At 47.5% G+C, this 71,762-nt stretch overlaps 1 long non-coding RNA gene across 1 annotated transcript; it reads right to left on the reverse strand.

Moving 5' to 3' along the window:
* Positions 1 to 29,071: 29,071 nt before the first annotated feature.
* LOC131810136 (uncharacterized) lies at positions 29,072 to 31,498 on the reverse strand. The gene is made up of 3 exons (XR_009345434.1): positions 31,260 to 31,498; positions 29,779 to 29,921; positions 29,072 to 29,696 (listed from the first exon to the last, which is right to left on the reverse strand). It is a non-coding gene; the product is annotated as an uncharacterized LOC131810136 (long non-coding RNA).
* Positions 31,499 to 71,762: the final 40,264 nt, after the last annotated feature.

Consider the following 71,762-nt stretch of genomic DNA (forward strand, 5'->3'; position numbering starts at 1 on the left):
GATCCTGCTTGGGGCATCTCCTCCCACGATGGCATGGCGAGTTCCTCTTTACACACAGATACACAAACACCCAGAGGCACACACGCACACACACACACACACACACACACACACACACACACACACACAGAGACGGGGAGAAGACCTAGGGCTACACCTGTGGATCAGAAGGTGTGGGACTCTCTGACTCTGAGCCCCCTGGTTAGGGTCAGGGTCAGGGTTAGGTTCATGGTTATGGTAAGGTCAGCTTTATGTTTAGGTTCTGTTTATGCGTAGGTTCAGGAACAGGGTTAGCTTTAGGTCTAAGATTCTGTCCAGAATCACAGATTGGGTCCGAGTTAGGTTTACACTCAGGGTTAGGGTCAGTGTTAAGGTCAAGGCCAGGGTCAGGTAAGGTTAAGGTCTGACATAGGCAAAGTTCACAGTTAGGGTTATGATCAGGGTCCGGGAGAGGGTCAGGTTATTGTTAAAGTGGGGTTAGGGTTAGGGTTAGAGGTAGGTTTCTGGTTTGGGTTAGTCCCGGTTAGGGTCAGTGTCAGCGATAATGTTAGGGGTTAGTTTTAGGGTTAAGTTCAGCGTTAGGTTTCAGATCCGGGCCCGTGTTAGTGTCAGGGTCAGGGTTACGTTTAGGGTTAGAGTTAGGGTCGGGATCACATTCAATGTCAGGGTAATTGTTAGGCTAGGGTCAGGGTCACTGTTAGGGTCAGGGTTAGGTTTCTGGTCTTTGCCTGGGTCAGGGTCAGGGTGAAGTCTAGGGCCAGTGTCAGGTTTACGGTCAGTATCAGGTTTGGTTTAAAGTCCACATTCGGCTGAGCGACAGGGTTATGTAGTGGTCAGTGTTAGGGTCATGGTTAGGTTTAGGCTCACGCCAGGGGCAGGTTTAGGGTCAGGGTCTGGTATAGGCAAATTTCAGGGTTAGAGTTATGATCATAGTCAGGTATAGTGTCATAGTTATTGTTAAAGTTTGGGGTTAGTGTTAGGGTTAGCGTTAGTTTGACGATTAGGTTTATAACTTGTTAGGGACAGGGTCCTTGGTAGGGTTAGGGGTTAGTGTTAAGGTTAGGTTCAGCGATAGGATTCGGGGGAGGGCCCGTGATAGTCTCAGGGTCAGGGTTACATTAGGGTTAGAGTTAAGATCAGGCTCACAGTCAGGGTCAGGTTTAGTGTTCAGGTGAGGATCTGGGTCACTGTAAGCGTCAGGGTTATGTTTATCCTCATGGTCTGTGTCAGGGTCAGGGTGAAGTTTAGCGCCAGTGTCCGGTTTAGGGTCAGGTTCAGGTATTGGTTCAAAGTCCACATTCGGGTCAGGGACAAGATTATGTAGTGGTCAGTATTAGTGTCATGGTTAGGATTAAGGTCAGGTTCAGGGTCAGGTGAAAGTCAGGGCCAGGGTCAGGTTAAGGGTTAAGCTTTGGTTTAGGGTCAATGTTCGGCTCAGTGTCACAGTTAGGTTTTGGTGGTAGGGTTTGGGATTGGGTTTAGGGTTAGAGTTAGAAGTAGGGTTATGGTTAGGGTTAGGGTTAGACAGCGTAAATTCAGGGTTAGGGTTTGGTTTAGGGTAGGGGTTAGTGTTAGGGTCAGGATCAGCGTTAGGTTTAGGTTCAGGGTCCGTATTAGGGTCATGGTTAGAGTTACCTTTAGGTTTAGGGTTAGCGTCAGGCTCACAGTCGCGGTCAGGTTTAGGGTTAGGGTCAGGGTTAGTTCAGCATCAGGGTTAGGATTAGGGTCAGGGTCAGAGTCATGGTTAGGTATGAGTCTTGGTTGCAGTAATATCAACATTAGGTTTAGGTTTAGGTTCAGGGTCCACATCAGGGTGAGTGTCTGGCTTAGGTATAGGTTTAGGGTTCAGGTCAGGATCACAGTCAGGGTCAGGGTCAGGTTAAGGGCTTGGGTTAGTATTTGGCGCAGGCTCACAGTCAGTGTCAGGGTCAGGGTTAGTGGTTTACTGTTGGGGTTAGCCCGCTCCTGGGTATGGACCCATCCCTTCAAGGTCTCAGGATAAACCCTGGGCAGAAGGGTGTAGACCCTACAGCCGATCTCACGTAACCAGCCTTAAACTGGGTGTGAACATGACTTGCCCACCAGACCTCTAACCCCTCATCAGCCTGTTCCTTCTTGGGGCATCTCCACCCACGATGGCATGGCCAGCTCCTCTTTACACTCAGACTCACAAACACCCAGAGGCACACCCACGCACACACACGCACACACTCACACACACACACACATAGACGGGGAGGAGACCTAGGGCTACACCCGTGGATCAGAAGGTGTGAGAGTCTCTGACTGTGAGTCCCATGTTGTCACCTTTTGATTTTATTAGCCAAAGGGCCTGGGGTGTTGGGAAACCTGAAATGACCTGCCAGGGAATGGACCTGTCTGTCAGGTGAGATCTCTTCTCCTTGCATCCGCTGGGCTTCAGTACAGCAGAAGAACATGACGCTTTCTTTAGGATGTGCCTAGAAATGAGCTTTGCAGTCGGGTTTTCTCTGTGAAGGGGTGCCTGGATACTTGGGTTCCAAGTCCGTTGGGCTCTGTTGTCAGGGAAGTGAGGTCACCACTGCCTGGGGGCTCCTTACCGAACTTCCTTCTCCAGCAGAGCTCCCTGAGGCACCTGTCCCCAAGCTGGTCAAGGCTCACACTCCACTCAATGCATTACCATCCAGTGACCCCCATATAGCCACCCCAAACCCCTGGAGGCCTGGGTGCAGCTGTTGTCCCCTGCAGAGGGAACAGAGCTGGGTTTAGACCAGGTTAGTGTTAGGTTTAGGTTTAAGAAAGACTTAGGGTGATGGTTAGGGTTAGTCGTCTTTGGGGTCAGAGTAAGCGTTTGGCTTAGGGTAGGGGTCAGGGTTAGGGTTAGGTTCATGGTTATGTTTATGGTCAGGCTCACAGTAGGGTCACTGTTAGCGTTACGGTCAGAGTCAGTGTCAGTGTCAGTGTTAGGGTAACGGTTTGGTTTAGTGTCAGGCAGTGTTATGGTCAGATTTAGGTTCAGGTTCAAGTTTTGTTTTGGGGACAAGGTTCATCTCAGGGTCAGGGATAGGTTTGGCACAGGTTTAGTGTCAGGGTTAGGGTCAAGGTCAGGGTTAGGTTCATTGTTATGGTAAGGTCAGCTTTATGTTTAGGTTCTGTTTCATGAGTAGTTTCAGGAACAGGGTTAGCTTTAGGTTAAGATTCTGTCCAGAATCACAGGTTGGGTCAGAGTTAGGTTTACAGTCAGGGTTAGGGTCAGTGTTATGGTCAAGGCCAGGGTCAGGTTTAAGCTTAAGTTCTGATATAGGCAAAGTTCAGAGTTAGGATTATGTTCAGGGTCCGGGAGAGAGTCAGGATTAATGTTAAAGTGGGGTTAGGGTTAGGGTTAGAGGTAGGTTGCAGGTTAGGGTTAGACCCGGTTAGGGTCAGTATCAGCGATAATGTTAGGGGTTTGTTTTGGGGTTAGGTTCAGCGTTAGGTTTCGGGTCAGGGCCCGTGTTAGTGTCAGGGTCAGGGTTACGTTTAGGGTTAGAGTTAGGGTCAGGCTCCCATTCAGTGTCAGGGTTATTTTTAGGGTCAGGGTCAGGGTCACTGTTAGGGTCAGGGTTAGGTTTCTGGTCTTTGCCTGGGTCAGGTTCAGGGTGAATTCTAGGGCCAGTGTCAGGTTTACAGTCAGGATCAGGTATTGGTTTAAAGTCCACATTAGGGTGGGACAGGGTTATGTAGTGGTCAGTGTTAGGGTCATGGTTAGGCTTAGGCTCACGCCAGGGTCAGGTTTAGGGTCAGCGTCTGGTATAGGCAAATTTCAGGGTTAGGGTTATGATCATAGTCAGGTATAAGGTCATGGTTATTGTTAAAGTTTAGGGTTAGTGTTAGGGTTAACATTAGTTTGACGATAATGTTTAGAACTTATTAGGGACAGGGTCTGTGGTAGGGTTAGGGGTTAGTGTTAGGGTTAGGTTCAGCGATAGGATTTGGGGGAGGGCCCGAGTTAGTGTCAGTGTCAGTGTTACATTTAGGGTTAGAGTTAAGATCAGGCTCACAGTCAGGGTCAGGTTTAGTGTTCAGGTGAGGGTTGGGGTCACTGTAAGGGTCAGGGTTAGGTTTATGGCCATGGTCTGTGTCAGGGTCAGGGTGAAGTTTAGCACCAGTGTCAGGTTTAGGGTCAGGTTCAAGTATTGATTTAAAGTTCACATTCGGGTCAGGGACAAAATTATGTGGTGGTCAGTGTTAGTGTCATGGTTAGGATTAGGGTCACGGTCAGGGTCAGGTGAAAGTCAGAGCCAGGGTCAGGTTTAGGGTCAGGCTTTGGTTTAGGGTCAATGTTCGGTTCAGTGTCACAGTTAGGTTTTGGCGGTAGGGTTTGGGATTGGGTTTAGGGTTAGAGTTAGAAGTAGGGTTATGGTTAGGTTTAGGGTTAGACAGTGTAAGGTCAGGTTTAGGCTTTGGTTTAGGGTAGGGGTTAATGTTAGGGTCAGGGTCAGCGTTAGGTTTAGGTTCAGGGTCCGTATTAGGGTCATGGTTAGAGTTACCTTTAGGTTTAGGGCTAGCGTCAGGCTCACAGTCGTGGTCAGGTTTAGGGTTAGGGTCAGGTTTAGGTCAGCGTTAGGGTTAGGATTAGGGTCAGGGTCAGAGTCATGGTTAGGTATGAGTCTTGGTTACAGTAATATCAGCATTAGGTTCAGGTTCAGGGTCCACATCAGGGTGAGTGTCAGGCTTAGTTATAGGTTTTGGGTTCAGGTCAGGATCACAGTCACGGTCAGGTTCAGGGTCAGGGTCAAGGCTTGGGTTAGGATTTGGTGCAGGCTCACAGTCAGTGTCAGGGTCAGGGATAGTGGTTACTGTTGGGGTTAGCCCCGCTCCTGTGTATGGACCCATCCCTACAAGGTCTCAGGATAAACCCTGGGTAGGATAAACCCTACAGCCGATACCACGTAACCAGCCTTAAACTGGGGAGTGAACATGACTTTCCCACCAGACCTCTAACCCCTCATCAGCCTGATCTTGCTTGGGGCATCTCCACCCACGATGGCATGGCCACCTCCTCTTTACACTCAGACTCACAAACACCCAGAGGCACACACACGCACACACACGCACACACACACACACACACACACACACACACACATAGACGGGGAGGAGACCTAGGGCTACACCGATGGAACAGAAGGTGTGGGAGTTTCTGACTGTGAGCCCCGTGTTGTCACCTTTTGATTTTATTAGCCAAAGGGCCTGTATCGTTGGTAAACCTGATATGACCTGCCAGGGAAGGGACCTGTCTGTCAGGCGAGCTCTCTTCTCCATGCATCCTCTGGGCTTCAGTACAGCAGAATAACATGACACTTTCTTTAGGATGTGCCTAGAAATGAGCTTGGCAGTCGGGTTTTCTCTGTAAAGGGGTGCCTGGATACGTGGGTTCCCATTCCATTGGGCTCTGTTGTCTGGGAAGTGAGGTCACCACTGCCTGGGGGCTCCTTACCGAACTTCCTGCTCCAGCAGAACTCCCTGAGCCACTGGTCCCCAAGCTGGTCAAGGCTCACACTCCACTCAATGCATTGCCCATATATTGACCCCCATATAGCATCCTCCAAACCCCTGGGAGGCCTGGGTGCAGCAGTTGTCCCCGCCAGGGGAACAGAGCTGGGTTTAGACCAGGTTAGTGTTAGGGTTAGGGTTACGAAAGTCTTAGGGTGTTGGTTAGGGTTAGTCGTCTTTGGGGTCAGTGTTAGCGTTAGGCTTAGTGTAGGGGTCAGGTTAGGGTTAGGTTCATGGTTAGGTTTAGGGTCAGGCTCACAGTAGGGTCACTGTTAGCGTTATGGTCAGAGTCAGTGTCAGGGTCAGTGTTAGGATAAGGGTTAGGTTTAGGGTCACTCAGGGTCATGGTCAGATTTAGGTTCAGGTTCAAGTTCAAGGTCATGGTTAGAGTTACCTTTAGGTTTAGGGTTAGCGTCAGGCTCACAGTCACGGTCAGGGTTAGGGTTAGGGTCAGGGTTAGGTCAGCATCAGGGTTAGGATTAGGGTCAGTTTCAGGGTCATGGTTAGGTATAACTCATGGTTTAGTAATATCAATCTTAGGTTTAGGTTCAGGGTCCACATCAGGGTCAGTGTCAGGCTTAGGTTTAGGTTTAGGGTTCAGGTCAGCATCACAGCCAGGGTCAGGGTCAGGGCTTGGTTTCAGGTTTGGAGCAGGCTCACAGTCAGTGTCAGGGTCAGGGTTAGTGGTTACTCTTATGGTGAGCCCGGCTCCTGGGTACCCATCCCTTCAGGGTCACACGAAAAACTCTGGGCAGAAGGGTGTAGACCCTCCACGTGACCCACCTACACAGCCTTAAACTGGGGTGTGAACATGACTTGCCCACCAGACATCTAACCCCTCATCAGCCTGATCCTGCTTGGGGCATCTCCACCCACGATGCAAAGGCCAGGTCCTCTTTACGTAAAGATACACAGACACCCAGAGGCGCGCGCACACACACACACACACACATACACACACACACAGAGACTGGGAGGAGACCTTGGCTACACCGGTCGATCAGAAGGTGTGGGACTCTCTGACTCTGAGCCCCCTCATGTCACCTTTTGATTTTATTAGTGAAAGGGCCAGAGGCGTAGGGGAATCCTGATATGACCTGCCAGGGAGGGGACGTGTCTGGAGGGCGAGCTCTCTTCTCCCTGCATCCTCTCGGCTTCAGTACAGCAGAAGAACATGACGCTTTCTTTAGGATGTGCTTTGAAATGAGCTGGGCTGGGGGGTTTTCTCTGTAATGGGGTGCCTGGAGCAAAGGTTCCAATTCCGTTGGGTTCTGTCTTCAGGGAAGTGAGGTCACCACTGCCTGGGGGCTCCTTACCAAACTTCCTGCTGCACCAGAGCTCCCTAAGCCGCCGGTCCCCAAGCTGCTCACGGCTCACCCTCCACTCAATGCTGTGCCAATCCAATGACCCCCATACAGCCTCCCCCCAGCCCCTGGGAGGCCTGGGTGCAGCTGTTGTCCCCGCTGAGGGAACACAGATGGGTTTAGACTAGGTTAGTGTTAGGGTTAGGGTTAAGAAAGACTTAGGATCAGGGTTAGGGTTAGACGTCATTGGGGTCAGGGTTAGCGTAAGGCTTAGGGTAGGGGTCAGGGTTAGGGTTAGGTTCATGGTTAGGTTTAGGGTCAGGCTGACAGTAAGGTCACGGTTAGGGTTATGGTCAAAGTCAGGGTCAGGTTCAGTGTTAATGACGGTTAGGTTTAGGGTCAGGTTCAGGGTCATGGTCAGATTTAGGGTCAGGTTCAAGTTTTGTTTTGGGGGCAAGGTTCATGTCAGGGTCAGGGTTAGGTTTGGGACAGATTTAGTATCAGGGTTAGGGTCAGGGTCAGGGTTAAGTTCATGGTTATGTTAAGGTCAGCATTATGTTTAGGTTCTGTATTATGTGTAGGTTCAGGATCAGGGTTAGCTTTAGTGTTAAGATTCTGTCAGGATCACGGATTGGGTGAGAGTTAGGTTTACAGTCAGGGTTAGGGTCAGTGTTAAGGTCAAGGCCAGGGTCAGGTTTAAGGTTAAGGTCTGACATAGGCAAAGTTCAGAGTTAGGGTTATGATCAGGTTCAGGGAGACGGTCAGGATTATTTTTAAAGTGGGGTTAGGGTTAGGGTTAGAGGTATTTTGAGGGTTAGGGTTAGACCGGGTTAGGTTCATATCAAGGATAATGTTAGTGGTTAGTTTTAGGGTTAGGTTCAGTGTTAGGTTTCAGGTCAGCGCCCGTGTTAGTGTCAGGGTCAGGGTTACGTTTAGGTTTAGAGTTAGGGTCAGGCTCACAGTCAGGGTCTGGTTTAGTGTTCAGGTCAGGGTCGGGGTCACTGTTAGGATCAAGGTTAGATTTATGGTAATGGTCTGGGTCAGGGTCATGGTGAAGTCTAGGGCCAGTGTCAGGTTTACGGTCAGGATCAGGTATTGATTTAAAGTCCACATTCGGTTGAGCCTCATGATTATGTCGTGGTCAGTGTTAAGGTCATGGTTAGGTTTAGGCTCAGAGCTAGGGTCAGGGTCCGGTATAGGCAAATTTCAGGGTTAGGGTTATGATCATAGTCAGGTATAGGGTCAGGGTTATTGTTAAAGTATAGAGTTAGTGTTAGGGTTAGCGTTAGGTTGACTGTTAGGGTTAGAACTTGTTAGCGTCAGGGTCCGTGGTAGGGTTAGGGGTTAGTGTTAGATTTGGGTTCAGCGATAGGATTCGTGGGAGGGCCCGTGTTAGTGTCATGGTCTGGGTCCTGGTTAGGTTTGAGTCATGGTTACGGTAATGTCAGAGTTAGGTTTAGGTTCAGGGTCCACATCAGGGTCAGTGTCAGGCTTAAGTTTAGGTTTAGGGTTCAGGTCAGGGTCAGGGTCAGAGTCAGGGTCAGGGCTTGGGTTAGGGTTTGGGGCAGGCACACATCAGTGTCAGGGTCAGGGTTAGTGGTTACTGTTAGGGTTAGCCCTGCTCCTGGGTCATGGACCCATCCCTTCAGGGTCTCAGGATAAACCCTGGGCAGAAGGGTGTAGACCCTACACGCGATCCCTCTTAACCATCATTAAACTGGGGTTTGAACATGACTTGCCCACCAGACATCTACCCCCTCGTCAGCCTGATCCTGCTTGGGGCATCTCCACCCAGGATGGCATGGCCAGGTCCTCTTTAAACACAGACACACAGACACCCAGAGGCACACGCACACACACACACACACACACAGAGACAGGGAGGAGACCTAGGGCTACACAAGTGGATAAGAGGTGTGGGACTCTCTGACTCTGAGCCCCCTGGTGTCACCTTTTGATTCTATTAGCCAAAGGGCCTGAGGCATTGGGGAAACCTGATATGACCTGCCAAGTAGGGGACGTGTCTGGCAGAGAGCTCTCTTTTCCCTGCATCCTCTCGGCTTCAGTACAACAGAGAACATGTCGCTTCCTTTAGGATGTGCCTAGAAATGAGCTGGGCAGGGGGGTTTTCTCTGTAATGGGGTGCCTGGATACGTGGGTTCCAATTCCGTTGGGCTCTGTCATCAGGGAAGTGAGGTCACCACTGCCTGGGGGCTCCTTACCGAACTTCCTGCTCCACTAGAGCTCCCTGAGCTGCTGGTCCCCAAGCTGCTCAAGGCTCACACTCCACTCAATGCAGTGCCCATCCAGTGACCCCCATACAGCCTCCCCCCAGCCCCTAGGAGTCCTGCGTGCAGCTGTCTTCTTCACTGGAGGGAACAGAGCTGGGTTTAGACCAGATTAGTGTTAGGGTTAGGGTTAAGAATGACTTAGGGTCAGGGTTAGGGTTAGACGTCTTTGGGATCAGGGTTAGCGTAAGGTTTAGGGTAGGGGTCAGGGTTAGGGTTAGGTTCATGGTTAGGTTTAGGTCAGGATGACAGTAGGTTCAGGGTTAGCATTACGGTCAGAGTCAGGCTCAGGTTCAGTTTAGGCTCAAGGTTAGGTTTAGGGTCAGGTTCAGGGTCATGGTCAGTTTTTGGGTCAGTTTCAAGTTTTGGTTTGGGGGCAAGGTCATGTCAGGTCACGGTTAGGTTGGGACAGGTTTAGTGTCAGGGTTAGGGTCAGCGTCAGGGTTAGGTTCATGGTTATGGTAAGGTCAGCTTTATGTTTTTGTTCTGTTTCATGAGTAGGTTCAGGATCAGGGTTAGCTTTAGGGTTACTAATCTGTTCAGGATCACGGATTGGGTCAGAGTTAGGTTTACAGTCAGGGTTAGGGTCACTGTTAAGGTCAAGGCCAGGGTCAGTTTTAAGGTTAAGTTCTGACGTAGGCAAAGTTCAGAGTTGGGGTTATGATCAGGTTCAGGGAGAAGGTCAGGGTAATTGTTAATGTGGGGTTAGGGTTAGGGTTATAGGTAGGTTGAGGGTTAGGATTAGACCGGGTTAGGGTCAGTGTCAGGGTTAGGATTAGGGTCAGGGTCTGGGTCATGGTTAGGTATTAGTCATATTTACGGTAATGTCATAGTTAGGTTTAGGTTAGGGTCCACATCAGGGTCCTTGCCAGGCTTAGGTTTTGTTTTGTGTTCAGGTAAGGATCACAGTCATGGTCAGGGTCAGAGTCAGGGTCAGGGCTTGGGTTAGGGTTTGGGGCAGGCTCACAGTCAGTGTCAGGTTCAGGGTTAGTGGTTACTGTTAGGGTTAACCCCGCTCCTGAGTCATGGACTCATCCATTCAGGGTCTCAGGATAAACCCTGGGCAGAAGGGTGTAGACCCTACAACCAATCCCACTTAAGCAGCCTTAAATTGGGGTGTGAACATGACTTACCTACCAGACATCTAACCCCATATCAGCCTCATCCTGCTTGGGGCATCTCCACCCACGATGGCATGGCCAGGTCCTCTTTACACACAGACACACAGACACCCAGAGGCACACACACACACACACACACGCAGAGACAAGGAGGACACCTAGGGCTACACCCATAGATCAGAAGGTGTGGGACTCTCTGACTCTGAGCCCACTGGTGTCTACTTTTGATCTTATTTGCCAAAGGGCCTGAGACGTTGGGGAAACCTGATATGACCTGCCAGGGAGGGGACGTGTCTGGCGGGCGAGCTCACTTCTCCCTGCATCCTCTGGGCTTCAGTACAGTAGAAGAACGTGGTGCTTTCTTTAGGATGTGCCTCGATCGAGCTGGGGAGGTCGTTTCTCTGTAATGGGATGCCTGGATACATGGTTTCCAATTGCGTTGGGCTCTGTCGTCAGGGATGTGAGGCCACCACTGCCTGGGGGCTCCTTACCGAACCTCCTGCTTCACCAGAGCTCCCTGAGCCGCCGGTCCCCAAGCTGCTCAAGGCTCACACTCCACTCAATGCAGTGCCCATCCATTGACCCACATACAGCCTCCTCCCAGACCCTGGGAGGCCTGCGTGCAGCTGTTTTCCCCGCTGGAGGGAACAGAGCTGGGTTTAGACCAGTTTAGTGTTAGGGTTAGGGCTAAGAAAGACGTAGGGTCAGGGTTAGGGTTAGTCGTCTTTGGGGTCAGGGTTAGCGTAAGGCTTAGGGTAGGGGTCAGGGTTAGGGTTAGGTTCATGTTTAGGTTTAGGGTCAGGATCACAGTAGGTTCAGGGTTAGCGTTACAGTCAGAGTCAGGGTCAGGGTCAGTGTAGGCTGACAGTTAGGTTTATGTCCAGGCAGGGTCATGGTCAGATTTACGGTCAGGTTCAAGTTTTGGTTGGGGGGCAAGGTTCATGTCAGGGTCAGGGTTAGGTTTGGGATAGGTTTAGTGTCAGGGTTAGGGTCAGGTTCAGGGTTAGGTTCATGCTTATGGTAAGGTCAGCTTTATGTTTCAGTTCTGTTTCATTAGTAGGTTCAGGATCAGGGTTAGCTTTAGGGTTACTAATCTGTTCAGGATCACAGATTGGGTCAGAGTTAGGTTTACAGTCAGCGTTAGGGTCAGTGTTAAGGTCAAGGCCAGGGTCAGGTTTTAGATTCACTTCTGACATAGGCAAAGTTCAGAGTTAGGGTTATGATCAGTGTCTAGGAGAGGGTCAGGATTATTGTTAAAGTGGGGTTAGGGTTAGGGTTAGAGGTAGGTTGAGGGCTAGGGTTAGACCGGGGTAGGGTCAGTGTCAGGGATAATGTTAGGGGTTAGATTTAGGGTTAGGTTCAGCGTTAGGTTTCGGGTCAGGGCCCGTGTTAGTGTCAGGTTCAGGGTTACATTTATGGTTAGAGATGTGTTCAGGCTCACATTCAGTGTCAGGGTTAGTGTTAGTTTCAGGGTCAGGGTCACTGTTAGGGTCAGGCTTAGGTTTCTGGTCTTTGCCTGGGTCGGGTTCAGGGTGAAGTCTAGGGCCAGTGTTAGGTTTACGGTCAGGTTCAGGTATTGGTTTAAAGTCCAGATTCGGGTCAGGGACAGGATTATTTAGTGGTCATTGTTAGGGTTATGGTTAGGTTTATGTTCTGGGCTAGGGTCAGATTTAGGGTCAGGGTCTGCTATAGGCAAAGTCCAGTTAAGGGTAATGATCGTAATCAGGCATAGGGTCCGGTTTATTGTTAAAGTTTAGGGTTAGGTTTAGTGTTAAAGTTAGGTTGAGGGTTAGGGTTAGACCTCATTAGGGTCCGGGTCCGTAGTAGGGTTAGGGTTTAGTGTTAGGGTTAGGATCAGGGATAGGATTCGGGGTAGGGCCCACGTTAGTGTCAGGGTCAGGGTTACGTTTAGGGGTAGAGTTAGGGTCAGGCTCACATTCAGTGTTAGGGTTAGTGTTTGGGTCAGGGTTAGGGTCACTGTTTTGGTCAGAGTTAGGTTTATGGTCATGGCCTGGGTCAGGGTCAGGGTGAAGTTTAGGGCCAGTGTCTGGTTTAGGGTCAGGATCCGATATTGCTTCAAAGTCCACATTTGGGTCAGGATCAAGTTTATGTAGTGGTCAGTGTTAGTGTCATGGTTAGGTTTAGGGTCAGGGCCAGGGTCACGTTTAGGGTCAGGGTCTGGTAGAGGCAAAGTTCAGGGTTAGGGTTATGATCATAGTCAGGTATAGGGTAAGGGTTATTGTTAAAGTTTAGGGTTAGTGTTAGGGTTAGAGTTAGTTTGAGGTTTAGGGTTAGACTTGGTTAGGGTCAGGGTCTGAGATAGGGTTAGGGGTTAGTGTTAGGGTTAGCTTCAGCGATAGGATTCGGGGTACGGCCCGTGTTAGTTTCAGGGTCAGGGTTACGTTTAGAGTTACAGTAAGGGTCAGGCTCACAGTCAGGTTCTGATTTAGTGTTCAGGTCTGGGTCGGGGTTACTGTTAGGGTCAGGTTTAGGTTGATGGTCATGGTCTGGGTCAGGGCCACGGTGTAGTTTAGGGCCAGTGTCAGGTTTAGCGTCAGGATCAGGTATTGGTTAAAGTCCACATTCGGGTCACTGACAGGGTTATTTAGTGGTCAGTGTTAAGATCATGGTTAGAATTATGGTCAGGGTCAGGGTCACGTGAATGTCAGGGCCATGGTCAGGTTTAGGTTCAGGCTTTGCTTTATGTTCGGTTCAGGTTCACAGTTAGGTTTAGGGGAAAAGTTTGGGATGGGGTTAGGGTTAGAGTTAGAGGTAGTGTTATCGTGAGGGTTAGGGTTAGACAGCGTAAGTTCAGGGTGAGGGTTTGGTTTAGGGTAGGTAGTTAGTGTTAGGTTCAGGGTCAGCATTCGGTTTAGGTTCAGGGTCTGTATTTGGGTGAGGGTTAGGGTTACCTTTATGGTTAGGTTTAGGGTCAGGCACACAGTCACGGTCAGGGTTAGTGTTAGGGTCAGTGTTAGTTCAGCGTCAGGGTTAGGATTAGGGTCAGGGTCAGGGTCATGGTTAGGGATGAGCCATAGTTAGGTTATCTCAGAGTTAGGTTTAGTTCCAGGGTCCGGATAAGGGTCAGCGTCAGGCTTAGGTTTAGGTTTTGGGTTCAGGTCGTGATCACGGTCAGGGTTAGGGTCAGGGTCAGGGTCAGGGTTCGGGTTAGGGTTTGGGGCAGGCTCACAGTCAGTGTCAGGGTCACGGTTAGTGGTTACTGTTAGGGTTAGCCCCGCTCCTGGGTCATGGACCCATCCCTTCACGGTCTCAGGATAAACCCTGGGCAGAAGAGTGTAGACCCTACACCCGATCCCACTTAACCAGCCTTAAACTGGGGTGTGAACATGACTTACCCACCAGACATCTAACCCCTCATCAGCCTGATCCTGCTTGGGGCATCTCCATCCACGATGTCATGGCCAGGTCCTCTTTACACACAGACACAGAAGCCCAGTGGCACACACACACACACACAAACACACAAGACGGGGAGGAGACCTAGGGCTACACCGGTCGAATAGAAGGTGTGGGACTCTCTGACTCTGAGCCCCCTCATGTCTCCTTTTGATTTTATTAGCCAAAGGCCTGAGGCGTTGGGGAAACCTGATATGACCTGCCAGGGAGGGGACTTGTCTGGCCGGCGAGCTCTCTTCTCCCTGAATCCTCTCAGCTTCAGTACATCAGAAGAACATGTCGCTTCCTTTAGGATGTGCCTAGAAATGAGCTGGGCAGGGGGGTTTTCTCTGTAATGGGGTGCCTGGATACGTGGGTTCCAATTCCGTTGGGCTCTGTCATCAGGGAAGTGAGGTCACGACTGCCTGGGGGCTCCTTACCGAACTTCCTGCTGCACCAGAGCTCCCTGAGCCTCCGGTCCCCAAGCTGCTCAAGGCTCACACTCCACTCAACGCAGTGCCCATCCAGTGACCCCCATATAGCCTCCTCCCAGCCCCTGGGAGGCCTGGGTGCAGGGGTTGTCCCTGCTGGAGGGAACAAAACTGGGTTTAGACTAGGTTAGTGTTAGGGTTAGGGTTAAGAAAGACTTAGGGTCAGGCTTAGGGTTAGACGTCGTTGAGGTCAGGGTTAGCATAAGGCTTAGGGTAGGGTCAGGGTTAGGGTTAGGTTCATGGTTAGGTTTAGGGTCAGGCTCACAGTAGGGTCACGGTTAGCATTACAGTCAAGGTCAGGGACAGGTTCAGTGTTAGGATGACGGTTAGGTTTAGGGTCAGGTTCAAGTTTTGGTGTGGGGGCAAGGTTCATGTCAGGGTAAGGGTTAGGTTTGGGAACAGGTTTAGTGTCAGGGTTAGGGTCAGCGTCAGGGTTAGGTTCATGGTTATGGTAAGGTCAGCTTTATGTTTGGGTTCTGTTTTATGAGTAGGTTCAGGATCAGGGTTAGCTTTAGGGTTACGATTCTGTTCAGGATCACGGATTGGGTCAGAGTTAGGTTTACAGTCAGGTTAGGGTCAGTGTTAAGGTCAAGGCCATGGGCGCCTGGGTGGCTCAGTGGGTTAAGCAGCTGCCTTCGGCTCAGGTCATGAACTCAGGGTCCTGGGATCGAGTCCCGCATTGGGCTGTCTGCTCAGCAGGGAGCCTGTATCCTCCCCTCTCTCTGCCTGCCTCTCTGCCTTCTTGTGATCTCTCTCTGTCAAATAAATAAATAAAATCTTTAAAAAAAAAAAAAAGGTCAAGGCCAGGGTCAGGTTTAAGGTTAAGGTCTGACATAGGCAAAGTTCAGAGTTAGGGTTATGATCAGGGTCAGGGAGAGGGTCAGGATTATTGTTAAAGTGGGGTTAGGGTTAGGGTTAGAGGTAGGTTGAGGGTTAGGGTTAGACCGGGTTAGGGTCAGTGTCAGGGATAATGTTAGGGGTTAGTTTTAGGGTTAGGTTCAGCGTTAGGTGTCAGGGTACGGCCCTTGTTAGTGTCAGGGTCAGGGTTAAGTTTAGGGTTACAGTAAGGGTCAGGCTCACAGTCAGGGTGTGGTTTAGTGTTCAGGTCTGGGTCGGGGTCACTGTTAGGGTCAGTGTTAGGTTGATTGTCATGGTCTGGGTCAGGTTCAGGGTGAAGTTTAGGCCCAGTGTCAGGTTTAGCTTCAGGATCATGTATTGGTTTAAAGTCCACATTCGGGTCAGGGACAGGGTTATGTAGTGGTCAGTGTTATTGTCATGGTTAGGATTAGCGTCAGGGTCAGTTTAGGTGAAGGTCAGGGCCAGGGTCAGGTTTAGGTTCAGGCTTTGCTTTATGTTCGGTTCATGGTCACATTTAGGTTTAGGGGAAAATTTTGGGATGGGGTTACGGTTAGAGTTAGAATTAGTGGTATGGTGAGGGTTAGGGTTAGACAGCATAAGGTCAGCGTTCGGGTTTGGTTTAGGGTAGGGATTAGTGTTATTGTCAGGGTCAACATTCGGTTTGGTTTGAGGGTCCATATTAGGGTCAGGGTTAGGGTTACCTTTAGGGTTAGGTTTAGGGTCAGGCACACGGTCACGGACAGGGTTAGGGTTAGGGTCAGGGTTAGGTTAGCGTCAGGATTAGGATTAGGTTCAGGTAGGGTCCCGTTAGGGATGAGTCATAGTTAGGTTATCTCAGACTTAGGTTTAGGTTCAGGGTCCGGATCAGGGTCAGCGTCAGGCTGAGGTTTAGGTTTAGGGTTCAGGTCGGGATCACGGTCAGGGTTAGGGTCAGGGTCAGGGTCAGGGTTCGGGTTAGGGTTTGGAGCAGGCTCACAGTGTAAGGGTCAGGGTCAGGGTCAGTGGTTACTGTTAGGGTTCGCCCCACTCCTGGTTCATTGTCCCCTCCCTTTAGGTTCTCAGGATAAACCCTGGGCAGAAGGCTGTAGACCCCACACCCGATCCCACTTATCCAGCATTACACTGGGATGTAAACATGACCTGCCCACCAGGCATCTAACCCCTGGCGTTAGTTTTATGGTTAGGTTCAGCGTTATTTTCGGGTCAGGGCCCATGTTAGTGTCAGGGTCACGGTTACATTTAGGGTTAGAGTTAGGGTCCTGCTCCCATTTAGTGCCAGGGTTAGTGTCAGAGTCAGGGTCAGGGTCACTGTTTGGGTCAGGGTTAGGTTCATGGTCTTTGCCTGGGTCAGGGTCAGGGTTAAGTCCAGGGCCAGTGTCAGGTTTACAGTCAGGTTCAGGTATATGGTTAAAGTCCACATTTGGGTCAGGGACAGTGTTATGTAGTGGTCATTTAGGGTCATGGTTAGGTTTAGGGTCAAGGCCAGGGTCAGGTTTAGGGTCAGGGTCTGGTAGAAGCAAAGTTCAGAGTTAGGGTTATGATCATAGTCAGGTATAGTGTCAGGGTTATTGTTAAAGTTTAGGTTTAGTATTAGAGTTAGCGAAGGTTGATGGTTAGGGTTAGAACGTGTTAGGGTCAGGGTCAGTGGTAGGTTAGGGGTTAGTGTTAGAGTTAGTTTCAGCAATAGGATTCTTGTAGGGCCCGTGTTAGTGTCAGTGTCTGGGTTACATTTAGGGTTAGAGTTAGGGTCAGGCTAAAAGTCAGGCTCAGGTTTAGTGTTCAGGTCAGGGTCGGAATCACTGTGAGGCTCACGGTTAGGTTTATGGTCATGGTCTGGGTCAGGGTCAGCGTTAAGTTTAGCGCCAGTGTCAGGTTTATGGTTAGGTTCAGGTATTGGTTTAAAGTCTACATTCGGGTCAAGGACAGGGTTATGTAGTGGTCAGTTTAGTGTCATGGTTAAGATTAGGCTCAGGGTCAGGATTAGGTGAAGGTCATAGCCAAGGTCAGGCTTAGGTTTGGGCTTTGGTTTAGGGTCAATGTTCGGTTCAGTGTCACTGTTAGGCTTTGGTGATAGGGTTTGGGATTGGGGTTAAGGTTAGATTTAGAAGTAGGGATATGGTTAGGGTTAGGGTTAGACAGCGTAAGGTCAGGGTATAGGTTGGTTTAGGGTAGGGGTTATTGTTAGGGTCAGGGTCAGCATTAGGTTTAGGTTCAAGGTCTGTATTAGGGTCATGGTTAGAGTTACCTTTAGGTTTAGGTTTAGCGTCAGGTTCACAGTCACGGTCAGGTTTAGGGTCAGTATTAGGTCAGCGTCAGGGTTAGGATTAGGGTCAGGTTCAGGGTCATGGTTAGGTATGAGTCATGGTTACGGTAATGTCAGAGTTAAGTTTAGGTTCAGGGTCCACATCAGGGTCAGTGTCAGGCTTAGGTTTAGGTTTAGGGTTAGGGTCAGGATCACAGTCAGGGTCAGGGTCAGGGTCATGGCTTGGGATAGGGTTTGGGGCGGGCTCACAGTCAGTGTAAGGTCAGGGTTAGTGGTTACTGTTAGGGTTAGCCCGATCCTGGGTCATGGACCCATCCCTTCAGGGTCTCAGGATAAACCCTGGGCAGAAGGGTGTAGACCCTACACCCGATCCCACTTAACCAGCCTTAAACTGGGCTGTGAACATGACTTGCCCACCAGACAGACATCTAACCCCTCATTAGCCTGATCCTGCTTGGGGTATCTCCATCCACGATGGCATGGCCAGGTCTTCTTTACACACAGACACACAGACACCCAGAGGCACACACACACACACACACACACACACACACACACACACAGAGACGGTGAGGAGACCAAGGGCTACACCGGTGGATCAGAAGGTGTGGGACTCTCTGACTCTGAGCCCCCTCGTGTCACCTTTTGATTTTATTGGCCAAAGGGCCTGAGGCGTTGGGGAAATCTGATATGACCTGACAGGGAGGGGACGTGTCTGGCGGGCGAGCTATCTTCTCCCTGCATCCTCTCGGCTTCAGTACAGCAGAAGAACATGTCGCTTTCTTTAGGTTGTGCCTTGAAATGATCTGGGCAGGGGGGTTTTCTCTGTAATGGGGTGCCTGGATACGTGGGTTCCAAATCCGTTGTGCTCTGTCATCACGGTAGTGAGTTCACCACTGCTTGGGGGCTCCTTACCGAACTTCCTGCTGCACCAGAGCTCCCTGAGCCGCCAGTCCCCAAGCTGTTCAAGGCTCACACTCCACTCAATGCAGGGCCCATCCAGTGACCCGCATACAGCCTCCACCCAGCCTGTGGGAAGCCTGGGTGCAGCTGTTGTCCCCGCTGGAAGGAATGCGCTGGTTTTAGACTAGGTTAGTGTTAGGGTTAGGGTTAAGAAAGACGTAGGGTCAAGGTTAGTGTTAGACGTCATTGGGGTCAGGGTTAGCGCAAGGCTTAGGGTAGGGGTCAGTGTTAGGGTTAGGTTCATGGTTAGGTTTAGGGTCAGGCTCTCAGTAGGGTCACGGTTAGCGTTACGGTCAGAGTCAGGTTCAGGGTCAGTGTTAGGTTGACGGTTAGGTTTAGGGTCAGGTTCAGGGTCATGGTTAGATTTAGGGTCAGGTTCTAGTTTTGGTTTGGGGGCAAGGTTCATGTCAGGGTCAGGGTTAGGTGTGGGACAGGTTTAGTGTCAGGGTTAGGGTCAGCGTCAGGGTTAGGTTCATGGTTATGGTAAGGTCAGCTTTATGTTTAGGTTCTGTTTTATGAGTAGGTTCAGGATCAGGGTTAGCTTTAGGGTTACGATTCTTTTCAGGATCACGGATTGTGTCAGATTTAGGTTACAGTCAGGGTTAGGGTCAGTATTAAGGTCAAGGCCAGGGTCAGGTTTAAGGTTAAGTTCAGAGTTAGGGTTATGATCAGGGTCAGGGAGATGGTCAGGATTATTGTTAAAGTGGGATTAGGGTTAGGGTTAGAGGTAGGTTGAGTGTTAGGGTAAGACTTGTTTTGATCAGTGTCAGGGACAATGTTAGGCGTTAGTTTTAGGATTAGGTTCAGGATTAGGTTTCGGGTCAGGGACCGTGTTAGTGTCAGGGTCAGGGTTACGTTTAGGATTATAGTTTGGGTCAGGCTCACATTCAGTATCAGGGTTAGTGTTAGGGTCAGGGTCAGGGTCACTGTTAGTGTCAGGGTTAGGTTTATGGTCTTTGCCTGGGTCAGGGTCAGGGTGAATTCTAGGGCCAGTGTCAGGTTTACGGTCAGGATCAGATATTGGTTTAAAGTCCACATTCGGGTCAGCGACACGGTTATATAGTGGTCATTGTTAGGGTCATGTTAGGTTTAGAGTCAGGGCCAGGGTCAGGTTTAGGGTTAGGGTCTGGTATAGGCAAAGTTCAGGGTTAGGGTTATGATCATAGTCAGGTATATGGTCAGGGTTATTGTTAAAGTTTAGGGTTAGTGTTAGGGTTAGCGTTTGGTTGACAGTTAGCTTTAGAACTTGTTAGGATCAGGGTCCATGGTAGGGTTATGGGTTAGTGTTAGGGTTAGCTTCAGCGATAGGATTCGGGGGAGGGCCCGTGTTAGTGTCAGGGTCAGGGCTACATTTAGGGTTAGAGTTAGGGTCATGCTCACAGTCACGGTCAGGTTTAGTGTTCAGGTCAGGGTCTGGGTGACTGTTAGTGTCAGGGTAGTTTTATGGTCATGGTCTGGGTCAGGGTCAGTGTGAAGTTTAGCGCCAGTGTCAGGTTTACTGTTAGGTTCAGGTGTTGGATTAAAGTCCACAATCGGGTCAGGGACAGGATTATGTAATGGTCAGTGTTAGTGTCATGGTTAGGCTTAGGGTCAGGGTCAGGGTCACGTGAAGTTCAGGGCCAGTGTCAGTTTTAGGGTCAGGCTTTGGTTTAGGGTCAATTTTTGGTTCAGTGTCACAGTTAGGTTTTGGCAGTAGGGTTTGTGATTGGGGTTAGGTTTAGAGTTAGAAGTAGGGTTATGTTTAGTGTTAGCGTTAGATAGCGTAAGGTCAGGGTTAGGGTTTGGTTTAGGGTAGTGGTTAGTGTTAGGTTTAGGGTCAGTGTTCGGTTTAGGTTCAGTGTCCATATTAGGGTCATGGTTAGAATTGCCTTTATGTTTATGGTTAGGGTCAGGCTCACAGTCACGGTCAGGGTTAGGGTTAGGGTCAGTGTTAGGTCAGCGTCAGGGTTAGGATTAGGGTCAGGGTCAGGGTCATGGTTAGGTTTGAGTCATGATTATGGTAATGTCAGAGTTAGGTTTAGGTTCATGGTCCACATCAGGATCAGTGTCAGCCTTAGGTTTAGGTTTAGGGTTCAGGTCAGGATCACAGTCAGGGTCAGGGTTAGGGTCAGGTCAGGGTTTAGGTTAGCATTTGGGGCAGGCTTAGTGGTTACTTTTAGGGTTAGCTGAGCTCCTGGGTCATGGACCCATCCCCTCAGGATCTCAGGATAAACCCTGGGCAGAAGGGTGTAGACCCTACACCCAATACCACTTAACCAGCCTTAAACTGGTGTTTGAACATGACTTGCCCACCAGACGTCTAACCCCTCATCAGCCTGATCCTGCTTGGGGCATCTCCACCCACGATGGCATGGCCAGGTCCTCTTTACACACTGAAACACAGACACCCAGAGGCGCACACACACACACACACACACACACATACACACACAGAGGTATACTATGCAGCCATCAAAAATGAAATATTTCCATTTGCAATGACTTGGATGGAACTAGAGGTTATTATGCTAAGTGAAGTAAGTCAATGAGAGAAAGGCAATTATCATATGATCTCTCTGATATGAGGAATTTGAAAGGCAGGTTAACGGGTCATGGGAGGTAGGGAGGGAAAAAATGAAACAAGTTGTGTTGGGGAGAGAGACAAACCATAACAGACTTAATCTCACAAAACAAACTGAGGTTTGCAGGGATGGAGAGGGTGGCTGGGTTATGAACATTGGGGAGGGTATGTGATATGGTGAGTTCTGTGAAATGTGTAACACAGATGAATCACAGACCTGCACCCTTGGGGCAAATAATACATTATATGTTAATTTAAAAAAATTTCACCTGTGCTTTATGCAGTCTGGGGGAGGATGGGCACACATAGAAACCCAAATAGTGATTGTTCCCCCTAGACCAATAGGACCAATCAGAGTCTCCCTGGGATTGATATGTAAATGACAGGAAGACAAAGTTCTCTCTTTAGGCGAGTGACTGGTCTTGCTGGATGGGATTCAGGAGCTGGCCATGGCCATCGTCCTGGACACTTGAAGAGTCTGACCAGAGAAGAAAGCAGCCCTATGGAGACGAGTAAACATGAGACATGGACAAAGAGAAAAGTGTTTTGCCGTTTTCCAGTCCCTAGTTCTTGATTCTGAAATATTAGTTCTGCAGCTATTCTTTTGATTTTTTAAAAAGATTTTTTTATTTATCTGACAGAGATCACAAGTAGGGAGAGAGAGGAGGAAGCAGGCTCCCTGCAGAGCAGAGAGCCTGATGTGAGGCTCGATCCCAGGACCCTATGATCATGACCTGAGCCGAAGGCAGAGGCTTAACCCACTAAGCCACCCAGGTACCCCATCTTCTTTTGGATTTTTATGAACTTCTGTGGTATCCACCCCTACAGGAACCTGGACATTACTTTGTTTTTTGTTTGTTTGCTTGCTTTTCCCTTTTGGTTCCTCCAGTTTTCTTTGGATTGCTGCCACTTGCAAGCAAAGGGTCTTGTAAAAATACCACACCAAGGAAATTCACACGTCCTTAGGAGCTATTGAGTAAGTTCCTGTAGGGGAAGGACACAGTGAGATGCACATTTTAGAGTGATCATCTTAGAATAAGTTTAGAGGATGAATTGGTGTGAGGAGGGGAGGGAAAGGGGCATATTCCTGAAGATGAGATGACAGGTTTGAAGGCCGTTATGGTCATTCTGGCAAAGTATGGTGAGTGCCTGAAACAGAAGAGAAAAGGGGCCGAGGAAAGATTAAACTTACACAAGGTGAGAAGACTAATGAGATTTTATGAAATCTGAGTTTGTGAAATCGGATATTGCTAGGCTTTTAGCACACTTACTTTGGGATCTAATCTTCAAAAATATTTAAATATCTCTGGTGGTGACAACACCATCGTCTTTCCAGTGATTAAGAACTCTGGATGCAATTGTAAAAGGGATTGACTCCTTAATATCTCTTTCTTCTGTCTTGCTGTTGGTGTATAGAAATGCAACTGATTTCTGTGCATTGATTTTATATCCTGACACTTTACTGAATTCCTGTATAAGTTTTAGCAGTTTTGGAGTGGAGTCTTTTGGGTTTTCCACATATAGTATCGTATCATCTGCGAAGAGTGATAATTTGACTTCTTCTTTGCCGATTTGGATGCCTTTAATTTCCTTTTGTTGTCTGATTGCTGAGGCTAGGACCTCTAGTACGATGTTGAATAGCAGTGGTGATAATGGACATCCCTGCCGTGTTCCTGACCTTAGCGGAAAAGCTTTCAGTTTTTCTCCATTGAGAATGATATTTGCGGTGGGTTTTTCATAGATGGCTTTGATGATATTGAGGTATGTGCCCTCTATCCCTACACTTTGAAGTGTTTTGATCAGGAAGGGATGTTGTACTTTGTCAAATGCTTTTTCAGCATCTATTGAGAGTATCATATGGTTCTTGTTCTTTCTTTTATTGATGTGTTGTATCACATTGACTGATTTGCGGATGTTGAACCAACCTTGCAGCCCTGGAATAAATCCCACTTGGTCGTGGTGGATAATCTTTTTAATGTACTGTTGAATCCTATTGGCTAGTATTTTGTTGAGTATTTTCGCATCTGTGTTCATCAAGGATATCGGTCTATAGCTCTCTTTTTTGGTGGGATCCTTGTCTGGTTTTGGGATCAAGGTGATGCTGGCCTCATAAAATGACTTTGGAAGTTTTCCTTCCATTTCTATTTTTTAGATACAAACGTAGTGATCCAAAGGGGCAAATGCACCCGAATGTTTATAGCAGCAATGTCCACAATAGCCAAACTATGGAAAGAACCTAGATGTCCATCAACAGATGAATGGATCAAGAAGATGTGGTATATATACACAATGGAATACTATGCAGCCATCAAAAGAAATGAAATCTTGCCATTTGCGACAACATGGATGGAACTAGAGCGTATCATGCTTAGTGAAATAAGTCAAGCAGAGAAAAAGACAACTATCATATGATCTCCCTGCTATGAGGAAGTGGTGATGCAACATGGGGGCTTAAGTGGGTAGGAGAAGAATCAATGAAACAAGATGGGATTGGGAGGGAGACAAACCATAAATAACTCTTAATCTCACAAAACAAACTGAGGGTTGCTGTGGGGAGGGTGTTTGGGAGAAGGGGGTGGGAATATGGACATTGGGGAGGGTATGTGCTTTGGTGAGTGCTGTGAAGTGTGTAAACCTGGTGATTCACAGACCTGTACCCCTGGGGATAAAAATATATGTTTATAAAAAATAAAAAATTAAAAAAAAAAAAAAAAGAACTCTGAAAGCTTAATCTGGCCTGGGCTGTAGAATGTCAGCTGCGGCTTGAGCACAACGAAAAGCCGTTGAAGGGTTTTACACTGGTGGGTGGAGGGTGGCCATGGGATTCCTTTTGCATTTTTAAAATGTCATTTTTGGCTGCTGTGTAAAGAATGGATAGAGAAAAGGCAAAGATAGTAACAAATAATTCTCCAATATTTACAGAACATCTACTATGTGTCAGGTACTGTTCTAAACCCTAAAGACAGAATAGTTAACAAGAGACAAAATAAATTTGATGTCCTCTTGGAGTTTTCATTTTAGTTGTTGAGTGAGAAATGAAGCAAATAAATACACATACATATCAGGGGTTGATGTGGGTTAGGAAGGAAACTAAGCTGAGTGAGTGGACATGGGGTGTGGGGATTAGGGGAGCAGGTTGGTATTTTCTATGGGACTGTGTCAGGGAAGTCTCCCTCATTTGAGGAAAGACCTGGAGGAAATTAAGGAACAAGCAGTTGTGCTGTTTCAGAAGAGCATCCAACACAAAGCAAACAGTAAGCCCAAGGTGGGAGCACATCTGGTGTGTTTAAAGAATGACACAGCGACCAATAATGCTGGGCAAAAAATGAGCAAGACGGCAAGTGGTAGGAGGTAGGTAAGGAAGGTAGTGGGGTCAGATCACATAAAGTCTTGAAGGCCATTGTAAAGATTTGCCTTTAAATTTGTGCCAGCTGAGAAGAGCTTGGATGGTTTTGAAGAGGCTTGACTTGATTTTGATTAGAAAAGGATCGGGGCGCCTGGGTGGCTCAGTGGGTTAAGCCTCTGCCTTCAGCTCAGTTCATGGTCTTGGGGTCCTGGCATCAAGCCCCGCATTGGGCTCTCTGCTCATCAGGGAGCCTGATTCTCCCTTTCCCACTGCCTGCCTCTCTGCCTACATGGATCTCTCTCTCGCTCTGTCAAATAAATAAATAAAATCTTAAAGAGAAAAGAAAAGAATCACTCAGGCTGCTGTGTGCAGAACGGACTTGCGGGGTTGTGGGGTGGGGATGCTTCTTGCATTAATGTAGACTGAGATTTCTATACTGCTGACATTTCGGGCCACATTAATTTTTGTTATGGGGAGCTGTCCTGTGCACTGACCACTAGATCGCAGGAGCGCCCTTTCCCACTCTCAAGTTGTGACAACGAAAAGTGTGTCCAGACCCTGTCAAAATCCCCTGCGGAGGAGCAGGTACACAAAACTCTCCTGGTTGAGGACCACTGATCTGGGTGAGAAGGGGTATTGGCCCAGACCAGAGCAGTAGATGCAGGGGTGGGGAGAAGGGGGGAGATTCTGGGTGTATATTGAAGACAAAACACGCAGGATTTGTAAATATATTAAGGGTGGAGTGTGCGGAAAAGACAAGAGTTGGGATGATTTTACAATTTTGGGAGCCTGAGGCCCTGGAACAGTGACGTTACCACTTGGTAAGATGGGAAAGACGACGGGAGAAGCAAGTTTGATGGGCAACAGGTGTTTGGTTCTGGAGATGGTCGTTGCATCCACATGGGGATGCCCAACCAGCAGCTGAACACACGAGTCTGCCATTCATGGGTGAGACCCAGGCTGGAGGCACAAATATGAACACCGTTAGGACATAGGGTTCAAGCCCTGAGAAGAAGTGGGCTTACCTACGCAGTGAGTATGGACAGAGGTGTGTTTGGCAACATGATAAGGCAGCTTCATGATATCTGTCCCCTGGTATTTGTCCTGTGAGTATGGATGGGAGTGTGTATGGGACTTAGGACTTGCTTTTAACCAGTAGAATTTGGCAAGGTAAGAAGATGTCACTATTATGATCTCATTATATTAAATCAGACTGTTTTACTGATTGGAGTGAGAGGCTGTCCTGGACTTGAAGAAGCAAAGAGCCAAATTCAGAATCACCTGTGGAGAGAGTTATATGGCAGGAAACTGCAAGCAGCCTCTGGGGGCTGAGGATGGTTTACAGTTAATAGCCTGGAGAATCTCTCTGGCCCACCCCAGCATGGGCTGCCCCCCAAATCACACAGCTACAAGGAAATGAGTTCTTCCAACAACCCGAGTGAGTTTGGAAGCAGAGCCTTCCCTAGTGGAACCTGCAGGTGAGAACACAGCTTGGTGGGCTCCTTCTCTCCTCCTTTTTTTTTTTTTTTTTTTTTTTTTTTTTTTTTAAATTTTTTATTTTTTATAAACATATATTTTTTATAAACATATATTTTTATCCCCAGGTCTGTGAATCACCAGGTTTACACACTTCACAGCACTCACCAAATCACATACCCTCCCCAATGTCCATAATCCCACCCCCTTCTCCCCAACCCCCTCCCCCCGGCAACCCAGAGCCGAGGACCCTGGTTAAGCTGTTTCTGGCCTCCTGACAGCTAGAGATGGTAGGATAGTAAACTCAGCTGTTTAAAGTTACTAAACTTGTTATTATTTGTTATGAAGTAACTATTAAAAACAAAACAAGAGGCCCAAAATGGAGTTGCTTATGCTAAGCCCCATGTCCCCCAAACCAGACTTAATTATGATTTCAGCTGTCCCAGAAATGGAATCTGAGCCTAGGCAAGCAGACACCACCTGATCCCCACTCCCTCGGACCCCTGCCATCCCCAGAAGCCAAGTCACCTGGCCATAACCAACCTGCCTTGTTTGCCTGACGTGACTTCCTTGCTCCTCCTCTCTTCTGCCTATAAAAGTCTTTCGTTTTGTACTGCTCCTCCGAGCTCCTTTCAGTCTGCAAGCAGGATGCTGCCCATTTCGTGAATCATTGAATAAAGCCAGTAGGTTCTTTAAAATGTACTCAGTTGAATTTTTTTTAACACAACAGAAAACTCAAGCAGAAGGTCCGAGTCCCTGAGCACAGGACTGATGTCTAAAGGTCAGGAAGCTCAAAAAAACCCAGCCAGGAAAGGAGCCATAATCACTGACCAGTGTGGAAGAGGAAGGGAGAGCCAACATCACGATGAAAAAGATAGAATATTTCCAGAGAAGTGGAGGAGGTTCTATGTCTATAGGACTGACAGGTTGATTCATTTAGATCTGAAAGTTAATCATTGGATCTGGCAACTTGGTGGTGATTAGCGATCTTGTAAAATATCTGTGTAGGTGTAGTCGTGGGACCAATGACTGTTAACAGTGTCTGATGTGCAAAAAAAAATTTCAGGGTTTGGATTCAAATGGGAGCAATGGATATAAAGAGCAGTGAGCAAGTCTGACTTCTGTTTTGGAGGTCAAATCAGTTGGTTTTGCTGATGGATTAGATACGAGAAAAGGGAAAGGGGGAATTTATCCCAGGGGCTGAGGCTTTAGCCAGTAGGAGGTGAGGATGCTGTTTACTAAGATGGGGAGACTGGGACAGGAGTAGGTGAGGAGGGAGCAGGATAGAAATCATGGTGAAAATAAGACTCCTGTTACTTATTCATGGAGAAATATGCTGCAGGCAGCTGGCCATGTGATTCTCAGCTCCAAGGGCGGATTAGGATTAAAGACATTAACTTCAGAGCCTTCAGCTTCTACAAAGAACTTAAATCAATGATGCTGAATGGAATCAGCCAAAGCAGTGGTTTTAAAACTGGGGCTGGGAGGCAAGGAGTTTTGCTCCCAGGGCCGATTGAACAATATCTGGCGACATTTTTGGTGGTCACCACTTGGGGGGGGGGTGCTTCTGGCATCTAGTGGCTAGAGACCAGAGATGCTGCTAACTGTCCTGCAGGGCACAGGACAGCCCCACAGCAGAGAATCACCCACCAGGTATCAATAGTGCTAGGTTGTGAAAGCCTGATCGAGGGAGAGAGAGAAAGAGAGAGAGAGCGAACGCATAGCTACAGAAGACCCAGAATCAAGCTCTTCAAAGGGGCAGAGATGAAATAGAGAAGCAAATTGAGAATACAGGTCCAGGATGGTAGGAAGAGAAACCATGTGATTAAGAGGGCACTAAGGAAGCGGGAACCTAGAGACACCGAGTACATCCACGTTTGCTACTGATAGGCGTTTATGGTGCATGGACCGCCTATGAGAATTCACACACCTTGCACATTTTTAAGTGGACATCTGAAACTTTTTAATCATAAACTTTTCATCACAATATATGTATATTTTATTAACTAGGTGTTGAAAATATTAAACATTTAAAAAATGAGATAGAGGGCACCTGGGTGGCTCAGTCACTAAGCAGCTGCCTTTGGCTCAGGTCATGATCCCAGGGGCCTGGGATGAAGGCCCACATTCCTGATCAGCAGGAAGCCTGCTTCTCCCTCCCCCGCTCTCCCTACTTGTGTTCTCTGTGTGTGTGTGTGTGTCTCTCTCTACCAAATAAATAAATAATTCTTGAAAAAGAAAATGAGAAAGAAAAGGATCGACTTCATTGGAATAACATTTGCCTGCTACAAGTTGATTTTTTTAAAGGCAGAACAGTCTCATTTTCTGTTATTTTATTTCCCAAACCATACTAGAATGGAATGAAACCATTAAAATCCTTACTTGTGCTTTTCCCTATTATGTCCCTAAAAATATGTAGTTTAATTTAAATATGAAGGAATGAGTGTCACTAACCAAAACTGATTGTTATTCTGAGCACTTCCAACATCTGCCCTAATCCCCTTTCCGATGTTAACCTTTACCCTTAATAAGGAGAGGAAGCTCTAAAGGTGGAGCCCCAGTACTGCCCACAGAAGGGCATTATTTGAAACAAAACTGGTATTTCAACTTTGGTATCAGCCCAAGTCCTACACTCTAATAAGATCTGAGAGGAGTGTCTTGATCTTCCAGGAAGGAGAGGAGTATCCTGATATCAGACCCAAGAATGGGCATATCACCTATCCTACAGAGTACACATGGAGTTTGGATCTGGAAATGGACTCCCTTAAAATGACCTGCACATGAGGATTCTTTATAGAGATTTTTTCAACTACCCTTGGGGACATGGTACCCTACACCCACAGGTGTAGACAAATATTTTACAAGCTATGCTGGGAATGAGGTGGGGAGAGAAATATGGAGGTTGTTATAGGAAGGTAGAAGGTTAAAGGAAGTCTTTGTTTTGTGTTTTTTCCTTTTGTTTTTAAGAAAAAGTTCATTTGTCTTCTGACTGGAAGGATCCATTGGAACAAGAACTTGATATTGGCCCTGGGAGTGGAGTCCTGGAGAGGGCTGGAAGGAACAAATCCCAGGCACAAGGAAGAACAAACCCTAGCTGGGGATGTCTGCTCTTCTCAATAAACCTGCTCTGTCTTCAACTCTTTCTGTGTTTCTTGTACATTTCTCCAATTACCATGTAAATTCCATGATGCCAGGGACTTTTTTGTGTCGTTCGCCACAGATTTACAAACACTCAGGGCAGTGTGTAGCACACAGTAGGTACTGACTAAATATTTGTTGAGTAAATGTCTAAAAACAAATTAAAAATGGATACAAATGTAGGTGTAGATTTGATTGGGTGGTGGTAAGATAAGGGAATTCCTGCACAAAGGGCTTTTATTTTCTTGAAGTGTGACACTAGTGATGAAGTTTTGGAACACAGGTGAGGTTTGGTGGGGTGAGGTCCAGAGCCGATGACCAAGAAAGGATTCTTGAGACGTCTTAGGTGCTAATGGTGGTTTTATTAAAACACAGGGACAGGACCCAAGGGCAGAAAGAGCTGCTCAGACAGAGGCATGGTTGACTGGGAGCTGAGGAAGGTGAGGACAAAGGGGGTGTCCAGAAGGACTGTCATATGCTAAAGAAGAATTTCAGGATAAGGGAGACCTGGTTATTGTCAAGTCAAGGCTGTTTTTGCCTCTAATGAGGGAAAGCATGAAGACAGTCAGGAGTTTCCTGGAGATATGTTACATTCCTTCTATCACACATCCTTGTCAGTGGGATTTGGGCTTAGAAGAAATTCAGTTTTATTACACTTCCCTCCCCCTTAGCCTCCCTCAATTTTATGGAGGGGAGGGTGATGTTAGGGCTTCCGGAAACTGAGGTATGGGTCTCTGGAAGTCAGGCTATTGATGAGAAAGCTTCTTCCTTCCTTGTAAGTCACTAGGACATTCGTAGATGGAGGGATACTCCTGTCCTGCAGGACTGGGATCTCTATCAGTTAAGCATCGTTTTTCCTTTAGGGCAGCCAGGAGTGCATGAGGAATGTTACACATATGGCATGGGGAGAGGGTGTAGGGTGCCAGTTTCTGCTTTGTCCTAAGCTTGCCTTCTGCTCCCTCATCCCTAGGACAGGAGCTGGGAGTGAGGTGACATAGTTCAGAAGAGGTAGGGGTAGGGATTGTTGAGGCAAGTCTTGAAGGAGGGAAAGCAAACTCACCGGAGAGACAAGGGAGTTTGAAGCCAGGGTTGAGTATCCACTGGAGAATTGTGGTCAAGTGTTTTAAAGTACAGCAGGTTGGCTCAGCTGTATGATTCCTTCCTGGTTTCTGGTGCATGCCGCTGGCATTGGTAGAATCATTTCTAAAGAAACAAAGCAAAAGAGGATAAGCCATTCTTTCACAAACGATGATGAATCAAGTTTTGAACATGCTGGGTTTTGAGGCATAGGTGGAACATCAGTGAAATAGCATGAGTAGGTAGTCAGTTACACGGGCCTGGTGGGTAGGAAAGAAACAGATGGTCGTGTATCAGTGGGAGAGATGTTGGCTAGGGAATGGGAGCTGAAACCAAGGGCACAGTTGATATCACTACAAGAGAGGGTAGCTTGGAAGAGAAAGGTTAACTGAACCCCCGGGGAAACCCTGATGGGAATGTCACATGCATTTCTCAGGCATGCCAATGTTGACACAGATTACTGTAACTCCTGGGGGCCAGAAGTCATGTCTTTGAGATTCAATCATTCTCTGCCTCTGGCATAGCGTGGGCCACATTGAAGGTAATTCTAAAATTCATTCCGATTTGATTTCATTGCACTTTTCATTTACCAGAATCTTGTCATGGTTTGCTAGTGTATCATTTTCTCGAAAAGATTAAATAAGGACCATTTTACAAATATGAGATGAATGCCTGAAGGGATTTTGTTTAATTCATTCATTAGCTCGGGAACCACTAAGATGTTACCACCACTTCAAGCAAGAATCTCAAGGCAGACACATATACAATCAGTAATACTTAAACGAATTTGCTTTGATAGATGCAAATAGATATGCAAATAGAATGCAAATGGATGCAAAACTGCCTTCTACCAAAGGAAAGGGGGTCAACTGTACTTCCAGTGGACAAAATTCATTTACATATAGCTAGACAAGATCATCTGCATCCACATCAATTATGTACAATCTATAGAGTTGCAAAATAGCTCAAAGACAAGAAAGGCACAGAATATCCCATAGAATTGGTCAGCCAAGAACGGTACATGAGACAACACCTGTTTTCCCTTGGAAGACACTATAATCTTTTAGGTTCATTTCAATGTCTTTCGTGATTTTGCCTATGCTTTAAAAGAAAAAAAAGTTACCCTTATCATTCTTATTAGTTTGAAAAAAACTAATAAAATACTAGTCTGTTATAAAATACACATGGAAGAATGTTCTGGCACTATCATACCCAATTTGGGGTACTAACTGATTAGGAAGATGAGGCAGAATTTGGGAGCCTGTAGGATGAGTCTGTTTCCGGTTGGAATGGGAAACATTTAAGAATCAAACTAAATGATCTCAAATCCACTCTGGAATGAAACAGGTTATAAGGAAAATACAGAAGATGTTGAAATGTACCTGTTGGCTCATTGTGAGCTTTCCTGGTCGAATGGAGACCTCTACCATGATGCTTGTCCTCCATGTCCCACCCGTCCCATACCTGCTATCCTGGCACCAAAGGGCCACCAGACTTTAGGCTCAGTCTGCAGTTCCAAATGGAAACCCTCTGTTCCCACAGTAGTGGACAGGATGACTCTGGTTGCTGGTGGAAGCGTCAGCTGCTTTAGTCCAACAGTTCAAGAGAGGATCAGAAGAGCATAAGGACGATATTGGAAAAAAATGCTCGGGCGAATTTCCAGAACACAGTATTTCTCTTTGCAATTTTTGAGTGTTCTGTAGCCAACCTGCCAAAAAAAATGTGAAAACTATAAATAGAGAGGAGTGGGAAGGAGAAATGAGGACCTGTCACAGTGCCAGCAAAAATAGGGAACTGAGAATTTTCCAGAGATTCAGAGTCAAAGGAGGTTAATATTTACTTAGAAAAGAAGTCGTGGGCACAAGTTCTAGGATGAAATGAAGGCAAGAGAGGGAAGTTAGGGAATCGATAGAGAGAGAGAGACTTGAAGATAAAAAAAAGTCAACTTAAAGTCTCATTCCTCATTAAGGAAAGTACAGATCAGAGAAGAGGGGAGAGACTGGGATATAGTTGATCGCCGATTGTGTCTGGCTCTGATTAGAAGCTTTGTATCCACTTTTTAATTTCATCTTCCAGCCTGTTTCCTGGATTCCAGCTTCTAATTCCTATGAAATAGGTACCATCACCAAAGACGAGAGTCAAACATGTAACAGTAGTCAAATCTTTAACAGCGCGGACAACTAACTAACCAAAAGCTGGCCTGGGGACCCCTGCAGAGTCAAGTGTTACACGCCCAGTGCCTGGATCGCGAGGCCGTGGTAGGGATCTTAGGAAGGGTTCAGGGTAGGGAGACACACCGCAGGTTCTGGCCAGAGGCTAGTCACCAAACTTTGTGTGGCTGAAGGGGTGTGTACCAGCTGAGTGTCAGCTCCCAGATGAAACTGAGGGAAATGTCCTTTGGGAAGGTTTCCGCTGACTCTCTGCCTTTCCTTCGTCCTCCCCAGGGTGTTCCATTAGCATTTGGGGTCTGGGGTCTTGCCTGTTGCTCCTGGCTTTGGTGGGCCACGCCACTGCCACAGCCAGGGCTCCACGTGGCAGTGAACTGTATGGGGTCTTGACTGTTCCCTCCTGACTCTCGGAAGGAGAACAGGTAGCAGGGATTTTCATTCTTTGTTGGCACCTACTCTCTTCAGCAACCCCAAGATCAGTACCCCAGGCTGCACAAGCTCAGGTTCATGTCTTTAACAAAGGCCGGCAATAATTTCAGAAAGGAATGACAATGAAGGCAAAAAACAGTTCAACTACTCGCTCATCTGGACTTCTAGGGCAGGTGGGGTTCCCAGACAACTTTGTTCTGTCGGTCTGGCACCCTTGCCCCCCCACTCGGTGCCTTGGTGATGAGTGTGGGCCTTGCTGTTTGCGCTGCCTGAATTTGCCCTTGTCGCTTATTAGCACTGTGGCCCTAAAAGTCTGAGAGGCTAAAAGTCATGCCTCTCAGAGCCAATCGGAATAGCTTATTAGACCTATTGATTCTGGCATGGTGGGCCTGTGCGGAAATCTCTCTTCTTCATCCCTCCTCCTTCTCAGTCTTCCCCTCCTCCACCTCTTCCTCCTCCTTCTTTGATGTGTAAACCAAGGTATTTGGGGAGCAGGGAATGATGTGATGTTTGGGATTTACTTTAAAATATATTCCAGACCTCCCCTCTCTCCCAAAAACAAAAATACAGGCACTTTGGGGGCAGTAGAAGGAGGAGGGCCTATGAAACAGTTGGGGAAGCAGAGTGATAAGTACTCGGAAGGGCCGGGATCCTTCTGCTCTACACATTTTGAGAATTTTCATAATAAGAGTAAACAAACAAAGACCAAATAATGAGGCTTTCATTCCCTATATCCAAATGACCACAACAGGGCATAGAATGCACTTTCATAGTTGCTCCCCTGGCAATTTATTCTGATTCTCCAAATAAGATTCCAGCTCTCATCCTACCTGTCATAGTCTCTGGATATTGACTGCGAACGTTTTCCTAAACAAGGCCTTGCCAGGCCCACTGCTAGGGAATGTATTGTTTCAGATTCTGTACTCAGGTTTTAAAGATTTTTTTAATTTATTTATCAGAGAGAGAGTGGGGGAGAGAGTGAGCACAGGCAGACAGAATGGCAGGCAGAGGCAGAGGGAGAAACAGGCTCCCTGCTGAGCAAGGAGCCCGATGTGGGACTCGATCTGAGGATGCTGGTATCATGACCTGAGCCGAAGGCAGCTGCTTAACCAAGTGAGCCACCCAGGCATCCCTGTACTCACGTTTTTTAAAAAAAGTGACCAGTTTCCCGTTTGGAGTGACTCGAATGCAAGACTCACTGCAAGCCATTGTCTTGCTGTGTCCCATCCCTTTCTAAGGACTGCTCATGCTATCTCTGGGAGATCACAGCATTGGGAGGGGCAGCCCAGTCCTGGGCTATTACAGCAAAGCTGCAGCCTGAAGGGCGCACGTGAGATCTGTGGTTTGAGCTGTCAGAGTGTCATGGAGAAAAAAAAGAGAAATGAATCATCATTTGACCATGACATTCCCACTAAAGGGGAGGACAGTGGGAGAAAGAGCAAGGGAAGAGGAAAGAAAAATCTCAAAATAAATGTGGGGTGGACGGCAGGAGGAGGAGGGGGTCTCGGAAATTGGGGGCAGGTGTGGCTATCGAACCAACGCTAGCCACAAACACACGATTCCGCCCATTCTAGAGTGGACTGGACATAAACATGCTCGCACTTCTACTTGTCGGCTGCGTTTTGTCGGCCGGCCGGTAGCGAGGTGATTCTTTAAGAGCTCTGAGAACCCAAACTTGTGGCCGCCCCGCAGCTGAGCTGAAGTGGAGCTGGGAGCGGCCCAGACGACCCGAGGCTGCCAGCTGACCACCTTCCTCCCTACAGATCGCTGGAGCCAAGCTCAGCGGGGGAGAAGCCACGCTCGCGGGTGGGTGCAGGGGCTAAGGGCGGGAGCCGGGTTCCCACAGAGGCCTCCGCGCCCAGGCGGCTTCAGCGGCGGCACCCAGAGACAGGAGGCCTGACACCCGGACGCGCCCCCCTCTCTGGACAACCGGCCGCAGAAGTAAAGGGCCAGCATCCTGCCACGGCTATGCTTCCCCCGGGACAATCTCGGGAGAAGGTCCTGGAAGAGATTCGCAGGCCGATTTTCCGAGGGAAAGGGCGAGGTGGGGAGGGAGCGCCCCTGACCCTCCCCGCCCTCCCTTCTCCCCCTCACCGTGCATCAACAGCGTCGGGGCTGCCCTGCAGAAACGTAGGCGAGGTTGTAGTGTCGCCCTCCGCCGCATGGGGGCAGCATCACCTGCTGGCTCAACAGTAGGGCCTGCGCGCCTCTCTTGGCGGAGGCAGGCGCAGGCGGGCCTGCGCGTCCTCTTTCATTGGCCGGGCGGGGGCGCTGCCATGTTGGAGGAAGCGGTGCCTTCTGTGTGGTGGAAACGCCGTGGCTTCACTGGTAGCGTCGGGGAGCGCAGCCTCCTACCTTTCCTCCTCGCTCGAGTGTCGGTGCTGAGAGGCGGCAGTCGGCGGGATGGAGAGAAGTAAGATGAACCTGCCCAAGGGGCCGGACTCGCTCTGCTTCGACAAGGACGAGTTCATGAAGGTGCATGCCTGGGCTCTGCTCCCCGGAGCCGGGCCCTGGGTGGCCTGCCCTCCTTGGCCCTCTGGGGCCTCTCCTCGGGCTTCTCCTGCGGGCTTCCTGGGCTGTCCCCGCCCCGGACGGGTCCTCAGCGGGGACCTCACTGCACTTCGCAGTGAGTCTCTTGGCCTCGGGTGGGCTAGGTGCAGCCTGGAGAAAGCACTCCTGTGAAATCGTGCACATTGAATGAAAAGGCCTGAAAAGTTCAGGGCAAGTGGTTTTGAACTAAACGTAAAAGCCCCGGACGCGTAGGACCCGCCTCTGGTACCGTGTGGCACAGTCAGACCGCCGCTCCCCCGGCCTGACAGAAGCCTCCCAGTGCCTTGTGCCTAGAAGCTGAGCGACTGTGCGTTGAACACATCTCTGAATACACGTACTTACCAGGAATCGGGTCAAAAAGGCACTTAACCTAACGTTTATGCCTGACTTTCGTCTTAAGCTCCCGGAATGAGAAATCTGAAAGACTGTACTGTCGTTACTGGTTCTGGTCCAGTACTACAAAGCATACCAAGCTCCTTTTCTAAAGTTGCCCTACTTCTCTTGGTGAGGTCAGCCTGAAGCTGGCAGCAGATAACTGTAGGACATAAACTTACAGAATAGAAATTTAAACTGAAAAGACTTTACTGACAGGAAAGGTTCATCAGACATAGCCTTGAAAATGTCCCAAGGTTTGAATCAGAGCCAGGAGGAGCTTTATCTGTTTTCTGTATCCCTCTGGGTCTGTACTTAAACTATCAAAACGTATATGTTTAATTTCTAAGGATTGGGATTTAGTAGCTGGTTTCAGTGTTAAAAAGTTTTGGCTCTGTAGGTACCTAAAATTCTGAAAAGAGTTTGAATTTCTTACTTTTTTATGGCTTCAAGTCATAATATGTATTTTTCTTTTTTGGGTTAACCAGCTAGTTCCTTTTTGATACTTGCATTCAGATCACATCTCCCAAACTCTGGCTTTAAAAGTGCTTATGTCTGAATCCTCTGCGGTGTGGCCATATCATTTTTAATATGTAGGGATGCCTAGACGAAGGTATATTGTACTCTTGTTCTTGTATGGTGATGTTAAGCCACTGTAATAAAAGGTGTAAATTGAATGGAGTGTCTGAAGGAGCGCACAGCGTGAATTCTCGGATCCAGAAACCTTTTGTTAATGAAGGACACATGATGAGGAGAGAGGTCATTGGAAGAAGAAAAGGCACACACACAGACTTAAAGAACCTCAAAGCATGGAAGTCTCTTTAGCTTGTCTGTCTTTGGACTTAGTCAGGCTTTCTTTGGGCCTAACACTAGCATTTTCCTGCACTTCCTCGCCCCGCCATCTTTCTCACTCTGAGCTGACAGAATGCCTTTGGTCAAAGCAGCTTCGGAAAATAGAAATCTCAAAATAGCACTTCTAAAGTAGGACTTAGAGGTAGGAAGAGAGCAAACTGGGAAAGTGGCTAGAATGCCAGCAATTCCATATTCTTTCAAGGCTCTGACATTTCTGAATATAATGTACAATTTGTAGTGTTAATGAACGTGACCCCTTCATACATAGAAGGAAAATACATGGAACAGCTGTTCTGTGTAAAGTGGTATTGATCTTCTATGTGGGAGCTGGAGATAAAGGTTATATGCAATTTGTGTTTCCGTCAGAGAGATGTTTTGTTAAGTTACAGTTCCGAGGCAGAAATGAGTGGAGAGCTTGCTGTCGGGGTTGTATTTCTACATAGGTGTCTTGTTTGGCACATTTTGGAATGAGACTGAGATGGTAGAAAGGGAGATGTGGTGGGGCTGCGGGTTGCACCTTGGACACTGCATACATTGAGGGGTCCACGTTGATGCAGTCTTCACGGTAGAGCTGCAGTCAGGTTTACAGCAGGAAGTTGCATGGTCATATCTGTTGAGTTCGAGCTGACTGGTGGCAGGAGACTGTTTACAAAGTCATGTTTATGAGATCTAATGAGAAATAGAAGGGGAAAGGTATGCAAAAGAGGTAGGTGATCAAAGTGCAGGAATGGCAGATGGGGAAGGGTCACCTGGGGCAGAGGCACTGGCAACATCATACTTTGTCGGCTTAGAAATATGAAAATCCTTTGGGTTGACAGCCAAATAATAGATGAGCAGGACATAAGGTATTGGTAGTAGGGGGAGAAAGTGGCATAACAGATAAATTAGACCATTTACATGGGTGTGCTACTGACATCACATGTAGCCTTCCTCTTCCATCTCAACATATGACTTCATCTCCAGTCGTACAGAAAAATTAGCAGCCATCCCACAGGACCTCCTCCATCCTGCTGATCATGATCCCATTCTTGTATTTGTCCCCTTCTCCTCCTCGCCTGGTACGGGGAGGGGCTCTCCTTCCTCCTCAGGTTCAGTCTCCACTCTGGCTCAGAGTCCATGCCCTCCCGCCCTTCCAGGAGCCTGCGAGGATCCTCTCCCCTTCACTCCTTCCCATCATGCGCTCCTGTTTGATTCTCTCCCACTTGACTGCCCCACCTCTAGGTATTGCCCTGTCACTGTCGCGCATCACAGCCAGTGCTCAGGGGTTGACTTGACTTTCCCACCTTCCACCCTTCAGGCCCTGTTGTTCCACTAAAGAGTTCTTACCAAAACTGTTTCTAAGTCAGCGCACCTGACCTTTCTCTGTCTCCTTACTCGTCATCGCAGTAGACCAAATGCTCTGCATTGCTTCCTGTCTTTCTTCTACCTCTCTGATGTGTCTCCTGTGCAAAATCATGCTCCTGGTAGCCACTGAATGCTAATTATGGGCTCAGCCCCGTGTTCCTTTCTTTCCCTAGATGACCTTTTGTGCAGCTTCATGACCACCTATCAGCAGGTCAGGCAGATTCCTGTCTCTGGCCCACACACCTCCGGAGCACCAGTTCTGTGTATCGGACTTGCTGACCTTTCTTCTCGGATGTGTCTGTGGCCCCTCAGACTCATCAGGTTCAAGACGGAATTCATGAGCACCTCCTCCACTGAAAACCACCTTTCTTATTCTATTGCCTCTCTCAGTAAACACTTCATCCGTTTAGCCTGGAGTCGGGAAACCAGAAGTCAACTCCTACTCTGTCACCTTTCCAAAATCTAGTCTGTCACACCAAGTCCTGTGGATTTCGCTTCCTAAACCTCTTGAGTCCATACACATCTTTCTATCTCTTCTCGTACCTTTGCAGTGCGCCCTTGCCATCACACCGTAGAAGCTTCTCACCCAGTCTCCATGCGCCTTCTTTGTCTTTCTGGCCCCTGGTCTACACTGCAGGCAAGCCACTCTTGTCAGAATGCGGATGTGATCTTGTATGTACCAGGTGACTGGTCAGTCCACCAGCTCTTGAAAAACCATTTTCCCACGCACTCGAACGTATTTCAAAGAGAATCAGTCCCCCATGGGGTAGTTTTCCTTGGTAGACAGTTTGTTTCTGTGCTGAGCCAGTCTGCCTCCTTCGAACTTTTCTGTGTCAGTTCCTCTCTGGAACCTGTGGCTTCGTTGGCACCCCGGGTAGGCACATGATGACCTTTTCCATGAGAAGTGAAGGCAGGAGCCCTCTGGACGGTGAATGTATGTACCCTCATGTTCCATAGGTAAAAGAACTGTGTGTGGGGGTGGGGGGGTAATCCTTGAGGCTCCTCCCTGTTCTAATTGGGTGAAATGGGAATTTTGAGACAGGCAGCAGGTCCTGTGTGTCCTTGTTTGCAGGGAGCATGCATTCTGATGGACAAAACGGAAAAGGGGAAGAATGAGCAGCTGCTCAGATCTGTTTGTACTGTGCTGGCTGATTAGCTGTGACCTGCAGATGTGGGTCCCATCCTCGGCTCTGCTCTCTGCCTGCTTATGTCTGACTTGGGGCAAATCACTCGCCTCCGGCCTTCTGTTTGCTTGTTAGTATAATGAGGTGGTGCTTATCTATGTGATCTTTGCCGGCTCCTCTGAAAAGACTCTAGTCCATCCTGGCTTGCAGATAAGGAAACTGAGGCCTGAGGTGTGATGACTTCCTTTAAAGCCACACAGCTAGTTGGGGCCAATCACAGGCCAGATCTCCTGACCCCCACGCATCAGTCATTAAGAATAGCCCAGAAGATGGCACAATGTCCGCATGCCTTGGCACCTGCATTTCACCAATAGGGCCACCTCTTACCTTAGAAGTTCCCACAGGGCTGGTGATCTGGATGCCTGGCCTGGAGTTTAGCTACGGTAAATAGGACCAGAGGGAAGTGATGGCTGTTTGAGGTGGACTTTGTTGACGGTGGCTGGAGATAGCAGCTGACAGAGGAGGAAGGGGGAAGAGTGACAGATGGCAGATAGATGCAGGCCTGCAGGTCAGCCACTGTTGCCCAGGGTCACCCATCCCCAGGAGCTGTCTTTGTATCACAGGAGCTGAGTGCTTACCCTGTGGGTTCTTAGTTCGATGTCACGTCTTGATGACAAGATTCCATACTCTTCCTCATCAGTTTGAGACAGACATCGTAATGAAATTGTAATTAGCCAAATATAGAATGTAAGCCTGGAACTCATTTTATAGAGATATTTTCTTATCTGAACTACTTTCCCTGATGATAGAGGAGTTGTGACGATGTAACATCAGATATAGTTTATCTGATTGGCACTTGTAAGAAGGGTTCCCGGCAAAAAAGAACAGTTTTTTTGTTGTTGTTGTTGTCCTCCCTTTTGATCTTTTCCATTCCTTTTTTTTTTTCCTTGTGAGCAGTCATCTGATTTATAAAAAGATGCAACAAAAAGTAAAATGGTACAAGATAATCAGTTTCAAAACATAAAAAAATGAGTGTCTTTAGCCATAGCTCAGAACAGAGGAACTGGGTAAGGAGAATTGCTTGTATGAACTGGCAACAGGAAAAGTTGGTAAAGGAGAGCTGAGGAACTCTATTAAGACATAGGAGTGAGGGGCTCCATCATCATCTGGCATTCGCTCAGTGTCGTCTATATGGTTAGAGATGTCCATGATGGTAACTCCAGCAATCTTCTGGGTCTGGGTCAGCTGATGCCACAGTGTAACACTCTGAATTACTTCCGTACTGAGCAGTCATCTGCATAGTTTGTCTTGTGTGTACGTGGTAATTGTTTGAATCTTGTCTCTTTCGCAATCCTTAGAGCCTCTTGATACTTTCACCCCGGTTTCTCAGTTTCAGCCACTACACAGTCAGTTGTACAACTGGTACAGTTGGCACACAGCCCGTCCGTACCTAACCCTGGCTTTGACCTTAATACTGACCCTAACCCTGACTGTAAACCTAACTCTGACCCAATCCGTGATCCTGAACAGAATCGTAACCGTAAAGCTAACCCTGATCCTGAACCTGCTCATGAAACACAACATAAACATAAAGCTGACCTTACCGTAACCATGAACCTAACCCTGACCCTGACCCTTCCCTGACACTAAACCTGTCCCAAACCTAACCCTGACCCTGACATGAACCTTTCCCCCCAACCAAAACTTGAACCGGACCCTAAATCTGACCATGACCCTGCCTGGACCTAAACCTAACCGTCAGCCTAACACTGAACCTGACCCTGACTGTGACCGTAACGTTAACCCTGACCCTACTGTGATCCTGACCCTAAACCTAACCATGAACCTAACCCTAACCCTGACCCCTACCCTAAGCCTTTCGCTAACCCTGACCCCAAAGAAGTCTAACCCCAACCCTGACCCTACGTCTTTCTTAACCCTAACCCTAACACTAAGCTGGTCTAAACCCAGCTCTGTTCCCTCCAGCGGGGACAACAGCTGCACCCAGGCCTCCCAGGGGCTGGGGGGAGGCTGTATGGGGGTCACTGGATGGGCACTGCATTGAGTGGAGTGTGAGCCTTGAGCAGCTTGGAGACCGGCGGCTCAGGGAGCTCTGGTGCAGCAGGAAGTTCGGTAAGGAGCCCCCAGGCAGTGGTGACCTCACTTCCCTGATGACAGAACCCAATGCAATTGGAACCCACGTATCACGGCACCCCATAACAGATAAAACCCCCTATGCAGATCATTTCTAGGCACATCCTAAAGGAAGCGACATGTTCTTCTACTGTACTGAAACCCAGAGGATACAGGGAGAAGTGAGCTCGCGCGCCAGACACATCCCCTCCCTGGCAGGTCATATCAGGTTTCCCCAACGCCGCAGTCCCTTTGGCTAATAAAATCAAAAGGTGACACCAGGGGGCTCAGAGTCAGAGAGTCCCACACCTTCTGATCTATGGGTGTAGCCCTAGGTCTCCTCCCTGTCTCTGGGTGTCTGTGTGTCTGTGTGTAAAGAGGACATGGCCATGCCATCTTGGGTGGAGATGCCCCAAGCAGGATGAGCTGATGAGGGGTTAGATGTCTGGTGGGTAAGTCATGTTCACACCCCAGTTTAAGGCTGCTTAAGTGGGATCGGTTGTAGGGTCTACACCCTTCTGCCCAGGGTTTATCCTGAGACCCTGAATGGATGGGTCCATGACTCAGGAGCAGGGTAACCCTAACAAAAACCACTAACCCTGACACTGACACTGACTGTGAACATGCCCCTACCCTAACCCAAGCCCTGACCCTGACTCTGACCCTGACCCTGAGTGTGATCCTTACCTGAACCCAAAACAAAACCTAAGCCTGGCAAGGACCCTGATGTGGACACTAAACCTCAAACTAACTCTCACATTAACATAAATATGACTAATACCTAACCATGACCCAGACCCTGACCCTAATCCTAACCCTGATGCTGATCTAACCCTGACCCTAAAACTAACCCTGACACTGAATGTGAGCTTGAACGTAACTCTAACCCTAAACGTAACCCTGACCCTGACACTAACACGGGCCCTGACGCGAAACCTAACGCTGAACCTAACCCTAAAACTAACCCCTAACATTATCCCTGATACTGACCCTAACCCGATCTAATCCTAACCCTCAACCTACCTCTAACACTAACCCTAACCCCACTTTAACAATTATCCTGACCCTCTCACTGAACCTGATCATAGCCCGAACTCTGAGTTTTGCCTACGTCAGACTTAATCTTAAAACTGACCCTGGCCATGACCTTAACACTGACCCTAACCCTGACTGTAAACCTAACTCTGACCCAATCCGTGAGCCTGAACAGATTAGTAACCCTAAAGATAACCCTGATCCTGAACCTACTCATAAAACAGAACCTAAACATAAAGCTGACCTTACCATAACCATGAACCTAACCCTGACCCTGACCCTAACCCTGACACTAAACCTGTCCCAAACCTAACCCTGACCTGACATGACCTTGCCACTAAACCAAAACTTGAACCTGACCCTAAAACTGACCATGACCCTGAACCTGACCCTAAACCTAACCATCAGCCTAACACTGACCCTGAGCCTGACTCTGACCGTAACGCTAACCCTGACCCTATTGTGATCCTGACCCTAAACCTAACCATGAACCTAACCATAACCCTGACCCCACCCTAAACCTTACGCTAACCCTGACCCCAACGACGTCTAACCCTAACTCTGACCCTAAGTCATTCTTAACCCTAACCCTAACACTAAGCTGATCTAAATCTAGCTCTGTTCCCTCCAGCGGGGACAACAGCTGCACCCAGGCCTCCCAGGGGCTGGGGGGAGGCTGTATGGGGGTCACTGGATGGGCACTGAATTGAGTGGAGTGTGAGCCTTGAGCAGCTTGGAGACCGGCGGCTCAGGGAGCTCTGGTGCAGCAGGAAGTTCGGTAAGGAGCCCCCAGGCAGTGGTGACCTCACTTCCCTAACGACAGAGCCCAATGCAATTGGAACCCACGTATCACGGCACCTCATAACAGAGAAAACCCCCTGTGCAGATCATTTCTAGGCACATACTAAAGGAAGCGACAGGTTCTTCTACTGTACTGAAGCCCAGAGGGTACAGGGAGAAGTGAGCTCGCCCGCCAGACACGTCCCCTCCCTGGCAGGTCATATCAGGTTTCCCCAACGCCGCAGGCCCTTTGGCTAATAAAATCAAAAGGTGACACCAGGGGGCTCAGAGTCAGAGAGTCCCACACCTTCTGATCTATGGGTGTAGCCCTAGGTCTCCTCCCTGTCTCTGCGTGTGTGTGTGTGTGTGTGTGTGTGTGTGTGTGCCTCTGGGTGTCTGTGTGTAAAGAGGACCTGGCCATGCCATCTTGGGTGGAGATGCCCCAAGCAGGATGAGCTGATGAGGGTTTAGATGTCTGGTGGGTAAGTCATGTTCACACCCCAGTTTAAGGCTGCTTAAGTGGGATCGGTTGTAGGGTCTACACCCTTCTGCCCAGGGTATATCCTGAGACCCTGAATGGATGGGTCCATGACTCAGGAGCTGGGCTAACCCTAACAGTAACCACTAACCCTGACCCTGACACTGACTGTGAGCCTGCCCCAAACCCTAACCCAAGCCCTGACCCTGACTCTGACCATGACCCTGACTGTGATCCTTACCTGAAACCAAAACAAAAGCTAAGCCTGGCAAGGACCCTGAATTGGACCCTGAACCTTAACCTAACTCTGACATTACCGTAAATATGACTAATACCTAACCATGACCGAGACCCTGACCCTAATCTAACCCTGATGCTGATCTAACCCTGACCTAACACTAACCCTGAAACTGAATGTGAGCCTGAAACTAACTCTAACCCTAACTCTGAACTTTGCCTATGTCAGAACTTAACCTTAAAACTGACCCTGGCCTTGACCTTAACACTGACCCTAACCTGACTGTAAACCTACCACTGACCCAATCCGTGACCCTGAACAGATTAGTAACCCTAAAGCTAACCCTGATCCTGAACCTACTCATAAAACAGAACCTAAACATAAAGTTGACCTTACCATAACCATGAACCTAACCCTGACACTCACCCTAACCCTGACACTAAACCTGTCCGATACCTAACCATGTCCCTGACATGAACCTTGCCCTCAAACCAAACTTGAACCTGACCCTAAATCTGACCATAACCCTTAAACTGACCCTAAACCTAACCGTCACCCTAACACTGACCCTGACCCTGACTCTGACCATAACACTAACCCTTATCCTACTGTGAGCCTGTCCATAATCCTAACCATGAACGTAACCCTAAAAGAGATCCCTACCCTAAGGCATCCGCTAACCCTGACGCCAACAACGTCTAACCCTAACCCTGACCCTAAATATTTCGAAACCCTAACCCTAACACTAACCTAGTCTAATCCCAGCTCCGTTCCCTCAGCGGTGACAACAGCTGCACCCAGGCCTCCCAGGGGCTGAGGGGAGGCTGTATGGGGGTCATTGGATGGGCACTGCATTGAGTGGATTGTGAGCCCTGAGAAGCTTGGGGACCGGTGGCTCAGGGAGCTCTGGTGCAGCAGGAAGTTTGGTAAGGAGCCCCCAGGCAGTGGTGAACTCACTTCCCTGACAACAGAGCCCAACGGAATTGGAACCCACATATCCAGGCACCCCATTACAGAGAAAACCCCCCTGCCACGCTCATTTCTAGGCACATCCTAAAGGAAGCGACATGTTCTTCTGCTGTATTGAAGCCTAGAGGATGCAGGGAGAAGAGAGCTGGCCCTCCAGACACGTGCCCTACGTGGCAGGTCATATCAGGTTTCCCCAACGCCTCAGGCCCTTTGGCTAATAAAACCAAAAGGTCACACCAGGGGGCTCAGAGTCAGAGAGGTCCACACCTTATGAACTACCAGTGTAGCCCTAGGTCTCCTCCCCGTCTGTGTGTGTGTGTGTGTGTGTGTGTGTGTGTGTGTGCGCGCCTCTGGGTGTCTGTGTGTCTGTGTGTAAAGAGGACCTGGCCATGCCATCATGGGTGGAGATGCCCCAAGCAGGATCAGGCTGATGAGGGCTTAGATGTCTGGTGGGCAAGTCATGTTCACAACCCAGTTAAAGGGTGGTTAAGTGGGATCGGGTATAGGGTCTACACCCTTCTGCCAAGGGTTTATCCTGAGACCCTGAAGGGATGGGTCCATGACCCAGGAGCGGGGCTAACACTAACAGTAAGCACTAACCCTGACCCTGACACTGACTGTGAGCCTGCCCCAAACCCTCACCCAAGCCCTGACCATGACCATGACCCTGAAACTGACTGTGATCCTGACCTGAACCCTAAACCTAAACCTAAGCCTGACACTGACCCTGATGTGGACCCTGAACCTAAATCTAACTCTGACATTACCTTAACCATGACTCATACCTAACCATGACCCTGACCCTGACCCTAATCCTAACCGTGACGCTGACCTAACCCTGACCCAAACACTAACCCTTCCACTGACCGTGACTGTGAGCCTGATGCTAACCCTAAACCTAAAGATAACTCTAACCATGACCTTCTAAGGACCCTGAACCTAATCCTAACGATGACCCTGACCCTAACATTAACCCCTACCCTAAACCAAACCCTAACCCTGACCTTACGCTGTCTATCCCTAACCCTAACCATAACCCTACTTCTAACTCTCACCCAAACACCAATCCCAAAACCTACTGCCAAAATCTAACTGTGACACTGAACCGAACATTAACCCTAAACCAAAGCCTGACCCTAAACCTGACCGTGGCCCTGACCTTCACCTGAACCTGACCCTGACCCTAATCCTAACCATGACACTAACACTGACAACTACATAACCCTGTCCTTGACCCGAATGTGGACTTTAAACCAATACCTGAACCTGACCCTAAACCGGACACTGGCGCTAAACTTCACCCTGACCCTGACCCAGACCATGACCATAAACCTAACCCTGACCCTAACAGTGACCCCGACCGTGACCTGAACACTAAACCTGACCCTGATTGTGAGCCTTACCCTAACTCTAACCCTAAATGTAACCCAGACCGTGACACTAACACGGGCCGTACCCCGAATCCTATCGCTGAACCTAAACTTACACTAACCCCTAACCCTACCACGGACCCTGACCCTAACAAGTTCTAACCCTAACAGTCAACCTAACGCTAACCCTAACACTAACTCTAAACTTTAACAATAACCCTGACCCTATACCTGACTATGATCATGACCCTACCCCTGAACTTTGCCTATACCAGACCCAGACCCTAAACCTGACTCTGGCCCTGACCCTAAACCTAACCATGATTCTAACACTTACCACTACATAACCCTGTCCCTGACCCAAATGTGGACTTAAAACCAATACCTGATCTTGACCGTAATCCTGACACTGGCCCTAGATTTCACCCTGACCCTGACCCAGGTAAAGACCATAAACCTAACGCTGACCCTAACAGAGACGCTGACCCTCACCCTAACAATAACCCTGACACTGAATGGGAGCCTGACCCTAACTCTAACCCTAACTGTAACCCTGACCCTGACACTAACACGGGCCCTGACCCGAACCTAAGCTGAACCTAACCCTAAAACTAACCCCTAACATTATCCCTGACACTGACCCTAACCCGCTCTAACCTTAACCCTCAACCTACCTCTAACCCTAACCCTAACCCCACTTTAACAATAAACCTGACCCTCTCCCTGACCTTGATCATAACCCTAACTGTGAACTTTGCCTATGTCAGACCTTAACCTTAAACCTGACCCTGGCCTTGACCTTATCACTGACCCTAACCCTGACTGTAAACCTAACTCTGACCCACTCCGTGATTCTGAACAGAATCGTAACCCTAAAGTTAACCCTGATCCTGAACCTACGCATAAAACAGAACCTAAACATAAAGCTGACCTAACCCTAACCCTGACACTAAACCTGTCCCAAACCTAACCCTGACCGTGACATGAAACTTGCCCCAAAACCAAAACTTGAAACTGACCCTAAACCTGAACATGACCCTGAACCTGACCCTAAACCTAACTGTCAACCTAACACTGACCCTGACCCTGACTCTGAGCGTAACGCTAACCCATACCCTACTGTGAGCCTGACCCTAAACCTAACCATGAACTTAACCCTAACCCTGACTCCTACACTAAGCCTTATGCTAACCCTGACCCCAACGACGTCTAACTGTAACCCTGACCCTAAGTCTTTCTTAACCCTAACCCTAACACTAACCTGGTCTAAACCCAGCTCTGTTCCCTCAGCAGGGACAACAGCTGCACCCAGCCCTCCAGGGGTGGCGGGAGGCTGTATGGGGATCACTAGATGGGCACTGCATTGAGTGGAGTGTGAGCTTTGAGCAGCTTGGGGACCGGCGGCTCAGGGAGCTCTGGTGAAGCAGAAAGTTCGGTAAGGAACCCCCAGGCAGTGGTGACCTCACTTCCCTGAAGACAGAGCCCAACGGAATTGGAACCCACGTATCCAGGCAACCCATTACAGAGAAAACCGCCATGCCCAGCTTATTTCTAGGCACATCCTAAAGGAAGCGACATGTTCTTCTGCTGTCCTGAAGCCCAGAGGATGCAGGGAAAAGAGAGCTCTCCGCCAGACACGTCCAATGCCTGGCAGTTCATATCAGGTTTCCTAAACGCCCCAGGCCCTTTGGCTAATAATATCAAAGGGGACACCAGGGTCTCAGAGTCTGAGAGTCCACACCTTCTGATCAACCGGTGTAGCCCTAGGTCTCCTCCCCATCTCTCTCTCTGTGAGTGTGTGTGTGTGTGTGCATGTGTGTGCCTCTAGGTGTCTGTGTGTCTGTGTGTAAAGAGGACCTGGCCATGCCATCGTGGGTGGAGATGCCCCAAGCGGGATCTGGCTGATGAGGGGTTAGATGTCTGGTGGGCAAGTCATGTTCACACCCCAGTTTAAGGGTGGTTAAGTGGGATCGGGTGTAGGGTCTACACCCTTCTGCCCAGGGATTATCCTGAGACCCTGAAGGGATGGGGCCATACTCAGGAGCGTGGCTAAAACTAAGAGTAACCAATAACACTGACCCTGACACTGATTGTGAGCCTGCCCCAAACACTAACCCAAGCCCTGACCATGACCATGACCCTGAACCTGACTGTGATCCTGACCTGAACCCTAAACCTAAACCTAAGCCTGACACTGACCCTGATGTGGACCCTGAACCTAAACCTAACTCTGACATTACATAACTATGACTCATACCTAACCATGACCCTGACCATGACCCTAATCCTAACCCTGACACTGACCTAACCCTGACCCTAACCCTATCCCTGACCGTGACTGTGAGACTGACGCTAATCCTAAACCTAAAGTAACTCTAACCATATCCCTCTACGGACCCTGAACCTAAACCGAACGCTGACCCTGACCCTAACACTAACCCCTACCCTAAACCAAACCCTAACCCTGACCTTACACTATCCCTAACCCTAACCATAACCCTACTACTAACTCTAACCCTAACCCGAATCCCAAACCTTACCGACAAAACCTAACTGTTACACTGAACCAAACATTGACCCTAAACCAAAGCCTGACCCTAAACCTGACCCTGGCCCTGACCTTCACCAGAACCTGACCCTGACCCTGACCCTAATCCTAACCATGACACTAACACTGACCTCCACATATCCCGGTCCCTGACCCGAATGTGGACTTTAAACCAATATCTGATCTTGACCGTAAAGCTGTCACTTGTCCTAGTCTTCACCCTGACCCTGACCCAGCCAAAGACAATAAACCTTACCCTGACCCTAACAGTGACGCTGACCCTGACCCTAACACTAACCCTGACACTGAATGGGAGCCTGACCCTAACTTTAACCCTAAACGTAACCCTGACCATGACACTAACACGGGCCCTGACCCGAAGCCTAACGCTGAACCTAACCCTAAGAGTAACCCCTAACATTATCCCTGACACTGACCCTAACCCGGTCTAACCCTAACCCTCAACCTATCTCTAACCCTAACCATAACCCCACTTTAACAATAAACCTGACCCTGTCCCTTACCCTGATCATAAACCTAACTCTGAACTTTGCCTATGTCAGACCTTAACCTTAAACCTGACCCTGGCCTTGACCTTAACACTGACCCTAACCCTGTCTGTAAACCTAACTCTGACCCAAACCGTGATTCTGAACAGAAACGTAACCCTAAATCTAACCCTGATCTTGAACCTACTCATAAAACAGAACCTAAACATAAAGCTGACCTAACCCTAACCCTGACACTAAACCTGTCCCAAACCTAACCCTGACCCTGACATGAACCTTGCCCCAAGACCAAAACTTGAACCTGACCCTAAATCTGAACATGACCCTGAACCTGACCCTAAACCTAACCCTCACCCTAACACTGACCCTGGCCCTGACTCTGAGCGTAACGCTAAAAGTGACCCTACTGTGAGCCTGACCCTAAACCTAACCATGAACCTAACCCTAACCCTGACCCCTACCCTAAGCCTTACGCTAACCCTGAACCCAACGACGTCTAACCCTAACCCTCTGCCTGTCTTCCGTCCACTTGTGATCTCTCTCTGTCAAATAAATAATAAATAAATTCTTAACAAAAAGAAAATGACTCTACTTTTAAATAATAGCTTAAAAGGGGCACCTGGGTGGCTCAGTGGGTTAAAAAGACTTGTAGACCAGTGGATTAGAGTAAAGTGCCCAGATATGGACCATCAACTCTATGGTCAAAAAATCTTTGACAAAGCAGAGAAATATACACAGTGGAAAAAAGACAGCCTCTTCAATCAATGGTGCTGGAAAAATTGGACAGCTATGTATGGAAGAATGACACTCAACCATTCTCTTATACCATACATAAAGATAAATTCGAAATGGACAAACGACCTCAACGTGAGGCAGGAATCTATCAAAATCCTATAGGAGAACATAGGCAGGAACCTCTTGGACATTGGCCACAGCAAATTCTTTCAATACATGTCCCCAAAGACAAAGGAAACAAAAGCAAAAATGAACTTTTGGGACTTCATCAAGATCAAAAGTTTCTGCACAGCAAAGGATACCGTCAACAAAATGAAGAGACAACCCACGGAATGGGAGAAGATTTTCACAAATGACATTACAGATAAAGGGCTGATATCCAAGATCTATAAAGAACTCCTCAAACTCAACACACACAAAACAGATAATCATGTCAAAAAATGGGCAGAAGACATGAACAGACACTTCTCCAAAGAAGACATACAAATGGCAAACAGATGCATGAGAAAATGTTCATCATCATTAGCCATCAGGGAGATTCAAATCAAAAGCACATTGGGATACCACCTTACACAGTTAGAATGGCCAAAATTAACAAGGAAATAAACAACAAGTGTTGGAGAGGATGTGGAGAATGGGGAACCCTCTTACACTATTGGTGAGAATGCCAGTTGGTGCAGCTACTTTGGGATACAGTGTGGAGACTCCTTAAGAAATTAAAATTGACCCTGCAATTGCACTACTGAGTATTTACCCCTAAGATACAGATGCAGTGAAAAGAAGGGACATCTGTACCCTAATGTTTATAGCAGCAATGGCCACAGTCATTAAACATTGGAAAGAACCAAGATGACCTTCAATGGATGAACGGATAAAGAAGATATGATCCATTATTACAATGGAGTATTATGCTTCCTTCTGAAAGGAAGGATACCCAACTTTTGTATCAACATGGACGGGACAGGAGGAGATAATCCTGAGTGGAATAATTCAAGCAGAGATTGTCAATTTCCATATGGTTTCACTTAATTGTGGAGCATAAAGAATAACACAGAAGACACTGGGTGATCAAGAGGAGAAGTGAGTGGGGGGAAATTGGAGGGGGAGACAAACCATGAGAGACTCTGAGAAACAAACTGAGAGTTTTGAGGGGAGGGGGCAGAGGGTTGGGTAAGCCTGTTAATGGGAGTTATGGAGGGCACATATTGCATGGAGCACTGGGTGTGGTGCATAAACAGTGAATTTTGGAACCCTGAAAAAAATAAAATAAAAATGACAACAACTCCTTTTCCCAACATGTGGTAGGAGTCCCCCAAATGATTGGAAGCAGCCTCCATTAGAGATCAATCCACTGCATGTTGAAGGTCCTCCCACTTCAAAAAGACCAGGAAATATCCAATCCCAAAACAAAGTAAGGGCCAGCTCCACCTCATGGAATACCACCTGCTCTCCCTTAGATAGTGTGCTGTTGCTTTAATAAACCTGCCTTCTGCTTTCTCTTGGGCATTGATCTCTAATTCTCACAGGCCAACAATAAAAATAATAATGGTTTACCATTACAATTCATAGAAAAGGAGGTACAGGGAAATTGAATGAAAGGGAATAACAAAGTAGGTTCATAAGTCAATCTTCCTTGTAAAAAAATTAACCTGAAAGTGCGTTTCTGCCACCTCTTTCCTGTTTGATATGATAAAGAATGACCACGATACATGAATTAGAGTTCGGGATTTTGAAAAGCATAATAGCTTTATACCAACACTTGAGCTTTTATTTATTTATTTATTTATTTATTTATTTATTGCTAACAAGATAGGTCGATTTGATGTGCAGTTCCTGACAACCAACCTCAGAAGAAATTCCATCTTCATGAGAAGTCAGAAAGAACCACAAACCAAACCTCAAAATAGATTCAAAGAGAAAATACTCTTAAAAAAATTTCCCTTCCTGGGGCACCCGAGTGGCTCAGTGTGTTTGGCTCACTGGGCCTTTGCGTTCGGCTCAGGTCATGATCCTAGGGTCCTGGGATTGAGCCCCATGTCTGGCTCTCTACTCAGCAGGGAGCCTGCTTCCACTTCTCTCTCTGCCTGCTCTCTGCCTACTTGTGATCTCTGTCTGTCAAATAAATAAATAAAATCTTTTAAAAAAATGTCCCTTGGGCACCTGGGTGGCAGAGTGAGTTAAAGCCTCTGCCTTCGGCTCAGGTCATGATTCCAGGGTCCTGGGATCGAGCCCCACATCAGGCTCACTCCTCAGCAGGGAGCCTGTTTCTTCCTCTCTCTCTGCCTGCCTCTCTTCCTACTTGTGATCTCTATCAAATTAATAAATAAAATCTTTAAAAATAAAATTTCCCTTCCTATCAGAAGCAGACCAAACCACTAACAAATTCCCCAGAAAGCTTCATCTAAAAGGTTGTACTTTCTTCAGACACCCAGCAGGACCTTCTTCTCTGGGCCTGGTATTTCTTCAATGGCCTATTCCAGAGAATAAGACACTAAACTACTGAGCGCCAAGGGCCTCAGAACCACGAAAGAGATGATGAGGGGCACAAAGTATGCCTCTGGTCACCAAGAGGGTATGTTAACGTTTGCTGCTTTTCTGCATTTTTCAAAGCTGAGTTTTTAGCTGGTGGCAGCTCCTTTAGGATAAATTGCTGATACCGTATAGTAAAAGCTATTATATGATCTTTTACAAACCATTTGCTATCTTTGCAATCTCATGTGCCAAGACAGACACGGATTATTTAAAACCCTGAAGAGAGTGCTATTGCATTTAAATTGCCTGTAACCTTCGTATAATAGATTTATGATTGATGATAGATTTAGTTAAAATATAACTGTTTTAAATATTTATTCTTAGTAAACGATTTCAAACTATGCTCATTTAAGTAAGTTGGTGCATAATCCCATTTCTATTAAAACATAGTGCAAGGACCAATGCCACGCTTCCGCAAGAACTCCAAGCTCTTTTTCTAGAATGGCCATATGCGTATGTATCAGGCATCCTCTTTTCACTCCATTGAGGAGCACCTACCATGGAGGTCATGTAATAACCAATAACCAAAAAACAAACAAAAAACCCAAACATCCAGGTCGAAGTGATTCGCGCGTGCCATCATGCAATGGCGGACCCTGCCTGGAGACTAGGAGACTGCTCAAAGAGATCGCTGGCAGGCATCTCAGCCCAGGCCTGTGCTGGGGAAGCTGGTTCCCGGCTTTGGGCACAATCAGGAAGCCAGCGAAGTGACCCGGAGTGCAGCTGGGTTTAGGGCTGATGATCTTTTCGCAGCCAGGCAGCACTCCGACACCCGCTCCGGGAGCCAGGCTAGGAGGCTGCCCAGCGCTGGCGCTGGCCACGCTCGCAGGCCCCCAGGGCTTCGCCGGCGCCCGTGCCCGGGCCCACGCCTCAGGGCTGAGGGGGAGGGGGGCGCGGGCGGCCCGGAGAAGGGGCTTTGCTAATTGCGGAAGCGGGAAGTGAGCTCGCGGAGGACTCGGCAGAGAGTCTGAGAGGAGGTGGAGGGGCTGGCAGAGGAGGGGCTCTCAGCGCCATGGTGCTGTGCTGCGGCCTAGTCAGGACTCAGGACCCCCTTCCTCGCCGCCCCTGCACTCCCGCGCTCCAGCCCAGCCCCTGAGGCTGCGCTGTCCCGCTCCCGTGGCCCGCTGCCCCGCCCCACCCCATGGCTTCTCCGGAAGACCCTCTGCGAGCAGGTAAAGTGACACCGCGCCACGCCCTCATCTGGAGCAGAAAGCGCGGGCCGCGAGCTCGCGGGGGTGTTGGGACCCAGCCTCCCGCGACCCCCGGGGCAGCAGGACCACCCCGGACGACACACCGCACCCGGGACCCCACGGAATCGGGCCAGGGACGGAGCCATGCGAGGTGCCCCCCCGCCAGCGAGCGCAATAGCCCCCATCATTTGGCACCCCCACGCTGGGTGCTGAGGACCCCCTTCCCTCATCCCGAGCCTTGGACCCGCCACTTTTGTTCTGGACTTGGGATCCCAGGTGGAAACTAGTCCCTCAGACCTACCTGGCAGCAAGGAGCGCAGGGAGGGATTCTCGGGTTTTCCACCCTGGCTCTTCCTCTCTCCACATTCACATGCCTTCTGGCCTCCCTCTCCTCACCACATTGTCACTTTTATTAAATGGTTTTGTTCTGCATGTTGACCCACAGAGCGATTCCATGAATGAATATACTGGAAACTAAGTCGGAGCCCACCTGTGAGAGCCCACCTGTGGAGGCCTTTCATTAGAATGGTCTCTGGTTCTAGCCTCAGTTCAGAATACTGTGTGTACCTGAGGACCGAGTCCAGATGTTTCTTTCATCTCTGACTTGAATTTGAATCCTAACGTCACTATGACCTGGGAAGCCGAGGTCCACAGCATCTTCATCTGAAATTCCACTAGAGCTCCCATTTACCTAGTACCCAGCCTGAGTCTGTTTTCCACTACTGTCAGGGTTCCAGAAGTTCATGCACTGCCCACCACTGACAGTAGGGGCATCTCTCTGTCCAGATTTTCCCTTTACATAAGGAGGTCAGTTACAGGAGATTAGGGCCCACTCTAACGACCTCACTGTAATGTGATTGCATCTGTAAGGACTCTAGTTCCAAGTAAGGTCACGTTCTGTGGTACCAGAGATAAGGACAGCAGCAAGGTTTCTGGGGGTAATGCAAGGTCAGCTCTTAACAGTCCACTCACTGGCTCCCCAAATTCGTGTCCTTCCCGTGTGCAAAATACCTTCACCCAATGCCCTCCAAAGCACTAATCATGCCAGAATCAACTCAAAATCTGAAATCTCATCTGTCCGCCTCCACTGAAAGACCTAGATCTCACCCAGACCATGGGACCTGAGGACTGCATCCAGAAGCCACAGTCTCCTGGTAAAGCTTCCCATCAGGTCCTGACATCACCCTCATTCATCCCAGCAGCCGAGGGCCTACAGTTCCCAGAGACAGTTTCTCAGAGGAAGTTTGAAGACCACCTCAGAGGACGTTCTTTGGGAGTGAATGAAGAGGGAAGGGGGTCAGAGACTCCTGCCATTCCCAGGGCACCCAGAACCCAGAGAGTGAGGCCTTGGGTGCTTTCTAGTGACAGATTCAAGGCAATTCTTTGACTTTGGGACTTCAGAGTTAACTTAGTTTTCATTTGTGATTATTATTTTTGTGTGGGGTTCATAGCTTTTCTTTTGACCTATGGCTGTTTTCACTCCCGGTTCTGAAGAAGCCCCTAAATCCTAACCCTGTTGAGGACTCTGAAAGCTCTCAGAGCAGCAGTACTGGGGGACAGTGTGGACACATGGTTTGGTTTCTCCTCTGGCCTGATTCTGCGGCAGCCCCGCTCTGTCCTCCTAAGACTTCAGAGCAATAGCTGAATAAGTGGAGAAAGGACCAGGGGTCAGGAAGGTGGCCACCGAAGAGTGACTTCTCTGGAGGGTGGCTGAGCTAGTGAGTGAGAGTGTTTGTCCAGCTCTGCCTGCAGTCTGGATGGAGCTGAACAGGGGCCAGGGAAGGGGAGGAGGAGCAGAGAGCAGGGACAAAGGGACCAAAGAGGAGATTCAGACGAAGGGAAGTAATTGGGAGGAGAGAAGAAACTCTAGAAGACAGGCATGTAGAAAGGAAAAGGGATGAAGTGGGCATCGGGAAAGGGCACCACCAGGGATGGAGAGAGGGGAAGGGAAGAGGGAGGGAGGGAGGAAAGGGGAAAGGAAGAAGGGAGGAGTCAGCACGCCAGGGCTCCCCCTGCATCTGAAGAAGAGGTGCCTGGTCGCTCTTGTCAAACAGGGTGCTCACTCTTTGGTCCCAGTTTCTGCTTCCAGTGCTCTTGGGCTTTGCAGCAAATTAATGACATATATAAAATTATAGGGAAATGACACCTTCTGTTCCATTATGAGTACAGCTTTTAAAATGGTCTCATGAGGCAGGGATTCTAACCATTGGCTGCGCAAGGCATGAGGCCTGTTAGTGATTCTATTTTTTCCTCTGCAGAATGGGTCTTTCTACATTCCAGGTCCTTTCTACCCCCAAAAATAATGCAGCGATTCTCTCAGTGAGTTGTACATTTGGTTTAAACAGCCAACTGTCTCTTAAAAGGGACTTTTGTTTAAAGTCCTTTAAAAAAAAAAAGTCCTTTCAAAAAAATATTTTTTTTAATTTTTTTATTTTTTAATCCCATATGTTTACTCTGATCCTGGAACTTTGTCACTTTAACTTTCTCTTTTGATTAAAATAATCTTCATCATCAGCACCTACTGCTCTCCTCTCCTGGTGGTCTCTCCAGAAGGGGTCTTCTCTAGCTCTACTACCAGGAGATGGGCACTTCCCCTCTACCCGTGTTGCCGGACCAACCTTACCTATCCTGCAGGGTCAGGTCGGCCTGGCCTTTTATCTGTTTTTCTCTTCTGAGTGGTTAGTTTTTCATAGATTCCGTGCTTTGCTTTTGTCAGGATTTACCCTGGACTTTCAAAACCCTTTTCTTGTGCCAGTGAAGCCTAGGAAACAGTCCTGATGAGAGAACCACGAACTCGAACAGATCATGTTTATCCTGAATGTTCTGTCCAAAATGAAAAATACATTTCTGAGGAGCCTCGAGATCTCTGAGAAGGGAAGTTTCACCAAATCTGTCATGTAGGGGAATCAATTCCGATTCTGTGTCAATTTTCCTACTTTCCCAGCTAATAATTCTCTACCTCAGAAAGCCCACTCTCAACCGTTTCCTCTCTCAAAGGCAGTTGCTCTTAGAGTCTGCACATGGCACTTGGGGCCTGCTGGTCGTTGGCTACTGCCCTCTGTACCTTGGGTCTAACAGCTGCGGGGCATCAAGATGAGAACGTCTCTTGTTCTAAGACTTAATATAGTTTGGGGCACTTGGGAAGCAATATTCACTTTTTAAGTTGATCCAAGTGTTCGACCTTTTTTAATTATTCTAGTTCCACTGTTTACTTGTTCTAAGATTTGTGCTCCCCCCCCCCCATTTTAATATGTCTTAAGGTGGCATTCACCTTGCACTTGAGGATATATCTTAGTTTAACTGACAGCATTTTTCTTTCTTAGTCGAACATAAACTATAGTGCATCTTACCCTTGATGAAAGCTCGGATGCAATTAAATACTCTATTATGGTTATGATTCTGATATTTGAAATCCTCCGGTAGTTCCCTGTGCCCCTACAGTGTAGTACCTCACCTCGGCATAGCATACAAACAATCTCAGCCCCAGTTTTAACCCCGGGGCTCAGCCTCCATCCCCAGGTGATGCTGTGAGATCAGCTGTCCGTTGTCATGAACGTGCTGTAGCTTCCCGAATGCACTGTGCTGCCTCCTGGCACTTTGAAACTTGACACTCTCATCCTCATTCTTTGCTTTGCCCTTGTCCATCACCTCCCCTGAAAATCAGTTCCTAAGTGGCTTTTCCCAGCTCCAACCTACCCTTGGCAGTCTTTTATCTCCCTGTGGTAAAGACTGTCACACTGCACCATGGACATGCCCATTGTCCCACTGAGAAGAGAAAAGGGACAGTGAGGGCCCCCCAGCATTTGCAGCTTTAGTGCAGAGCCCCATGCCTGGCTTGCAAGAAATGCCAGATCATGAAGACAAACGGAGATCATCCTCTGGCTAAAACCAGCTCTTCTTTACCTACCGCAGGATCTGGATCAATAAAGAGCAGCCAGTTATTATTGCTGTTTTTCTAGGGATTGTTTCCCCATATATTTCCCAGGTCTTTACTCTTTTTATAGCACTTTAATTCAGGCTTCAACCACTTCCTAGTCTGATCAGGTGAAATCATTTTCCTTCCCATACCCTCGATGTATTTCACACCTAGTAATTCTTTTTTAAAAAAACTTATTTACCCATTTGACAGATCACAAGTAGGTAGAGAGAAAGACAGAGGGGGGGGGGATGCAGGCTCCCCGCTGAGCAGAGAGCCCGATGTGGCGCTCCATCCCAGGACCCTGATATCATGACCTGAGCCGAAGACCGAGGCCTAAAGCACTGAGCCACCCAGGAGCCACATATCTGGTAATTTATAATCAACGTGGATTTGCTGCATCAAATAGTTCCTTCTTCTTCAAATATAAATATGTAAATATATTGATTAAATCACGCGCATGTCTTAGTTGAATGTCATACCTTTAGTAGCAAACTTGAAATATTGGCCATTGGTTTTGATTTTTGTTTTGGTTTGTTTTGGTTCGGTTTTTGTAATTTTAAAAATCCCTCCAGTCCTTGGCTCTGTCTGACCTGATTGCTTTCAGCTGTTTCTGCAACAAAGGTGTCCGGGTAGCGAAAACTCTCATTGTTTACAGTGGCGCCCCCTTCTGAACACTTTGTTCATAAAAAGCTTTTTTTTTTTTTGTTGATTATGGTAAATATGGAACAACAATGAGGTATTTCAAAGAGGTGAACCACAGATAAATTTCTCTAAGGGTAGGGTGAGGGTTACTCAAAAAGGAACTTGACAAGGCTTTTAAAGATATCAACAATCATTATAACATAACGTGACTGATTGTTACCGTGCTCTTAACTGGGCAAACACTTGTTGGCTTCCAAGATAAACTAACGTAGTTGACATGGTTCTAGCGGCCTTCTAGCACAGGGTCTCATGAGGCAGGGATTCTAGCCACTGGCTGTGCAAGGCATGAGGCCTGTTAGTGATTCTATTTTTTCCTCTGCAGAATGGGTCTTTCTACATTCCAGGTCCTTTCTACCCCAATAAATAATGCAGCGATTCTCTCAGTGAGTTGTACTTTTGGTTTAAACAGCCAACTGTCTCTTAAAAAGGACTTTTGTATAAAGTCCTTTAAAAAAAAAAAGTCCTTTCAAAAAAATTTTTTTTTTTTTTTTTTTTTTACTTTTTAATCCCATATGTTTACTCTGATCCTGGAACTTTGTCATTTTGACCTTCTATGCTGATTAAAATATTCTTCATCATCAGCACCTACTTCTCTCCTCTCCTGGTGGTCTCTCCGGAAGGGGTCTTCTCTAGCTCTTCTTGCAGGGGATGGGCACTTCCCCTCTACCCCTGTTGCCGGACCAACCTTACTTATCCTGCAGGGTCAGGTCGGCCTGGCCTTTTATCTGTTGTTCTCTTCTGAGTGGTTAGTTTTTCATAGATCGGGCTTTGCCATTGTCAGGATTTACTCTGGACTATCAAAACCCTTTAGTTGTGCCACTGAAGCCTAAGAACTGTCCTGATGAGAGAACCAGAAACCCGAACAGATCATATTTATCCTGAATGTTCCATCCAAAATGAAAAATACATTTCTGAGGAGACTCAAGATCTCTGAGAAGGGAAGTTTCACCAACTCTGTCATGTAAGGGGCATCAATTCCAATTCTGTGTCAATTTTCCTCCTTTCCCAGCTAATAATTCTCTACCTCAGCAAGCCCACGCTCAACCGTTTCCTCTCTCAAAGGCAGTTGCTCTTAGAGTCTGCACATGGCACTTGGGGCCTGCTGGTCGTTGGCTACTGCCCTCTGTACCTTGGGTCTAACAGCTGCGGGGCATCAAGATGAGAACGTCTCTTGTTCTAAGACTTAATATAGTTTGGGGCACATGGGAAGCAATAATCACTTATTTTGTTGATCCAAGTGTTCGACCTTTCTTAATTATTCTAGTTCCACTGTTTACTTGTTCTAAGAATTGTCCCCCCCCCCATTTTAATATCTCTTAAGGTGGCACTCACGTTGCACTTGATGACATATCTTAGTTTTACTGACAGCATTTCTCTTAGTCGAACATAAATTATAGTGCATCTTACCCTTGATGAAAGCTCGGATGCAATTAAATACTCTATTATGGTTACGATTCTGATATTGAAATCCTCTGGTAGCTCCCTGTCCCCCCACAGTGTAGTACCTCACCTCCTCGGCATAGTATACAAACCATCTGACCCCCAGTGTTAACCCCGGGGCTCAGCCTCCATCCGCAGGTGATGCTGTGAGATCAGCTGTCGGTTGTCATGAACTTGCCGTAGTTTCCCGAATGCACTGTGCTGCCTCCTGGCACTTTGAAACTTGACGCACTCATCCTCACTCTTTGCTTTGCCCTTGTCTATCACCTCCCCTGAAAATCAGTTCATAAGTGGCTTTTCCCAGCTCCAAACTACACTTGGCAGTCTTTTATCTCCCTGTGGTAAAGGCTGTCACACTGCACCATGGATATGTCCGTTGTCCCCTTGAGAAGAGAAAAGGGACAGTGAGGGCCCCCCAGCATTTGCAGCTCTAGTGCAGAGCCCCATGCCTGGTTTGCAGGAAATGCCAGATCATGAATACAAACAGAGATCATCCTCTGGCTAAAACCAGCTCTACTTTGCCTACCGCGGGATCTGGATCAATTAGGAGCAGCCAGTTATTATTGCTGTTTTTCTAGTGATTTTTTCCCCATACATTTCCCAGGTCTTTTCTCTTTTTATAGCACTTTAATTCAGGCTTCAACCACTTCCTAGTCTGATCATGTGAAATCATTTTCCTTCCCATACCCTCGATGTATTTCACACTTAGTAATTCTTTTTTTAAAGATCTTATTTACCCATTTGACAGATCACAAGTAGGTAGAGAGGCAGGCAGAGAGAGAGGGGGAAGCAGGCTCCCCGCTGAGCAGAGAGCCTGATTTGGGGCTCCATCCCAGGACCCTGTAATCATGACCTGAGCCGAAGGCAGAGGCCTAAACCACTGAGCCACCCAGGAGCCCCATATCTGGTAATTTTTAATCAACGTGGATTTGCTGCATCAAATAGTTCCTTCTTTTTCAAATATAAATATATAAATATATTGATCAAGTCACACGCATGTCTTAGGAGAATGTCATACCTTTAGTAGCAAACTTGAAATCTTGGCCATTGGTTATGATTTTTGTTTTGGATTGATTTGGTTTGGTTTTGTGTAATTTTAAGAATCCCTCCAGCCCTTGACTCTGTCTGACCTGATTGCTTTCAGCTGTTTCTGCAACAAAGTTGTCCTGGCAGTGAAAACTCTCATTGTTTACAGTGGCGCCCCCTTCTGAACACTTTGTTAATAAAAGGTTTTTTTTTTTGGGGGGGGTATGGTAAATTTGGAACAACAATGAGGTATTTCAAAGAGGTGAACCACAGATAAATTTCTCTAAGGGTGGGGTGAGGGTTACTCAAAAAGGAACTTGACAAGGCTTTTAAAGATATAGACAGTCATTATAACATAACGTGACTGATTGTTACCGTGCTCTTAGCTGGGCAAACACTTGTTGGCTTCCAAGATAGACTAACATAGTTGAGATGGTTCTAGCGGCCTTCTAGCACAGGGTCTCATGAGGCAGGGATTCTAGCCACTGGCTGTGCAAGGCATGAGGCCTGCTAGTGATTCTATTTTTTCCTCTGCAGAATGGGTCTTTCTACATTCCAGGTCCTTTCACCCCAATAAATAATGCGGCGATTCTCTCAGTGTTTTGTACTTTTGGTTTAAGCAGCCAGCTGTCTCTTAAAAAGGACTTTTCTTTAAAGTCCTTTAAAAAAACGTCCTTTTGATGAGGGAGCATGAGGCTGGCTGAGAACAGAGCAGGGGCTGTGCCTTGCACCCCTTCTCTACCCATTCCCCTTGGTAATATGTGTGACATTTCACAGGCACCCCTGACTGCCCTAAAAGAAGAGCAAATGGTTATCTTGCAGAGATCACAGTCCTGCAAGGCAGGAGTCTCTCTTGGTTTACAAATGTCCTTGACATTTACAACAAAGAAGTTGCCTTATCAATAGCCCAATTTCCAAAGATACATAACTCAGTTCCTCAAGCCCTCCCCTCCATAAAAAAAACCGAAGGAGATGCAGGTAGAAGGAAAAGTAAATAAAGTTAAATTTCTTTTAAGACCTAAATATCGCTAACAAGGACGTTTGATAGCAGGAATGTAACATTCCACCAGGAGACTCCCAATTGAATTTATGTTAGTGCCTCATTAGAGGGAAAGTGGCCTTGGCTTGATAGTAACCAGGCCTTCCATATCCTGACAGTCTTCTTTATCCCAATAGCCCTTCTGAACAACCCTTTGTCCTCACCTACCCAACTCCTGTGTATATAACCAGCCACTCCTCACATGCCTGGGGCAGCAGCTCTTCCTGCCCATGGGTCCTGTCCCCGTGCTTTAATAAACCACCATTTTGCACCAAAGATGTCTTAAGAATTCTTTCTTTAGTCGTCAGTTCTGAACCTCACCCCACCAAACATGACTTAGGATCTGGAAATTCATCAATTTCAAAAAAAAAAAAAAATCTTTTTTTTTCATTTTTTATTTTTTAATCCCATATGTTTACTCTGAATCTGGAACTTTGTCATTTCGACCTTCTCTTTTGATTAAAATATTCTTTGTCGTCCCCCCCCCCCTATTTTAATATCTCTTAAGGTGGCACTCAGCTTGCACTTGAGGACACTTCTTAGTTTAACTGACAGCATTTCTCTTTCTTAGTCGAACATAAACTATAGTGCATCTTAACTGATGAAAGCTAGGATGCAATTAAATACTCTATTATGGTTACTATTCTGATATTTGAAATCCTCCTTTAGCACCCTGTGCCCCTTCAGTGTAGTACCTCACCTCCTAGGCATAGTATACAAACCATCCCAGCCCCAGTGTTAACCCCGCGGCTCAGCCTCCATCCGCAGGTGATGCTGAGATCAGCTGTCGGTTGTCATGAACTTGCTGTAGTTTCCCGAATGCACTGTGCTGCCTCCTGGCACTTTGAAACTTGACACTCTCATCCTCATTCTTCGCTTTGCCCTTGTCTATCACCTCCCCTGAAAATCAGTTCCTAAGTGGCTTTTCCCTGCTCCAACCTACCCTTGGCAGTCTTTTATCTCTCTGTGGTAAAGCCTGTCACACTGAACCGCGGACATGCCCGTAGTCCCGCTGAGAAGAGAAAAGGGACAGTGAGGGCCCCCCAGAATTTGCAGCTCTAGTGCAGAGCCCCATGCCTGGCTTGCAGGAAATGCCAGGTCATGAAGACAAACAGAGATCATCCTCTGGCTAAAACCAGCTCTTCTTTGCCTACCGCAGGATCTGGATCATTAAAGAGCAGACAGTTATTAATGCTATTTTTCTAGGGATTTTTTCCCCATATATTTCCCAGGTCTTTACTCTTTTTATAGCACTTTAATTCAGGCTTCAACCACTTCCTAGTCAGATCAGCTGAAATCATTTTCCTTCCCATACCCTCGATGTATTTCACACTTAGTAATTCTTTTTTTAAAGATCTTATTTACCCATTTGACAGATCAGAAGTAGGAAGAGAGGCAGGCAGAGAGAGAGGGGGAAGCAGGCTCCCCGCTGAGCATAGAGCCTGATGTGGGGCTCCATCCCATGACCCTGAAATCATGACCTGAGCCGAAGTCAGAGGCCTAAACCACTGAGCCACCCAGGAGCCCCATATCTGGTAATTTTTAATCAACGTGGATTTGCTGCATCAAATAGTTCCTTCTTCTTCAAATATAAATATATAAATATATTGATCAAATCACACGCATGTCTTAGGAGAATGTCATACCTTTAGTAGCAAACTTGAAATCTTGGCCATTGGATTTGATTTTTGTTTTGGTTTGATTTGGTTCGGTTTTTGTAATGTTAAAGATCCCTCCAGCCCTTGGCTATGTCTGACCTGAATACTTTCAGCTGTTTCTGCAACAAAGTTGTCCTGGCAGCGAAAACTCTCATTGTTTACAGTGGCTCCCCCTTCTGAACACTTTGTTTATAAAAAGCTTTTTTTTGGGGGGGGTATGGTAAATGTGGAACATCAATGAGGTATTTCAAAGAGGTGAACCACAGATAAATTTCTCTAAGGGTGGGGTGAGGGTTACTCAAAAAGGAACTTGACAAGGCTTTTAAAGATATCGACAGTCATTATAGCATAACGTGACTGATTGTTACCGTGCTCTTAACTGGGCAAACACTTGTTGGCTTCCAAGATAGACTAACATAGTTGAGATGGTTCTAGCGGCCTTCTAGCAAAGGGTCTCATGAGGCAGGGATTCTAGCCACTGGCTGTGCAAGGCATGAGGCCTGTTAGTGATTCTCTTGTTTCCTCTGCAGAATGGGTCTTTCTACATTCCAGGTCCTTTCACCCCAATAAATAATGCAGCGATTCTCTCAGTGAGTTGTACTTTTGGTTTAAACAGCCAACTGTCTCTTAAAAAGGACTTTTGTATAAAGTCCTTTAAAAAAAAAAAGTCCTTTCAAAAAAATCTTTTTTTTTTTAATTTTTTTATTTTTTAATTCCATATGTTTACTCTGATCCTGGAACTTTGTCATTTTGACCTTCTCTGCTGATTAAAATATTTTTCATCATCAGCACCTACTGCTCTCCTCTCCTGGTGGTCTCTCCGGAAGGGGTCTTCTCTAGCTCTTCTAGCAGGAGATGGGCACTTCCCCTCTACCCCTGTTGCCGGACCAACCTTACCTATCCTGCAGGGTCAGGTCGGCCTGGCCTTTTATCTGTTGTTCTCTTCTGAGTGGTTAGTTTTTCATAGATACCGTGCTTTGCTTTTGTCAGGATTTACCCTTGAATTTCAAAACACTTTTCTTGTGCCACTGAAGCCTTGGAAACAGTCCTGATAAGAGAACCAGGAACTCGAACAGATCATGTTTATCCTGAATGTTCTGTCGAAAATGAAAAATACATTTCTGAGGAGCCTCGAGATCTCTGAGAAGGGAAGTTTCACCAACTCTGTCATGTAGGGGCATCAATTCCGATTCTGTGTCAATTTTCCTCCTTTCCCAGCTAATAATTCTCTACCTCAGAAAGCCCACTTTCAACCGTTTCCTCTCTCAAAGGCAGTTGCTCTTAGAGTCTGCACATGGCACTTGGGGCCTGCTGGTCGTTGGCTACTGCCCTCTGTACCTTGGGTCTAGCAGCTGTGGGGCATCAAGATGACAATGTCTCTTGTTCTAAGACTTAATATAGTTTGGGGCACTTGGTAAGCAATATTCACTTTTTAAGTTGATCCAAGTGTTCGACCTTTTTAAATTATTCTAGTTCCACTATATACTTGTTCTAAGTTTTGTGCCCCCCCCATTTTAATATGTCTTAAGGTGGCATTCACCTTGCACTTGAGGATATATCTTAGTTTAACTGAGAGCATTTCTCTTTCTTAGTCGAACATAAACTATAGTGCATCTTACCCTTGATGAAAGCTAGGATGCAAGTAAATACTCTATTATGGTTATGATTCTGATATTTGAAATCCTCTTGTAGTTCCCTGTGCCCCTACAGTGTAGTACCTCACCTCCTCGGCATAGTATACAAACCATCTCAGCCCCAGTGTTAACCCCGGGGCTCAGCCTCCATCCCCAGGTGATGCTGTAAGATCAGCTATCCGTTGTCATGAACTTGCTGTAGCTTCCCGAATGCACTGTGCTGCCTCCTGGCACTTTGAAACTTGACACTCTCATCCTCATTCTTTGCTTTGCCCTTGTCTATCACCTCCTCTGATAATCAGTTCCTAAGTGGCTTTTCCCAGCTCCAACCTACCCTTGGCAGTCTTTTATCTCCCTGTGGTAAAGCTTGTCTCACTGCACCATGGACATGCCTGTTGTCCCCCTGAGAAGAGAAAAGGGACAGTGAGGGCCCCCCAGCATTTGTAGCTCTAGTGCAGAGCCCCATGCCTGGCTTGCAGGAAATTCCAGATCATGAAGACAAACCGAGATCATCCTCTGACTAAAACCAGCTCTTCTTTGACTACCGCAGAATCTGGATCAATAAAGAGCCGCCAGTTATTATTGCTGCTTTTCTAGGGATTTTTTCCCCATATATTTCTTTATTCTTTTTATAGCACTTTAAATCAGGTTTCAACCACTTCCTAGTCTGATCAGGTGAAATCATTTTCCTTCCCATACCCTCGATGTATTTCACACCTAGTAATTCTTTTTTTAAAAATCTTATTTACCCATTTGACATATCACAAGTAGGTAGAGAGAAAGACAGAGGGGGGGGGATGCAGGCTCCCCGCTGAGCAGAGAGCCCGATGTCGCGCTCCATCCCAGGACCCTGAAATCATGACCTGAGCCAAAGGCAGAGGCCTAAAGCACTGAGCCACCCAGGAGCCCCATATCTGGTAATTTATAATCAACGTGGATTTGCTGCATCAAATAGTTCCTTCTTCTTCAAATATAAATATGTAAATATATTGATCAAGTCATGCGCATGTCTTAGGAGAATGTCATATATTTAGTAGCAAAGTTGAAATCTTGGCCATTGGATTTGATTTTTGTGTTGGATTGATTTGGTTCGGTTTTTGTAATTTTAAAAATCCCTCCAGGCCTTGGCTCTGTCTGACCTGATTGCTTTCAGCTGTTTCTGCAACAAGTTGTCCCAGCAGCGAAAACTCTCATTGTTTACAGTGGCGCCCCCTTCTGAACACTTTGTTAATAAAAAGCCTTTTTTTTTTTTTTTTTTTTTTTGGCTATGGTAAATGTGGAACAACAATGAGGTATTTCAAAGAGGTGAACCACAGATAAATTTCTCTAAGGGTTGGGTAAGGGTACTCAAAAAGGAACTTGACAAGGCTTTTAAAGATATCAACAGTCAGTATAACATAACGTGAATGATTGTTACCGTGCTCTTAACTGGGCAAACACTTGTTGGCTTCCAAGATAGACTAACATAGTTGAGATGGTTCTAGCGGCCTTCTAGCACAGGGTCTCATGAGGCAAGGATTCTAGCCACTGGCTGTGCAAGGCATGAGGCCTGTTAGTGATTCTATTTTTTCCTCTGCAGAATGGGTCTTACTACATTCCAGGACTCTTCTACCCCAATAAATAATGCAGCGATTCTCTCAGTGAGTTGTACTTTTGGTTTAAACATCCAACTGTCTCTTAAAAAGGACTTTTGTTTAAAGTCCTTTAAAAAAAAGTCCTTTCAAAAAAATCTTTTTTTTTTAATTTTTTTTTACTTTTTAATGCCATATGTTTACTCTGATCCTGGAACTTTGTCATTTTGACCTTCTCTGCTGATTAAAATATTCTTCATCATCAGCACCTACTGCTCTCCTCTCCTGGTGGTCTCTCCGGAAGGGGTCTTCTCTAGCTCTTCTAGCAGGAGATGGGCACTTCCCCTCTACCCCTGTTGCCAGACCAACCTTACCTATCCTGCAGGGTCAGGTCGGCCTGGCCTTTTATCTGTTGTTCTCTTCTGAGTGGTTAGTTTTTCATAGATACTGTGCTTTGCTTTTGTCAGGATTGACCCTGGACTATCAAAACCCTTTTCTTGTGCCAGCGAAGCCTAAGAAACAGTCCTGATAAGAGAACCAGAAACTCGAACAGATCATATTTATCCTGAATGTTCCGTCCAAAATGAAAAATACATTTCTGAGTAGCCTCAAGATCTCTGAGAAGGGAAGTTTCACCAACTCTGTCATGGAGAGGCATCAATTCCGATTCTGTGTCAATTTTCCTCCTTTCCTAGCTAGTAATTCTCTACCTCAGAAAGCCCACTCTCAACCGTTTCCTCTCTCAAAGGCAGTTGCTCTTAGAGTCTGCACATGGCACTTGGGGCCTGCTGGTCGTTGGCTACTGCCCTCTGTACCTTGGGTCTAACAGCTGCAGGGCATCAAGATGAGAATGTCTCTTGTTCTAAGACTTAATATAGATTGGGGCACATGGTAAGCAATAATCACTTATTTTGTTGATCCAAGCGTTCGACCTTTCTTAATTATTCTAGTACCACTGTTTACTTGTTCTAAGATTTGTCCTCCCCCCCAATTTTAATATCTCTTAAGGTGGCACTCACGTTGCACTTGATGACATATCTTAGTTTAACTGACAGCATTTCTCTTTCTTAGTCGAACATAAACTATAGTGCATCTTACCCTTGATGAAAGCTAGGATGCAAGTAAATACTCTATTATAGTTACGATTCTGATATTTGAAATCCTCCGGTAGCTCCCTGTGTCCCCACAGTGTAGTACCTCACCTGCTCGGCATAGTGTACAAACCATCTCACCCCCAGTGTTAACCCCGGGGCTCAGCCTCCATCCCCAGGTGATGCTGTGAGATCAGCTGTCAGCTGTCATGAACTTGCTGTAGTTTCCCGAATGCACTGTGCTGCCTCCTGGCACTTTGAAACTTGACACACTCATCCTCATTCTTTACTTTGCCCTTGTCCATCACCTCCCCTGAAAATCAGTTCCTAAGTGGCTTTTCCCTGCTCCAACCTACCCTTGGCAGTCTTTTATCTCCCTGTGGTAAAGCCTGTCTCACTGCACCATGGACATGCCCGTTGTCCCCCTGAGAAGAGAAAGGGGACAGTGAGGGCCCCCGGCATTTGTAGCTCTAGTGCAGAGCCCCATGCCTGGCTTGCAGGAAATGCCAGATCATGAAGACAAACGGAGATCATCCTCTGGCTAAAATCAGCTCTTCTTTGTCTACCGCAGGATCTGGATCAATAAAGAGCAGTCAGTTATTATTGCTGTTTTCTAGGGATTTTTTCCCCATATATTTCCCAGGTCTTTACTCTTTTTATAGCACTTTAATTCAGGCTTCAACCACTTCCTAGTCTGATCAGGTGAAATCATTTTCCTTCCCATACCCTCGATGTATTTCACACCTAGTAATTCTTTTTTTAAAATTCTTATTTACCCATTTGACAGATCACTTGTAGGTAGAGAGAAAGACAGAGGGGGGGGGGATGCAGGCTCCCCGCTGAGCAGAGAGCCCGATGTGGTGCTCCATCCCAGGACCCTGAAATCATGACCTGAGCAGAAGGCAGAGGCCTAAAGCACTGAGCTACCCAGGAGCCCCATATCTGGTAATTTATAATCAACGTGGATTTGCTGCATCAAATAGTTCCTTCTTCTTCAAATATAAATATATAAATATATTGGTCAAGTCACGCGCATGTCTTAGGAGAATGTCATACCTTTAGTAGTAAACTTGAAATCTTGCCCATTTCTTTTTTTTTAAAGATTTTATTTATTTATTTGACAGAGAGAAATAACAAGTAGATGGAGAGGAAGGCAGAGAGAGAGAGAGGGAAGTAGGCTCCCTGCTGAGCATAGAGCCTGAGGCGTGACTCGATCCCAGGACCCTGAGATCATGATCTGAGCCGAAGGCAGCGGCTTAACCCACTGAGCCACCCAGGCGCCCTTGGCCATTGGTTTTGATTTTTGTTTTGGTTTGATTTGGTTCGGTTTTTGTAATTTTAAAAATCCCTCCAGGCCTTGGCTCTGTCTGACCTGATTGCTTTCAGCTGTTTCTGCAACAAGTAGTCCCAGCAGCGAAAACTCCCATTGTTTACAGTGGCGCCCCCTTCTGAACACTTTGTTAATAAAAAGCTTTTTCTTTTTCTTTTTCTTTTTTTTGGCTATGGTAAATGTGGAACAACAGTGAGGTATTTCAAAGAGGTGAACCACAGATAAATTTCTCTAAGGGTGGGGTGAGGTTTACTCAAAAAGGAACTTGACAAGGCTTTTAAAGATATCGACAATCATTATAACATAACGTGACTGATTGTTACCGTGCTCTTAACTGGGCAAACACTTGTTGGCTTCCAAGATAGACTAACATAGTTGAGATGGTTCTAGCGGCCTGCTAGCACAGGGTCTCATGAGGCAGGGATTCTAGGCAGTTCCTTCTTCTTTCACTTTGGGCATTGATCTCTAATTCTCACGTGCCATCAATAAAAATAATGATGGTTTACGGTTACAATTCATAGAAAAGGAGGTACAGGGAAATTGAATGAAAGGGAATAACAAAGTAGGTTCATAAGTCAATCTTCTTTGTAAAAATATTAACCTGAAAGTGCGTTTCTGCCACCTCTCTCCTGTTTGATCTGATAAAGAATGGCCACGATACATGAATTATAGTTCGGGGTTTTGAAAAGCATAATAGCTTTATACCAACACTTGAGCTTTTATTTATTTATTTATTTATTTATTTATTTATTGCTAACAAGATAGCTCGATTTGATATGCGGTTCCTGACAACCAACCTCAGAAGTAATTCCATCTTCAATGGACGTCAGAAAGAACCACAAACCAAACCTCAAAATAGATTAAAAGAGAAAATACTCTTAAAAAAATTTCCCTTCCTGAGGCACCCGAGTGGCTCAGTGAGTTTTGCTCACTGGGCCTTTGCGTTCGGCTCAGGTCATGATCCTAGGGTCCTGGGATTGAGCTCCAGTCTAGCTCTCTGCTCAGCAGGGAGCCTGCTTCCACTTCTCTCTCTGCCTGCTCTCTGCCTACTTGTGATCTCTGTCTGTCAAATAAATAAATAAAATCTTTAAAAAAAATTTCCCTTGGGCACCTGGCTAGCAGAGTGAGTTAAATCCTCTGCCTTCGGCTGATGTCATGATTCCAGGGTCCTGGGATCGAGCCCCACATCAGGCTCACTCCTCAGCAGGGAGCCTGTTTCTTCCTCTCTCTCTGCCTGCCTCTCTTCCTACTTGTGATCTCTATCAAATAAATAAATAAAATCTTTAAAGATAAAATTTCCCTTCCTATCAGAAGCAGACCAAACCACTAACAAATTCCCCAGAAATCTTCATCTAAAAGGTGTACTTTCTTCAGACACCCAGCAGGACCTTCTTCTCTGGGCCTGGTATTTCTTCAGTGGCCTATTCCAGAGAATAAGACACTAAACTACTGAGCGCCAAGGGCCTCAGAACCACAAAAGAGATGATGAGGGGCACAAAGCACGCCTCTGGTCACCAAGAGTGTATGTAAACGTTTGCTGCTTTTCTGTATTTTTCAAAGCTGAGTTTTTAGCTGGAGGCCGCTCCTTTAGGATAAATTGCTGATACCGTATAGTAAAAGCCATTATATGATCTTTTACAAACCATTTCCTATCTTTGCATTCTCATGTACCAAGACAGACACGGATTATTTAAAACCCTGAAGAGAGTGCTATTGCATTTAAATTGCCTGTAACCTTAGTGTAATAGATTTATGATTGATGATAGATTTAGTTAAAATATAACTGTTTTAAATATTTATTCTCAGTAAACTATTTCATACTATGCTCATTTAGGTAAGTTGGTGCATAATCCCTTTTCTATTAAACCATAGTGCAAGGACCAATGCCGCGCTTCCGAGAGAACCCCAAGCTCTTTTTCTAGAATGGCCATATGCGTATGTATCAGGCGTCCTCTTTTTACTCTCTTTGTGGAGCACCTACCATGGAGGTCATGTAATAACCAGTAACCAAAAAACAAACAAAAAACCCACACATCCAGGTCGAAGTGATTTGCGGGTGCCATCATGCAATGGCGGACCCTGCCTGGAGTCTAGGAGAATGCTCAAACAGATCGCGGGCAGGCATCTCAGCCCAGGCCTGTGCTGGGGAAGCTGGTTCCCAGCTTTGGGCACAATCAGGAAGGCAGCGAAGTGACCCAAGAGTGCAGCCAGGGTTTAGGGCTGATGATCTTTTTGCAGCCAGGCAGCCCGCGGACACCCGCTTGGGGAGCCAGGCTAGGAGGCCGCTCAGCGCCTGCGCTGGCCATGCTCGCAGGCCCCGGGGCTTGCCGGCGCCCGTGCCCTGGGCCCGCGCCTCAGGATGGAGGGGGAGGGGCAGGGGGCTGGGGCGGCCCAGAGAAGGGGCTTTGCTAATTGCAAAATCTGGAAGTGAGCTCGCGGAGGACCTGGCGGAGAGTCTGAGAGGAGGTGGAGGGGCTTGCAGAGGAGGGGCGCGCAGCACCGCGGTTCTCTGTTGCAGCCCAGTCAGAACTGCAGGACCCCCGCACTCCCGCCCAGCCCCTGTGGCCTCGCTGTCCCGCTCCCGCGGCCCGCTGACCCCCCCCCCCCGCCCCATGGCTTCTCCGGAGGACCCTCTACAAGCAGGTAAAGTGACACCGCGCCGTGCCCTAACCTGGAGGAGAAAGCACGGGCCGCTAGCTCGCGTGTGTGTCGGGACCCAGCCTCTCGCGACCCCTGGGGCAGCGGGACCACCCCGGATGACACGCCGCACCCGGGACCCCACGGGGTCGGGCCGGGGACAGAGCCTGGCGAGGTGCCCCCCCGCAACGAGCGCAATAGCACCCATCGTTTGGCACCCCCACGCGCGGGTACCGAGGACCCCCTTCCCTCATCCCGAGCCTTGGACCCGCCACTTTTGTTCTGGACTTGGGATCCCAGGTGGAAACTAGTCCATCAGACCTCCCTGGCAGCAAGGCGCGCAGGGAGGGATTCTCGGTTTTTCCGCCCCGCCCTGGCTCTTGCTCTCTCCACATTCACATGCCTTCTGGCCTCCCTTTCCTCACCTCATTGTCACTTTTATTAAATGGTTTTGTTCTGCATGTTGACCCGCAGAGCGATTTCATGAATGAATATACAGGAAACTGAGTCGGAGCCCACCTGTGAGAGCCCACCTGTGGAGGCCTTTCATTAGAATGGTCTCTG

Source organism: Mustela lutreola, chromosome 10 (assembly GCF_030435805.1).
Source record: "Mustela lutreola isolate mMusLut2 chromosome 10, mMusLut2.pri, whole genome shotgun sequence".
In the NCBI taxonomy this organism is placed as follows: domain Eukaryota; kingdom Metazoa; phylum Chordata; class Mammalia; order Carnivora; family Mustelidae; genus Mustela; species Mustela lutreola.